General features: G+C 44.6%; 1 protein-coding gene across 2 annotated transcripts; it reads left to right on the forward strand.

Annotated features, from left to right (window-relative positions):
• The first annotated feature begins 11,845 nt into the window (after positions 1-11,845).
• On the forward strand, positions 11,846-58,950 carry slc33a1 (solute carrier family 33 member 1). 2 transcript variants are annotated; one of them, XM_038815755.1, is made up of 8 exons: positions 11,846-11,956; positions 12,171-12,393; positions 19,935-20,739; positions 36,788-36,978; positions 46,411-46,595; positions 52,339-52,456; positions 55,839-56,054; positions 56,203-58,950. In XM_038815755.1, exons 3-8 carry the CDS (start codon positions 19,989-19,991, stop codon positions 56,368-56,370), a joined length of 1,629 nt encoding a protein of 542 aa, XP_038671683.1. In that variant the 5' UTR covers positions 11,846-11,956; positions 12,171-12,393; positions 19,935-19,988; the 3' UTR covers positions 56,371-58,950. The 2 variants fall into 2 exon arrangements, with proteins under 2 accessions (XP_038671683.1, XP_038671684.1); XM_038815756.1 differs by lacking the exons at positions 11,846-11,956; positions 12,171-12,393 and adding an exon at positions 12,501-12,636.
• Positions 58,951-60,948: the final 1,998 nt, after the last annotated feature.

The following is a 60,948-nucleotide window of genomic DNA, read 5'->3' on the forward strand; positions in this document are numbered from 1 at the left end:
GAAGAAATCATTGTATTCAGGAAGTGATCCATTTTTAGCCCTACTCAGATACAGAGCTATAGGTTTGTCACCAGCTCAACTGCTGATGAATCGACAGCTACGTGCAATGTTCCCCACAACCAGCCACCACCTACCGATGGGACAGCAGGGGCCCACCCAAAGGCATCGCCCACAGTAGCCCTACCGGAGGGCAGCGGGCGGGGGGGGGGGGGGGGGGGCTCACAGAGCATATCGCTGGCATGGGTAGCGCCAGCCAACGGTACCCCTGGCAGCGTGGATGGGTGCCAAGGTCAGAGGCCCCCACGGTGCTCTAATCGCTTCCAGGTTCACTGTCCTGACCAGTGGCATGGACATCCCATCCCAACCCCGAACCCCCTCCGGCCGACCACCCCGTCCTTGCAACCCCCTCCATGGTTCCTACCTGCCTCACGACGAGGTGCAGGGCCCTGGGTTGGCGGTAACAGTGAGTCTGGTCCATGGGATGGAGGATGATGACAACCCAAGGCCCCTAGCGCACACTCTGCTCAGCCCAGCCCAGGACATCCCCACAACCTTCTGATAGAGCATTGAGGCAGGTTAAAAGGTTGTGAAAAGTGTTTATTGTGAAACAGTGGCCTGTGCTGTAGCCCCTATCGCTATACTGCACACATGTCAAATTATCAACCTTTCTGGCCTTATGGGCCCTAATGTTAAGATCGAGGTGCACCCCAAGTGGTACATCAGGAGTGGAGGTGGCTTGTGCAGTTCCCACCCTGTTATCTGGGTCGGGAGTTCCTACCTCCACCTACCACAGCATGTGTGTGATACGCACCAGATAGTGCCCCGAGAGCCTCTTCGCTAAAGTGGCCAACTGAGGCCAGTGTCTCTGGGATGGTGGAGGGTGTTGGTGACAGTTGTAATAGGAATTCAGTGTCGTTATGGACTGGTGCTCGGGGGTGGCTCGGGCTGTGGTTCGAGGGCTCTCATCACTGTCCGTTTCCAGGGCACCACGGTGGCGCAGTGGTAGCACTGCAGTCTCATGGCGCCAAGGTCCCAGGTTTGATCCCACTCTGGGTCACTGTCCGTGTGAAGTTTGCACATTCTCACCATGTTTGCGTGGGTTTCGCCCCCACAACTCAAAGATGTGTAAGGTAGGTGGATTGAACATGCTAAAATTGCCCCTTAATTGGAAAAAATGAATTGGGTACTCTAAATTTATATTTTAAAAAAAACACTGTCCATTTCCTCTTTCTCACTGCTATCTGCTTGGGTCGGAGGCAGGGGACACCAGAAGGGCTTGTCTCATTGACAGGTGATCCTGAAAGACACAAAACACGATGCGTGATTGGATCGCGGGTTGGGGTCATGGGTGGTTGTGTATGACAGGGGGTGGTGTGGGATGTGGAAGGGAGGTGTGGGAGGGGCTGTGGGGAGGGTTTGGGGGGGTGGTGACACACGTGCCATTGGCAACTGAAATTTAGCGGGGTCTCACTTGCTCACCCGATGCCGACCTCCGCCTAACCGACTGCCCTTTCTCCAGGCCTACGAACTAGGTCCAGGAATGACTGCCCCCCTCTACCCTCCAGTCTTTTCCCTCTCCTGGCGGTTGTAGATCGCCTTATCCTGGGAGGAGGAGACAGAAAGTGCACAGTGTTAGGCAGTCGGGTGCATGCAGCACAGGGGGTGGGTAGCTGGTGGCTTCCGTCGCCAGGCCACCCCTCCATGGCGAGCGGTATGGTGCGGTATCCTGCATGTGGTGCAGGATGGGGGTGCATGCACTACCGGCGGGTGGGGTGGCGGGGTTGTGGTGTGTGGGATGGGGTTTGGTGCCATGGGCACTGTGCTGGCTACCCATCCTGGCCACCCTGAGGCAGTTGTGCAGTTTTTTTGCGGCACTGCTGTCCGGTCCTGGAAGTGGGGCCCACGGCGCTCACGGCATCTGCACCCAGGCCCGGTGAACGGCAGCGGGTGGGAACCTCCTTCCCACCCTGGGGTACAGAGTGGCCTTCCTCCCCTCCACGGCATCCAGCATGGTCTCCAGCTCCGCATCCGCCAGCCTGGGTGCCGCTCTCTGTGTTGCCATGGTGTGTGTGGGGAGCGGAGTGCTAATATGCGACTGCACCTTGTCAGCCCCTCCAATGTCAATCCTGGCCCTGACGAATCTGACACTGTTTTTCATTGGAATCGGTTGTGTTCCCAGTGCGAGCCCATTAACAGTTGATGAATTGCTCCGGGAGCAGTGCCAATCTTGCTGTCGTAGAAGTTCAGTTCTGGCATCAACACTTTGTTTCAGAAATGGAGAATCATGCCCTTAGGTACACCTTAACCTAAGTTACTTTAATAACATTACTGCAACAGACTTAATATATAAAAAAAAATACATCACATTAGCAAGGGGACCTGAAATCAATTTACACATCGGCCTAGATTTATCAGCCAATTGAAGTTTTAAAAGTACATTGCATGTTGGTAAGCATACCTTTTTCCATTTAGAAACAATTTTCTTTGAAAATTTACTGCCAATCTCTGCTCTTGGCTTGATTGGTTAAAAGCTCTTTGCAACCAAAGTGAATATAAGTTACACAGGATAAAGCCAGAGAGCTTTATAAATCAGTTGCAAAAGTTTTCACCTGTACCAGCAGGCTGTGGGTGGAGTCCCCCTGCCTCCAGAAGAATGTCAGTGAGGGCCCAAGTCCTAGGAGTGAGGTCCCCCTGTCTTCAGCAGGTTGCTAGAGAGGTGAGATGCCGCTGGCTTTAGCAGGTTTGGAGTGAGGTGAGATGCCCGTCAGAACCATAGAATTCCTATAGTGCAGAAGGAGGAATTTCAGCTCATCGGGTCCGCACCGACCCTCTGAAAGAGCACCCCACCTTGGCCCACTCCCCTGCCCTATCCCCATTACCCCAACTAACCTGCATATCTTGGGACTTCTTCAGCAAATTGGGTGGGGAGGTGCAGAAGGTTTTGAGTGGGGCAGGGTGCCCCTGCCTCCAGCATAGTCATAACATCATAAAGTTTTTACAGCATGGAGAGAGGCCTTTAGTTCCATTGTGTCTGTGCCAGACATCAAGCACCTATCTACTCTAATCCCATTTTCTAGCACTTGGTCTGTAGCCTTGTATATACTATGGCATTTCAAAAGTTCATCTAAATCTTAAATGTTGTGAGGGTTCCTGCATCTACCACCCTTTCAGGTAGTGAGTTCCAGATTCCAACCACCCTAAACGTCCTGCATCTTAACTTAAATCTATGCCCCTGGTTATTGACCCCTCTGCTAAGGGGAAATGTTCCTTCCTCTCCACTCTATCCATACCCCTCATAATCTTATACATCTCAATCAGATCTCCATCAGCCTTCCCTGCTCCAAGGAAAACAACCCAGTCTATCCAGTCTCTCTTGATAGCTGAAACGCTCCAGTCCAGGCAACATCCCGGTGAACCCCCTCTGCACCCTTTCGAGTGCAATCTATTCTTTCTTATAGCGTAGCACCTAGAACTGCACACAGTACTCCAGCTGTGGCCTAAGCAGCATTTCTCCATCATAATCTCTCTGTTCTTATATTCTATGCCTTAACTGATAAAGGCAAGTATACCATAGGCTATATTAACCACTTTATCTGCTTGCCCTGCTGTCTTCAGGTCTCTCTGATCCTCTGGTTCTTATTGGGGTCCTACCGTTCTTTTTATATTCCCTTGCCTTATTAGTCCTCCCAAAGTGAATTATCTGACACTTTCAAGGTTAAATTCTATTTGCCACTGTTTTGCCCATCTTACCAGCCTGTTTATTTTGTCCTGGCTTTCCTTCTCACCATTTACCACACCATCAATTTTTGTGTCATCTGTGGACTTACTTATCATACCTCCTACATTCACATCCCGATCATCACTACAAACAGCAAGGGACCTCACTCCGATCACGACGGAACAACACTGGACATAGGGTGCCAGTGTCAGACTTGGAGCGGGAGGGTTGAGTTGCCCCTGTCCGCAGAAGGTTTGGAGTGGGAGGGGTGAGGTTCCCCTGCTTCCAGCAGGTTTGGAGTGGAGAGGTAAGGATATTAGGAGTTGCTGCCTCCAGCAGGTTTGGAGTGGTGAGGAGATTGACGTGCTGCTGCCTCCAGCAGGTTTGGAGTGGAGAGGTGAGGATATTGAGGTGCTACTGCCTCCAGCAGGTTGATGCGACCATCAATTCACTCAGAGACACGAGCTGGAGTAAACTGTGGCTTTAATCGGCGTACAACTGAGCCTGCCTGCGACTGTGCTGAACTGAGGGGGACTCACAGGACCGCAGCACTTTTACTTCCTGACGGGGCGGAGCCAAGGGCGGAGCCCTGTACATGCTCCTCATCTCCCCCTGTGGGCAGAGCCGTGCAACGGCTCACAGATGGAGCCCACAGAGACACAGTAATGTACAGTGTGAATTATAATGGTTACACATTCACCCCCTGTTAAAAATCAAGTTCAGTTGGTCCGGCGCCCGAATCGTGCGTTGCGACCGATGAAGCACTGGTGTTGCAGCCATTTCGGATGGCTGTGGAAGGATGTTCAGTGAGGGTCCAAGGGTGGACTCCGGGGGTGGTTCTTCCTGAGCTTCGTTCCTCCGGACCGGTGTGTCGTGTGGAAGGGAGCGCGGGAAGCAAATAGGTGCAGGGGCGCAGGGCATGGGAAGTCGGGTGGGGTGTAGTGTGGGAGGTACAGCGGAGGTAGTGGTAGTAGAGCCTGCAGGTGCCAGGTCCCGGAGGGAAACGGTGTCCTGTCGGCCATCGGGGTGTTCGACAACCGCATAGTGGGGGTTTGAGTGCACGAGCTGGACCCTCTCTACCAGGGGGTCTGTCTTATGTGTCCGGACGTGCTTCCGAAGGAGGACAGGGCCCGGTGTCCTCAACCAGGATGGAAGCGAGGCCCCTGTGGTAGTGCCCCTAGGGAAGACAAATAAGCGATCATGAGTAGTCTGGCTTGTGGCCATACAAATGAGGGACCTACTAGCATGGAGCGCCTCGGGGAGGACCTCCTGCCAGTGGGAGGTCGGGAGATTCCTGGACCGTAGGGTCAGTAGGACGGTCTTCCAGACCGTCGCGTTCTCCCTCTCCACCTGCCCGTTCGCCCTTGGGTTATAACTGGTAGTCCTGCTCGAGGCGATGCCCTTGTCGAGCAGGTACTGATGCAGTTCGTCGCTCATGAAGGACGAACCCCTGTCACTGTGGACATAGCTGGGGAAACCGAACAGGGTGAAGACGCTGTGCAGGGCTCTGATAACCGTGGGGGTGGTCATATCGGAGCATGGGATGGCAAAAGGGAAACGGGAGAACTCGTCTATAATATTGAGAAGGTAGATGTTACAGTTTTTCGAAGGGAGGGGCCCTTTGAAATCAATACTCAGGCTTTCAAAGGGCCGGGATGCCTTTACCACGTGGGCCTTGTCTGGTCTATAGAAGTGCGATTTACACTCCGCGCAGATCGGGCAATTCCTAGTGACGGCTTTAACCTCCTCGGTGGAGAAGGGGAAGTTGCGGGCCTTGATGTAATGGGCGAGCCAGGTGACCCCCAGATGGCAGAAGTCATTGTGGATAGCCTGTAGTCGGTCGTCTTGCGCGCTGGCGCATGTGCTTCGGGACAGGGCATCTGGGGGCTCATTGAGCTTCCCAGGACGATATACTATATCGTAATTATAGGTGGAGAGTTCAATCCTCCACCGCAAGATTTTGTCATTCTTGATTTTGCCCCGCTGCGAGTTGTCAAACATAAAGGCAACCGATCTTTGGTTGGTGATGAGGGTAAACCTCCTACCAGCGAGGTAGTGCCTCCAGTGCCGTACGGCTTCCACAATGGCTTGGGCTTCCTTTTCGACTGAGGAGTGTCGAAGTTCCGAAGCGGAGAGGGTTCGGGAAAAGAACGCTACCAGCCGGCCTGCTTGGTTAAGGGTGGCAGCGAGAGCGGCCTCTGATGCGTCGCTCTCCACCTGGAATGGGACGGACTCATCTACCGCACGCATGGCGGCTTTGGCGATGTCCACCGTAATGCAGTTGGAGGCCTGGCGAGCCTCGGCTGACAGTGGGAAGAGTGTGGCCTTAAATAGTGGGCGGACTTTGTCTGCATACAGGGGGACTCACTGGGCGTAGTATGAAAAAAATCCAAGGCACCTCTTGAGGGTCTAGGGACAGTGAGGGAGAGGGAGTTGTAAGAGAGCGCATACGGTCAGGGTCGGGTCCTACCCCGTTTTCCACGACATAGCCGAGGATGGCTAGCCTGGTAGTGCGGAAAATGCATTTCTCCTTATTATAGGTGAGATTGAGTTTTTGGGCAGTTTGGAGAAATCGGTGGAGGTTGGCATTGTGGTCCTGCTGGTCATGGCCGCAGATGGTGACGTTATCCAAGTACGGAAACGTGGCCCGCAGCCTGTACTGGTCCACCATTTGGTCCATTGTTCGTTGGAACACCGAAACCCCGTTCGTGACGCCAAAAGGAACCCAGAGGAAATGGAAAAGGTGGCCGTCTGCCTCGAACGCCGTGTAGTGGTGGTTCACCTGGCGGATTGGGAGCTGGTGGTATGCAGACTTCAGATCCACCGTGGACAATATGCGGTACTGGGCGATCTGATTTACCATATCTGCAATTCTGGGGAGGAGGTACGCATCAAGGTGCATGAACCGGTTAATGGTTTGGCTGTAGTCAACCACCATCCGGAGCTTTACCCCGGTTTTGACGATCACCACCTGAGCTCTCCAGGGGCTATTACTGGCCTCTATGACTTCTTCACGCAAAAGACGCCGGATTTTGGATCTGTTAAACACCCTGTCCTGCAGACTATACCTCCTGCTGCGAGTAGCCACTGGTTTGCAGTTGGCGGTGAGATTAGCAAAGAGTGGAGGGGGGTCCATTTTCAGAATTGCTAGACTACATATGGTGAGTGGGGGAACGGATCCGCCAAAACTGAGTGTTAGGTTCCTGAGGTTGCACTGGAAATCCAGTCCGAGGAGGAGGGGGGCGCAGAGGTCTGGGAGCACATACAATTAGAACTTGGTGTAGTCGGCACCCTGTATTGTCAGCGTGTCGCGTCTTTTCGTCCGACGTCACTTCGTCCAACGACACTTCGTCCACGTCTTTTGGTCCAACGTCATTTTGTCCGCACGTCTTTTGGTCCTACGTCTTTTTGTCCGATGATTTTTTTTGTCAAAGACTTTTTGTAACTTGTCCAATTGTAACAATTGTCCAATTGTTGTCCAATTGCAAATAGAAATCAAGGTATAATATCTTCACTAATGCACAAAGCAAGGTATAATATGTAATAAAGGATTTTTATTACCGGTCTCTTTCCTTTAACGAGCCTCGTTAAAGGATAGTTATTATCGTTCTCTTTCTTAATTCGCCCATCCCGAAATGGCAAAGTTCATTGTGTCGACGAAGAACAAAAGAAAAGTAGCTGATGAAAGTAATTACATCTACGATTTTCATTCAAGCAGTACAAACCTAGGAAAAGAATACTGGAGATGTGAGAAAAGAAGGCTGTGTTCAGTGCGGATTCACACGGTAACGGAAAACAATGAGCCGAAAATTATTTATTTTTCTAATGAGCACCTTCATCCAGCTGATGTTGATTCGTTAAATGCTAGAAAAGCAGTTGCAGAAATAAAGCATGAAGCAGTGGAAAACATAGCAGCAAGTTCGCGTAGCATACTAGCGGCCAAGTTTACGCAACTATCAGAAAATACCTGTTCTCAACTTCCTAGGTTGCCCGTCGTCTCAAGGACTATTCAAAGGTGCCGACAAAAAAATTGCGGCTAGACATGGTTTTGAAATACCTACGAATATTGTAAACTTGACAATGGCGAACAGTTTCTGAGATACGATTCGGGCGCCGAGGATCAACAGCGCTTACTAGTATTCGCATCAGAAAGTGCTCTTCAGGATTTAGCATCATATCGTCATTGGGCATGTGATGGAACAGTCAAGATTGTGCCACAATAGTGGTTTCAACTGTTCTGCATTCCTGTACAAGTTAAAGGTAGCAGTTTTCCACGGGTCTTTGCATTACTGCCGAATAAAAGAAAGCAGACATACAAATTATTTTTTGACCAATTGAAAATTATGCAACCTAATGCAGATCCGCTTGATATCATGGCAGATTTCGAAGTTGCAGTTCACAAGGCAATTAATTCATCATTCCTTAATTCATCTGTCGTGGCATGTTTGTTTCATTTGAGCCAATCAGTATTTCGAAAAATTACAGATTTAGGCCTCAAAGAAAAATACAATACAGACTCTGAATTCTGTCTTAAAATTCGATGTTTTTCAGCATTAGCTTTCCTCCCCGTTGAAGATGTCGAAGAGGCTTATGAAGATTTAATAGATGATGAAGAAATACCTGCTGAATTCATCGTTTACTTCGACTTGACTTACATAGGCATTGTGAGAGGACGTGGTGCTAGACGAAGGAGAGAACCACCTACATTCCCGACAGCTGTATGGAATGTTAATCAGCGTGTTCTTCAAGATCTATCGAGAACAAATCATGCTGCTGAGGGGTTTCATTCTGCGATAAAGCGTTCGGCGGGTGGAGCTCATTTGAATATTTGGAGGTTAATCAAAACTCTGAAGGAAGAGGAAGGGTTCATAATAGGCAAAAAGACTCAAATTCTTCGGGGAGATCAGTCGAATTCATGTACGCAATATAAAAAAATAACTGAACGCCTCAAAAGATTGGTCACTGAATATGATTCAACACCAAAAATTGATTTTTTGAGGAATGTTGCATATAATTTGCATCAATTTTAAGTGATATCTTATCACTTTCGGGAATTTTAAGTAATTAGTAAACTTTTAGATTTTTTTTTTTTTTAAATAATTTTTATTGAAAGAGTTTTTCCATACAGACATTTACCCCTACTAATTTTTAAATTATTTACAACACAATCCCTCTAGGCAAATGTCCATCCCTCGCCCGCCCTCTCGCGCGCACCAGTCCTCTCTCCCCCCCCCCCCCCCCCCCCCCAGGCAACCTTAACAAACAAGGCAGCCTACAGTTTCAGACATGAGCAGCGAGCAGACTTGCCCGCGTTACAGTCGTGCATGTCCCCCCACGATCCTTGCTGCCCCCCCTCCCCTCCCCCCCCTCCCCCCCCCTCCCTCCCTCCCCCCCCCCCCTCCCCCCCCCCCCCCCTCCCTCCCTCCCTCCCCCCCCCTCCCCCCCCCCCTCCCCCCGGGTTGCTGCTGCCACGACCCCGAACGTCTATCTCTGATCTAAAAAGTCAAGGAAAGGTTGCCACCGCCTGGTGAATCCCTGTACCGACCCTCTCAGGGCAAATTTGATCCTTTCTAGCTGAATATAGCTAGCCATATCGTTAATCCAAGTTTCAACGCTTGGATGCCTCGCGTCCTTCCATTGAATTAATATCCTTCGTCGCGCCACTAGGGACGCAAAGGCCAGTATTCCGGCCTCCCTAGCCTCCTGTACCCCCGGTTCTATCCCGACCCCAAAGATCGCAAGCCCCCATCCTGGTTTGACCCTGGACCCCACCACCTTCGACACCGTCCTTGCCACCCCCTTCCAGAACCCTTCCAGCACCGGACATGCCCAGAACATATGCACATGGTTCGCTGGGCTTCCCAGACATCTGACACACCTGTCCTCACCCCCAAAGAACCGGCTCATCCTTGTCCCCGTCATGTGAGCTCTATGCAGCACCTTAAATTGAATGAGGCTCAGTCTCGCACACGAGGAGGAAGAGTTGACCTTCTCCAGTGCATCCGCCCACGTCCCGTCTTCTATCTGCTCTCCCAGCTCCCCTTCCCACTTGGCTTTCAGCTCCTCCCCTGATGCTGCTTCCGCCTCCTGCATTATCTTGTAGATGTCTGATATCTTCCCCCCTCCGACCCAGACCCCCGAGAGCACCCTATCACTCGCCCCCTTACTGGGGAGCAGGGGAAACCCCTCCACCTGCCGCCTAGCAAATGCCTTCACTTGTAAATATCTGAACATGTTTCCCGGGGGGAGCTCAAACTTCTCCTCCAGCCCTCCCAGGCTCGCAAACCTCCCCTCTATAAACAGGTCCTTCAGCTGCCGTATGCCCACCCTGTACCAGCTCTGAAATCCCCCGTCGATGTTCCCCGGGATGAATCTATGGTTCCCTCTTATTGGCGCCGCCAACAGACCTCCCATTTCCCCCCTATGTCGCCTCCACTGCCCCCATATCTTGAGGGTGGCCGCCACCACCGGGCTCGTGGTGTACCTCGTGGGGGGGAGCGGCCATGGTGCCGTTACTAGGGCCCCCAGGCTTGTGTTGCCACAGGACGCCCTCTCCATTCGTTTCCAAGCTGCCCCCTCCCCTTCCATCATCCACTTGCGCACCATTGACACATTTGCCGCCCAGTAGTACCCCGAGAGATTGGGCAGTGCCAGCCCTCCACTGTCCCTACTCCGCTCCAAAAAGACTCTCCTCACCCTTGGGGTGCCATGCGCCCACACGTAGCTCATGATGCTACTCGTCACCTTTTTGAAGAAGGCCCTAGGGAGGAAGATGGGCAAGCACTGAAATAAAAACAAGAACCTTGGGAGGACCGTCATTTTGATTGACTGCACCCTCCCCGCCAGCGAAAACTTTTAGATTTTTAAAAATACATTTTTCAACTGTATTTTACTTGCATTTTATCAATAAAATTCTCATAATAAATTATTAGTTCTGTGAATCTATCATTGAAGATATTGTACCTGGTTTTCTACGGAGTTTATTTGTAATTGGACAAAAAGACGTTGGACAAAAAGACGTACGGACAAAAAGACGTGGACGAAGTGACGTTGGACGAAGTGACGTCGGACGAAAAGACATAGCACCATTGTCAGAGTCGCAGTAATGCGCCCCTGTACTTGGACTGAGTGCGACTCCGAGGCGAGGGAGATTGTTTGCTGTGTCAGGAATATTGGGAGCGAGCAGCGCCTTACCAGATCTGGGTGAAAAAGCTCTCAGTGCTCCCGGAATCGAACAGGCACGGTGTCTCGTATCCGTTGATCCGGATGGACATCATGGAGCTCTTGAGGTGCTTTTGCCGCGACTGGTCCAAGGTGACTGCACTGAGCTGCGGGTAGTCGGTGGCGTGGTCGGCGGTGCTGGAGCGGCCCCTGCGCGCGGCGCAGGCCTGGGGCAGCCTTTGGTCGGGGGTCCACGATGAGGTTGCGTGATCGACCGGGAATGCAGTTAGGCTTTGGAACCGTGTCCTTCGGGTCCTGGGCCCCTTTCTCAAGAAGACGCTGCCGCACATAATTTGATCGAATCCCTGCAACATACACGTCTCGGACGGCTGTGCTGGGAGGCTGTCATGGCCTGGACATTACAGTCGTGTGCTAGGGCTTTAAGGTCACGCAGATAGTCTTCTAGCGACTCCCCAGAGCTCTGGCGGCGAGTTGTGAAGATGTGTCATGCGTAGGCTTCATTCACGGGCTGCACGTACAGGTCCCAGTATAAGAGTCAGTTTCATCAAGTTGAGTAGAGATACGATGGCTCACCCATGCGTGGAGAAGACTTAGTTTCTGTTCATCTGTAACAAGGAGGTCGTCGACGCAGCCAGGTAGGCCTTGAAGCACCGAAGCCAATGCAAAATAATTTCCTTTGCCTCTGCGGGCCAGTGGATCGAGTTCCAGTCGGTCAGGTTTGAGGGCTGATTCCATAATAGTTCTTTAAGTCGATTAATTTGATGCGACCATCAGTTCACTCAACGACACGAGTTGGAGTAAACTGTGGCTTTAATCGGCTTACAACTGAGCCTGCCTGCGACTGTGCTAAATTGAGGGTGGACTCGCAGGATTGCAGCACTTATACTTCCTGACCCTGTACATGCTCCTCATCTCCCCCTGTGGGCAGAGCCGCGCAACGGCTCACAGATGGAGCCCACAGGGGCACAGTAATGTACAGTGTGAATTATAGTGGTTACACATTCACCACACAGGTTAGATGAGGAGAGGAGATTGAGGTGTTGCTGCCTCCAGCAGGTTAGTAAGAAGTCTTACAACACCAGGTTAAAGTCCAACAGGTTTGTTTCAAACACGAGCTTTCGGAGCACGGCTCCTTCTTCAGGTGAAGAAGGAGCCGTGCTCCGAAAGCTCGTGTTTGAAACAAACCTGTTGGACTTTAACCTGGTGTTGTAAGACTTCTTACTGTGCTCACCCCAGTCCAACGCCGGCATCTCCACATCATGTCCAGCAGGTTAGACGAGGAGAGGAGATTGAGGTGCTGCTGCCTCCAGCAGGTTAGACGAGGAGAGGAGATTGAGGTGCTGCTGCCTCCAGCAGGTTAGACGAGGAGAGGAGATTCCGGTTCTGGGACTGTAAACCCATCCGAAGCGAACACGTCACCAGTCGGCCAAGGGAGGGAGGAGCCAGCAGCTGCGATCAGAAAACCGGCGTCAGGGACCGAGCAGCGGTGGAAGGTGAGTGTGTTTGGAGATGCCGGTTAACCGGGGCCTTGGAGTGATTGATGGTCGAGTGCTCAGCCTAGTCTGGCGGGGTGGAGATGGTGGGCCGCGGCCGACTGAGGAACATTCTTTGGTGATCAGGCCTGGCTTTGGCTTCACACGGGCGGGGGGGCGGCTTTGTCCGCTACTTGTATGAAACGGGAGGATGTTAACGGCAGTTAAACCGCCGCCGGAAGCAGGCTCTTCCTCGGGAGGCAGGTCAGGCTGCGCTGCTTTATTCCACCAATAAGTGAAACCTGGGCATTAAATCAGAGTATCTATCGCCAGGAAGGATAATATTAGACTTAATTGCGGTTGCACAAGAAGAAATTGTTTAACCTTGCATCAGGAAAGGGTTACATACACGGTCCGGGAGTGGCCTGTTGTATGGTATTTCCCTTAGTCACTGCACTTCTGTAACTCACTGTTAAAAACCGCTTGCTGCAAAGTGTAATGTTTAATATTTTCCTGGTGGCCATGAATAACAGCTCTAACTTAATCCTTGATTTTAGACCTTTAAATGTTCGAATCACATGGGTTAGAGGGTCTGACCCTTGAGATTAAATTGCAGTTGCATTGAGTTTGTCTCTGTTGTTAACGACCATGAGAGGAGGAGTGGGAAGGGCTGCCTCACCAAACAGGTTTTGTAGGGATTACGTTTGTCAATTCAACCTGTATTTAACGGTTTTATGTGCTGTGATCAGTAGGACAGATTTTCTAGAGTTGAATAAAGTAAGGGGCTAATTTTATTCTAAAATCATCCAGGTAAAAATATTGAAAGGTACATCCTGACTTCCTCAAACACGCACATGTTTACACATGCAAACACACTGGATTGGTTTACTGTCACGTGTCCAACAGATCATTCCGTACATGAAAAGAAAATACACAATCAGGCAAACACACAATACACAATATTACAGAGTGGAAGAGGAAACGTTTGACAAATTAGTTTTTTAAAAAAGATAAACCAAGTTTCAGGTTTGTAGTTTACTGGCTAGTTTGGCTACAGAAACCAAGGGTCTTGCTTTCAGCACTGAAGCAGTTTAAAGTTGTAGCTGGTGGCTGGAGGGCTCCCGCTCGGGAATAGAAATTTTAGGGTTTTAATGCCCGGTCCCAAGGGCAACGGAGGCTGAAAAAGCTGTAAGAAGGCACCGGGAGGAGAAATGTCCAAGCTTGGGGGAAAAAAACGGCTGTGAAAATGGGGATTAATGAAAGTCCGCCGGTGAGTGGAAAAGTCATCGCAGGCACTGCAAGGAAAGCGGAGGCTGGAGCACCAGGGGAGGCCGCATCGTTCACAGCAGAAGAAATGACCAAAGTGATGGTTGTGAAACTTGAAAAACAGTTCACAAAGCACATGGAAGCGATGAAGAAGGAGATGGGGGTGGTATTGAAAGTGCTGGTGGAGGAGGCGATTGCCCCAGTGAGGGTGGCGGTATCAAGCGCAGCAGCGGAGGTGCGGGAGCAAGGTGACGGAAGTGGAAGAGGTATTATCGCAGCACAGTGATCAACTCCCCTTGATGGGGAAGGAGTTGCGGAAGGTGACAGAGACCAACAAGGATCTGCGAACCAAATTGGAAGACCTGGAAAACAGATCCAGGCGGCTGAATCTGAGGATCGTGGGTCTGCCCGAAGGGGTGGAAAGCCCGAGGCCGACGGAGTATTTTGCCACGATTGGCAGAGCTATTGGGGGAGGGGGACGATCCCTCTCGAATCAAACTAGATCTGGCTCATTGGTCGTGGAGGCTTGTACCAAAGGCGAGTGAGCCGCCAAGAGTAGTAACTGTGTGTTTCCGTAGGTATAGCGTGAAGGATAAAGTGCTGGGCAAAGCAGAAGCGGGTGGCGCAGTGGGCTGGAGCTGGCGATGAGGCGGGCTGTCTTCAGCCGGGTGAAGAAGGCACTGTACATCAGCAAGGTGAAGTGTGGCATAGTATATCCAGCTAAGTTGAGGGTGACCTACAAATCCAAGGACTTTTATTTTGGGACGGGTGGAAGCGGCAGAGGAGTTTGCGAAGGCAAAAGGACTGTGGCAGAATTGAGAAATGGGACTGAGAGTGGATCGTGTACCGATGTAGCCTCGTGTAAATTTATTTTTTTACTGTGTTGTTGTATGTACCAAATGAGTCAACGCTGTATATTTGGACAAGGGAAGAGTTGGGATTTTCATTTGCAATGATGGATCTTTGGGGCTCGGGTGTGTATGCTGGGGTTGTGTGCTAAAGGGGATTTTTTGGTTTTCCTGGGACCGGGCAAGGGGGAAGGAGACCCGGGCGGGAGCCTCCACCACTGGCCGGTTTAAGCTGGCCAGTGAATGGGAGTAAGGTGGGGGGAGGGGCTGTGGCCATCGGAGCCTGGCAGAACAAGTTCTGGTGAGTCTAGCCGGGGTGAAAAGTTGGGAAAGGAACCGAGGTTGTCGGGAGGAGTTTACAAGAGGAAGTGGAGAGGAGGAGTCTGGGAGGGGGTGGGGGGCGTGTCTACAATTCATGGGTGCCATTCACGATACTCTTTGTGGGATTGGATGGCATTGAATATTGGGAGGGGGTGGTTATGGGGGTGGACTATGTATCAACGGTGGCCAGGGGCGATTCTTGATACCTTTTTCTTTTTTCCTCGGGAGGTTTAGTTTTTATTTGATGCTTATATTGTCAGTTGGGCCGTTATATAGGGGGTGGTTGGAGGATGGGATTGTTGTTGTTGTTGACATTGTATTCGTTACCGTGTACTGTTTGTTGGTGGGGAGTAAATTCTGAAGAAAATGTGAAAATGGAGAATAAAAATATTTTTCAAAAAAAAAGTTATAGCTGGTGTTTTCTTCTCTGGTGATACTGCAGTTTGCTAGCTGGGACTCAACTGGTAAACAATGGGCATAACTTTCCTGGTTTTGCACTCTATAGCCAAGAAGCTATTTTAACAACCGTTACAACTTCCACTTTCAAAAACCTGCGTATATAACCCACACCCTTCTCCCGTCTCTCTGCTTCTGTGCATCTTTTAAAATTTTTATTCCGAACAAAATACTTCACACTTCTCTGCATTAACGTTTGTCTACCATGCATCTGCTGTTTCACTAGTCTGTCCATGGTCTCCTGAAATCTGTTACTATTTTCTTCATATTTGTTAAGTTTGAGTTAGTGTCCTCTGCAAACCTTGGAATTATACTCTGTGTATCTAAATTTGAATCGTTCACACATCAAAAAGGGCCGTGTCCCTGAGGACATGATCACACACTTCCTTACAATCTGAAAAAGAATTCACTGGACTTCCGGTGGCATTATGTCGGGGCAAGACATGCACAAGGGGGCTCCCGCTTGGGTACCGTTCTTTTAGCCCTTCTGCCCAGAAAGGTATTTTTGTTTAAAAACCCACATTTTTAATGGATGTGCCTACATAGGGGAAATACCCAGGAAGACCGGGGGAAAGCCTGAAAGCAGAAGTCCATCTACTGAATTGGAGGCTTCTCTGGGTTCACCAGTGGAGAAAATGGCGGAGGTGGCTTCTGTGACTCCGGCCGCTCTATTAACGGCCAAGATACTTAATGGCACCTTGGCAGCGGAATTTGAGAAGCAATGACAGGTAGAGTCGGGGGGGGGGGGGGGGGGGGGGGGGGGTGTAGGCTATGGAAGATGCACTGGTTCCCATTCGGTTAACGTTGGAGAAGGCCAACAAAATGGTAAAAGCACTTGGCGCAGCGATATAAGGCATGGCAGTGTCTTTTTCGAGGCAGAGCAGCCAGATTGCCGCTCTGGAGGCGGGGATGGCTCGGATGGCTGATGCGAATAAATGCAGAAGGCCAAAGTGAAAGATTTAGTGAATTATTCAAGGAGGAAAAATGTTGTTCAAGGAGGCAAAATGTCATATTGTGTATGTGCCATATGGGATGGAAAGCCCAATTCCCACAGAGTATTTTGTGAAGATGGTGGGGGGGGGGGGGTGATCTCTCATCCCTTCTTGAGCTAGAGTGAGCCCGCCTGACAGCACCCCCATCCCAATAAACCACCAAGAACAATAATTGCAACGTTTTTCAGCTTCCAAGAAAAAGAGCGGGTCCTGAGATAGGCATTGCAACTACAAATGGAAATGGGAAGGCCACACCAGGCTGTTTCGGGATGTGGGACCGCAGCTGGCAAAGAAGCGGGTGTTGAAGGCCAAAGCTGCCTTGTATAAAAGTGGAGTCTGATTTGGGGTGGTGAACCTGCACCAGTAAGAGTGACCTTTTGAGAGGAAAGACTTTTTTGATGTGTCAGAGGAGGTGGTTTCTTTTGTAAAATGCTTGGGCTGAGTGAAGTTTATGGATGACTTTGAGGCTTTTTTGAGAGTGGGCATGTGGATTTGGGGAGTTGTTGGTGTTCCTTGTTCATGTTTGGGAGGGGGAATGGGGGTGGGAGGCCCCCAATCCATTTGGTACCTGGAATGTCAGGGGTTGAATGGACCAGTCAAAAGGTTAAGTTTGAATGCTGATTGTCCCAGTTTGGAGTGTAGACATTAACCAGGACCACCGAAGTGGCCGCCAAAGACCCACAAACAATAGCATGTCTACCACTAGGGTCAGCCAAGATCTTAGCATCAGAAAATGTACCATTTTGTTGATTAGAATTGACGCGTCATAGGGGCTGGTTTAGCACACTGGACTAAATCGCTGGCTTTTAAAGCAGACCGAGGCAGGCCAACAGCACGGTTCAATTCCCGTACCAGCCTCCCCGGACAGGCGCCGGAATGTGGCGACTAGGGGCTTTTCACAGTAACTTCATTGAAGCCTACTCGTGGCAATAAGCGATTTTCATTTCTTTTTCATGTTTGTATTTCTTTGTTCTTGTTTGAGTTGAATATTTCGCAAGTTGGACTTGAATGAGGGATTTATTATTTGCTCTAGTTGTTATAACTGTTGTGAAAATATATAGCTGTCTGTTGGAGTATTATATTTTAAGGGTTTTTTATAATGTGTCCTTTTTCTGTTAGCATTTTTCTACACTCTGCGGGAGCCGCCCTGCTAGCTGAATAGTTAGCTAACTGGGGTGGGGGAGGAAGGACTGCAGCTGTTTATATTTGTTTTGTTTTGATTAATGTTCTGTTTGGGGTTAGGTTTATTAGTAGGTTTTAGTGGTTTTTGTTTGCCTTACTGTTTCTCGTGTGTGTGTGATATTTGAGAAGGGTGGTTGGGGGGGAGGGGCAGGGGTAGCTTGCTGATTGCGGCTGCAGCTTTTTCTTTATTTAGTCTTGCTAGTAGGCTTGGTGGGCGTCTTGGGTGGGCCTAGTTGTTGTACTTTCGATGTAGCTGTTAGATAATCCCTCTTGGTGGAAATGGGTGACCCTGGATCAGGGAGGGGAATGGGGGTGGGAGGCCCCCAATCCATTTGGCACCTGGAATGTCAGGGGTTGAATGGACCACTCAAAAGGTTAAGTTTTAATGCTGATTTGTGTTTCTGCATGAGACTCCTTTGCGGGCCAGAGACCAGACAAGGTTGCGGAAGGGCTGATGAGACAGGTTTCTCATTTGGGCTTTGATGGTAGGGCCTATGACGCGTCAATTCTAATCAACAAAATGGTACATTTTCTGATGCTAAGATCTTGGCTGACCCTAGTGGTAGACATGTTATTGTTTATGGGTCTTTGGCGGCCACTTCGGTGGTCCTGGTTAATGTCTACGCTCCAAACTGGGACAATATGGGATTTATTAACAAGCTGCTAGCCTCCATCCCTGATTTCAACTCGCAGCAACTAATCTTAGAGGGTGCCTTAAACTGTTTTTTGCATCCCAGAATGGGTCCATCCATACCCAAATCCCTAACTCTATCAGGGGTGAGTATGGCATTTTTTTTGTTTTGATGGAGCAGGTGGAATGGGACAGATCCGTGGCATTTTTACACCCGGGTGATAAATATTTTTCTTTTTTCTCCGATGTCTACCAGGTATACTCGTGTATTGATTTTTTTGTGGTAGATGGGTGTGTCCTCCCTTTGGTGGAGAGGGCGGGTTACTTGGCATAATTTCAGACCATGCCCCACATTTAAAAAAAAAAATATTCATGGATTGTAGGCCTCGTTGACTGGGTCAGCATTTATTGCCCATCCCTGAGGACATTTCAGAGTCAACCACAGTGCTGTGGGTCGATCTTGAGTCGTATGTAGGCCAGACCAGGTAAGGACAACAACAGATTGTGCAGATAAGGGACTCTAGTGGCAGTCTGGTTTCCGTCCCACTCAAGGTCAAGGTGGTTTTTGAAACATTTTACCAGGCTGTCCATAGCTCGGAGCCCCTGCCTGAGTTTTTTTGAAGGGGTAACCAAGAAGGTAGACGAGGGCAGTGCGGTCGATGTTGTGTACATGGACTGTTGCAAGGCCTTTGACAAGGTACTGCATGGTAGGTTGTTGTAAAAGCTTAAATCTCACGGAGTCCAGGGCAAGGTAGCCAATTGGATACAAAACTGTCTTGGTGACCAAAATCAAAGGGTGACTGTTGAGGGTTGTTTTTCAAACTGAAGGCCTGTGACCAGTGGTGTGCCTCAGGTATCGGTGCTGGGTCCATTTGGTTAGTAAGTTTGCAGATAACACCGAGATTGGTGGCATAATGGATAGTGAAGAAATTATATAAGATTGCAATAGGATCTTGACCAATTGGGTCATTGGGCCGATGGAGTTTGATTTGGATAAATGTGAGATGATGCATTTTGGTAGATCAAATCAGGGCAGGACCTATTCAGTTAATGGTAGGGAGTTGGGGAGAGTTGCAGAACAAAGAGATCTAGGAATACAGATTCGTAGCTCCTTGAAGGTGGAGTCACGGGTGGTCAGGGTGGTGAAGAAGGCATTCAGCATGCTAGGTTTTATTGGTCAGAATACTTAGTATAGGAGTTGGGACATGTTGAAATTGTACAAGTAAATAACAGCAATGGCTTACATTTTATACAATTTATTTTAACCATCAACAAAGAAATCATGATCACATACTACTGTCCACACTTGTCTATCTGAGCAAGTCCTGATAGACCAACAATATGTGTGAATGAATTTAAATAAGTACCAATGTTCTATAACTTTGTTCTCTTTTCTCTTCTTGAAACATGGGTTCAAAAGCAGTTCCAATGGAAATGGGTTCAATATTGTTGATAGTTGATCCCTCCTGGTTATTGAGAATTCTAAGTAAAATAAGTTCTGATAATTAGTGGTTTCCTGTGCATTTCAATTTCAAACAAATGGCATGAAATTCAGCAAATACAGTTTCTGGAATAGAGCTTTCATTCGGATAACATGGTAATAAAAATGCTACACAGATGCAGCTAAAGTGCTTTCCTATGGTTAGAGGCCTGTTCAAAGTCCTATCGAGAAAAACAGCAATTGCGCGGTGTATCCTGTACATCATTTCGCAGATTGTTAACTAAAATGGAAATTGCTATTTAACATGTATAATTATTTTTGATCAATATAAAAGTGTTTCTAGAAGCACCTGCCTGCTCGTTACAGTCAAGTTTTTGTCTGAAAATGTTTAAAATGTAATTTTGTTTCACTATTTTTGGTTTTAGGTTCCCAATGTGACGTGTTGATTGAAGAACTGAGCCCTGGTATTCAGATCTGACATGCCGTCATCAGACATACCCAAAGAACGTAGCAGACAACGTATTCAAAATCCCATTGAAGTTTGGCGCATGCAAAATGATGTATGGAACCATGAGACCAATTTGGAAATAGATGAAAGCAAAAACCTATTAGAAGACTATAACAGTGGATTATCAGAATCTGAACATAAAATAGTCCTTAAAAATGATTTTAATAACAGTTTATTGCTGTTATTCCTCTACATATTGCAGGGAATTCCACTTGGTTTGGCTGGGAGTATCCCACTTATTCTGCAAAGCAAAAATGTTAGTTATTCCGACCAAGCTATTTATAGCTTTGTGTTTTGGCCTTTCAGTTTAAAACTGCTGTGGGCACCCTTAGTGGATGCTGCTTATTTTCCCAACTTTGGGCGGAGAAAATCTTGGTTGGTGCCAACTCAGTATTTTTTGGGGATTTTTATGCTTTGTCTATCATTTGAAGTGGATGCACTACTGAAAAGCGATGAACACACTAGCCCCAATATTGTTAAACTCACAGTTGTGTTTTTCATATTTGGGTTTCTGGCTGCTACCCAGGATATAGCCGTGGATGGCTGGGCATTAACTATGTTATCCAAAGAAAATGTAGGACTTGCTTCTACTTGTAATTCAGTTGGACAGACAGCAGGGTATTTTCTTGGTAATGTACTCTTCTTGGCATTGGAATCAGCAGAGTTCTGCAACACTTATCTACGTTCTCAATCTCAACCAACTGGAATCATCACTCTATCAGGTAAAGTACAGAAGATGTTATTTTAAAACTGTTCAGCTTTCATTCTTGAATTTCTTTGCAACACACTTGAGCAAAAGGCAAAGAATGTTGCAATATTTCAGTTTAAAATGCATTGAAAACTATGTCAGGTTTTATTTTTAACAAGATCCATTTTACAAAAAACATATTTACCTGCAGTGCCAGTTTTGGTTTTAGGGGGCACTGTTAGTGGCCTTTACAGTTTTAAAATTCCTGTCCAATTAATCTGTATGGGGTTTCAATGTAAAAACTTAGGTTGGCAGCAGTTATTAAAGGATCACAATATGAGGACTAAAGGTTTGTTAGTGTTTTACTGATATGTATTTTGGAAGAGAAAAAGTAGGGTGTAACTCTGCCTTGTTAAAGTTAGTATTCCTTTTGGCTGTACGCATCTAAAGTCAGCTTTACAAAATTTCTGTCTGTGCTTCTGTAATGGTCCACATTTAAAATTCTGCTACTAAACAAGTTTCAGTCCATTTCCAATCCCACAGCCTATTTGAATGAATAGCCATCAAATCCATCACCCTTCTACTTATTGAGTATTACATCCCCAGTTTGTTTTAAAATTTTCATCTGCTTCAGCTCTTAACCCATGAACGCCAGCTTCTCTATCAATTTTTGTATACTTTCTCTGTATTTCTAATCTGACATGTCACATCTTCAGAGAGTGTCGCTACTGGTCTGCTGACATTGACCAGGGATGAGAAAGAAATACCAGCTGTCATTCAGCGATAGCAGGAACTGATTGCAGAATTGTGATTGGAGGAGGAACAAGGAGAGACAGAGCTGGTCCTTCAATCATAGATTCTGTCTCTCCCATGCTTGCTGTTCCAGATCATCCAATCATGGATTCTCCCTGTCTCACTTTTGCTGTTCCTCCAATTACATAAGCTTTGATTTGAGGAGCAACCATGGGTGGTAGAAAGGGAATCTTGCACTAGCTGCTCCTCCAATCGCAACTCCAGCTGCTCCTAGGAGTCTTTCAACTTGTCTTAACCAGTGATCGTGGTTACTGAAGTGGGAACTTTGATGTCCAGTTCTCTGCCCCCCAGCTCCTTGGGCACCTTGCCCCTGTTATGCAGCACCTGGTATCAGCTCTCCAGTTCGATCTCGCAGTTAGTAACCATGGTGAAGTTCTTGTCTCAGATGTAGATGGCCAGCAGGTACTTGTTCTTGGAGTGGGCTCTCTGGTTAATATTGAAGCAAATTTCCAGGTGGACTAAGTGCTTGAGTGCCCTCTTTGTGCCACCATTTCTTCTTCTTCTTCTTCTTCTTCTTGTAATATTCTAGCTGGTCCAGTCCTAGTTTGCTATCAGTTATTGAATAAGGTATCTATAACTTCAGTCATTATTCTCATTTAATGTTCCCATAATTAGATTTCAGCTTCCTCTCTGCAAATACTGTATTGGGAGGAAACTTGTTTTATGAGGGATACTAAGGTATTATTCACACAAGGTAAACTGTTTTTACGTCTGATAATGTTGGGAGTTGGCAGCACCAGCATGATATAGAAGTGGCTTCAGAATCTGAATCCAGAAAAACATACTTCACTTTGTTTCAAGTGAATTTTCAAAGCTTCTTTTATCAACGTTCTCCTGTGTCCTGTCTATTGCATTGCTGCTCAGCGATTCCCTTGAATGTGTGGATTTGCTTCACATAATAATTCTGGAGGAAATTGTAGTCCTTCATTGCAAATACAGCATGTTCTTTTTGTTATTCAAAAAATCTCTTCTGTGTTTGTGCATTTGTTTGTTCAAGCAAGGTTGCTATGACCTCTCTAGTCAATTTTTCATTAATGGAGGACTAGGATATAATTTTGCTTGGTTAACAATTTTTATTTAATGCATAATTCCTAAAATTATCTGAATTCGTGGAGAATATGACTTTATTCAAAACCCTCTTTCAATTTGACTGGATACTGCATGTAACAGGAGTCAATTGCATTGTATCTACACAGTAGCTGTCTTTTTCTCTTTGCCCCTCCCACTTTCACAGTTTTTATATGTGCATTAAACTGTTGTAAATGAGATTCTGCTTGAATGTAATTTAGTTGCTGAAATCTCAGTGCAAGAGTAAAAGTTCAATTGCCAATGATCTTGAGCCACTTGAATCAAAGAATATTGGTTTTATTGTGAGCTGTAACTGGCACTTTACAATTCCAACCATTTGAAGTGGCGCAGAGGTATTGCATTTCACCACAGATGATTTAAAAAGTGCTACACTTTTCCAACCCCTTGCACTGCAGTGACTTGAAGCTTTGCATCATAACTTGTACATGATTTCTTGTCATGAATTTCACACCATTTTGTCGTCGGCCACTGTCATTGCAGCATGGACAGTGATTGCCTCCTATTCTGGACAGTCTCTCTCCTTGGGTGTTGTGCGGTATGTCAGTATATTGCTCCTTCCTGCTCCAACCCCACTGAGAACGTTCCAGTGATTAATATGTGCTTGACTATTTCCCTCACACCGAGCATTTTCCTGCATCCCTTTCCCGTCTGCTTATGCTCCAATCTGTATTATCTGCTTATGTCTGTATTTGAATATTGAACTAGAATTGCCCTGCTAGATATCAGCTCTAACAATTTTGGAACCAGTTATTAATGTGTTAGTATTTTATGTTGCTTTCACTTTTTCTTTCAAATTTAGAGCACCCAATTTTATTTTTTTATTTTTCCCAATTAAGGGGCAATTTAACTCGGCCAGTCCACCTAACCTGCACATCTTTGGGTTGTGGGGGTGAAACCCACGCAGACATGGGGAGAATGTGCAAACTCCACAAGGATAGTGACCCAGGGCCGGGATTCGAACCTGGGTTCTCAGCGCCGCAGTCCCAGAGCTAACCACTGCGCCTCATGCCGCCCATTTATGTTGCTTTCACAAAGGATCTCCAGCCACTTTTGTCTAAGTGAGCAGATTGTAACTTCAACTAAATGTATGATTATTTTTTAAAAAAACATTTTAAAACAGAACTGACAACATTTTGTTTTTGTTACAATAAACATCTCTCACATTTGTACTTCCATCCTGGAACCTGGGATTTGAATCATAGAAGCAAAGGAGTTTAAAATTCAGAATAAGACATTTGTCCATTTTACTGCTAGCATAATCTAAAACCAATCCCACTGCTCTGTGGTTTTGCTGTTGTCCAATATCTTCCACTGCTTCAAATCTTGTTCCAATTTACCCTTAAAATATGTGTAGTGGTCTCAGACTCTACCACTAAAACATTCCTTGATCCAACAACTGTGAAGAAATATCTCAATGTGTTCATTGTTGATTTTAAATTAATGATCCCATCACTGACTAAAATTGTATTAAATTTGTCCGATACAACTTTCAATGACCATATGTTAGGGCAATCTGCACAATTGTTCAATGTCATCTTTTAATACACCTATATTCTCATTTCCACAATCCGTTTGTAAAAACTGATGCAAAATAATTAATGTATTTCCTGTAATATCTTCACATTCCACAATGAGACTCGCTTCTTCATTTCCAAACAGCTCAACTGTTAATTTTCAATACTTCTGTATGCTCTATTTGCTTTCATGCCATCTGCTAGCTATATTTCGTATTTCCCTTTATGTACTGTTGCTTCACAGCCCCAGGTTCCCAGGTTTCATTCCCGCTTGGGTTACTGTCTGTGAAAAGTCTGTACTTTCTTCCTGTGTCTGCATGGCTTTCCTCCGGGTGCTCTGGTTTCCTCCCACAAGTCCGTAAAGACGCGCTTGTTGCGTGAATTGGACATTCTGAATTCTCCCTTGTCGTATTCAATATTTTCCCCTCTTCTTGACTGTGATAGAGAAATTCAAACCGCATTCATTAGGTAAGCAAAACGGAACTTTATTTACGAATTAGAACTGACTGCTAGCAGTAATGGCTGAGAATTGAAGTCTGAAAGCAGTCAAGTACAAACTACTGAGTCCGTCCCAAGTCTGCGATAGTACAGAAGAATAAGGGAAAGGCCATCATAAGGAATTGTTCCATTTTAGAAATTGTTCTTTTTGCTCGCGAGGGGAGTGCTTAAGGGTGGGTCAGTGATGCATTTGGGGTATGACATATCCCAAAAAGCAGGATCCTGTCCAATCAATGGGGAGCCATGGATATGCTTTAGTGCCGCATATGAAATAGGTTCCATTGTAGGCTGTAAAATCATCAGCTGATGTCATCCAGGGGATTGTATTGGTACGTTGCATCTACTTTGCCCCATTAACTTTCCTTTCCCTGATTTATTAAAACATATGGAACCTTGAACATTATACGAGTGGACAGAGAGGGAGGGTGGAGTTAAGGCATGATTATAGGTAGGTTGATACGAAGCTGAAAATTTAGTCATGTCATAGCCAGCAGATCTCCATATTTTCATATCCCCCCCCTATCTCCCCTGATGCCTGTTTGATTTTGTCGTAAAATCCATTCAACTGTTTCTGCGGTATGAAAGGGGAGGGATTGGAGAGGTATTTCTTCCCTTGAATGGATGGGGATATGGGTACAAACCCAACACTTGCTAATATTCAATTTTTCGGCGTAAAGATATGACATATGTAAATAGGTATTGGAAAGCAGGTCTCGTTTAGTTCATTTTTTTACTACCGAGTGGCCATTAAGGCTAAGTAGTCCAGAAAGTCCAAAAATTATACTTAAGATCTTCATCCTGTGTTCTCGTCTGGGTTGGAGACTATCTTCTTGCAATCGGATAGATGTATCCAACTTGAACGTCCTTCAAGTTTGACCGAAGTTGGCGTCGTCAGTAGTACGAGGAATGGTCCGGTCCAGCGTTGTCCTAGTTTCTTTCTGTCCCAGTTTTTTACCAACACGTGGTCTCCGGGTTTGACCACTGGATATCGAGGGACGGCTGTCCCTGTCGTTACTGGGAGATGTGCCTGTTTTACCTGTGAGTGAAGAAACTTCAAAGAAAGTGTTAATTGATTCAAATAGTTCTGCATTTGTTCCCCCATCAAATGGAGGTCTACTCCCTCTAGGGGTTTTTCATGGGCATCCCAGGGAGTCCTCATTGGCCGACCATAGACTATCTCTGCAGCTGACAGTCCGGTCCGCGAATGGGGAGTCACTCGCATGTGAAACAGTGCCAAGGGTTATACTTTTAGCCAATTTAACCCAGTTTCTTCAGTTAATTTAGATAATTTTTCTTTTAAAGTCCCGTTGGCTCTTTCCAGAATTCCTGCTGCCTGCGGGTGATACGCGCAGTGCAGTTGCTGTTTAATTACAAGGGCTTTGCACAATTCAGTATTGATCCGAGCTACAAAATGTGGTCCATTGTCTGAGCTCACCATTTTGGGTACCCCAAAACGAGGAATGACTTCCGTTAACAACAACTTCACTACTGTATGTGCCGTACAATTAGTGGTGGGGAAGGCTTCAATCCATTTACTAAACACATCGATTATTACTAAACAATATTTATAACACTGTGCTTTTGGCAATTCAATAAAATCAAGCTGTATACAAGCAAAAGGATCATCTGGCAAGGGGGTGGTTCCCGGAAGACCTTTACTCTTATTATGTTTCATGCAAATGACGCATCGATCCAGCCTCGTTTGCGCTGCTGTATTCAAATCTGGGTGCCACCAAGTTTTTAGGAGTAGCTGTACCACTCCCTCCTTGCCAAGATGGGTACAAGAAATCAAATAATTAACAAGTAACGGCAATAAAGAATTCGGAATACAAACTTGACCAACTGGAGTCAGCCAGAGGTCTCGTGTCAAGGAGTGCGAACACCTCATTGACTTCCATAGTGTTCGCTCAGAATCAGAGGCGTCCCTCTGTAAATTTTGAACTTCAGCTATCTCTGGCATGCCCGTCGTCCGTAATGCAGGTACCTGGTTTAAAGCCTGATTAGCCCCACTGGGAACAATTAAAGAGGTTGATGAAGCTGCAGTTTTAGCAGCACGGGCATTTCCTAATTGAACAGGAGTGCCACCCTTCGTGTGCGCAACGCATTTAATAACTGCCAATTGACGGGGTAGCTGAATAGCATCGAGGAGATTTTTAACCCAAAGAGCATTTTGAATCGAAAACTTTGCTGTTGCCAGAGGCGGCCAAAATCATGGGTCACGCCAAAGGCATACCTAGAGTCAGTGTAAACATTAGTACTTTTGTCTGTGGCCAAAATACATGCTTGAGTAAGGGCGAATAGTTCGGCTTTTTGTGCAGAGACGGGGGTCTGGAAGGCTGCTGCTTCCTGCACGTCAGTGTCGGTTACCACGGCATATCCCGACTGTGGGACGCCAAATGGGGAAATGGAAGAACTGCCATCAACATAAAAAATTAGATCTGGATTATCAATAGGCCTGTCTGTTAAATCCGGGCGAGGTGCGGTAAGGAAGTGATTCCGAAGCAAACAATCGTGTGGTGGGTCTTCAAGGTTATCGGGGGGCTGTTCGAGGAACACAGCAGGATTTAAGGTTGAACAATAATGAAAAGAGAGGTAAGGGTTTTGCAATAGTGAAACCTCATAGCGTTCAATCGCGCTTGAGTCAGATGCTGGGTTTGCTGAGACGTTAGGAGAGCCACGATAGAGTGTGAAATATACACTTGTACTGGTTGGTGAAGGGTTAGATTGGAGGCTGGTTAGACAGGATCTAATTTCGTAGAATAGTAGGCGACCGGGCGACGCCGGTCACCGTGTTCTTGTGTAAGAACACCAGTGGCGCATTTATCAAGAACATTATCAAGAACAGGGGCCTCACGGTAGCATGGTGGTTAGCATCAATGCTTCACAGCTCCAGGGTCCCAGTTTCGATTCCCGGCTGGGTCACTGTCTGTGCGGAGTCTGCACGTCCTCCCGTGTGTGCGTGAGTTTCCTCCGGGTGCTCCGGTTTCCTCCCACAGTCCAAAGATGTGCGGGTTAGGTGGATTGGCCATGCTAAATTGCCCGTAGTGTAAGGTTAATGGGGGGATTGTTGGGTTACGGGTATATGGGTTACGTGGGTTTAAGTAGGGTGATCATTGCTCGGCACAATATCGAGGGCCGAAGGGCCTGTTCTGTGCTGTACTGTTCTATTAACGTACAGCTGAAAGGTCCGTCATACATAGGTCGTCCTAGCGCTGGGGCGGTAGCCATGGCGTTTTTCAGAGTAATAAAAGATTACTTTGCTGAATCAGGTAGTTCAAACTTAAGAGGAGCATTTTGAGAGGAGTACGGAGTTAATTCTTTAGTATGCACAGTAACTCGGAATCCATTGTCTGCAAAAGTTCACTAATCCTAAAAAGGCTCGCACCTGCTTGGGCGATGTAGGAAATGGGGTCTGCAGTATAGGAATAATGCGTTCCTGAGTAAGGGAGCGATCAGTAGCACTTATTAGGACATCCAAAAATTTGACTTGTCGTTGACCTTTATGAACTTTAGCGGGCGGGATCACATATCCCCATGAATGGAGACGGATGAGCAGGTAAAAGGTGTCACGCTGGTTAGCGATGAAATCAGGGCTGGCAAGGAGTAAGTCATCAACATATTGAATGATGGTGGAGCCACCAGGAGGTGCTAATGTCGCTAACTGGGAGTGACCAAACGCCATTCGGATGGTCTACCTATCTTAGGAACTGGAAGAATCGGGGTGTTACAGGGCGATTGGCATGGTATCAAAATTCCCTGTTGAAGGAATGATTGAATCATGACCGAGACTCCTTTTTCAGCCTCGGGCCGCAAAGGATACTGTGAAATTGAGGGCAAGGGCATATCAGGTTTGATTCTAATAACAACGGGAGGGACATTAGTGAGACCAACTTCGTGTTTGGAGGCTGCCCATAAATCTGCAGGTAGTTCAGAAGTCGTAGATTGGGTTGAATGATGATGGTGCAGTGTGCCAATGAGGACAAATGGGCGTTTAAAATATTCTAACGTGCCTGCGGGTAGGGTTTGACTATCATTAAGGAAAGGATCAGCTTGTCCTCTTAGTGCCGCTGCCAGAAATCCCAAGGACTTGGCACTGTAACCTTCGTTGATAGAAAGGGTCACGTGGGGTGACATAAGTCTCGACTGATGCCATAGGCTGTGGGGTAAATCGACAAGAAAGGCAGACCCTTTTTTTGTCTTGGTAAATGCTCTCCAAATCGGGCGAGCATACTGTATGATCGTAGCAAAGAGTGACATGTGGATTGGGAATATCTAAGGGAGGTGAAAAGTGTGAGGGATCAAAATCAATCGACCACCACTGTGGAGTAGTGAATAGGGGAAAGTTTCGAAGCTGGGCCTGCGGGATAGGTGATATGGTAATGCCGTTATCAAGGCTTGGGTCACTATACTCTCTCAGTTGGACTCTATCGGGTGTTTTAATAGCTGTGCCCAAGTGTCAATAATCTTTTGTAAGACCTCCTGCAGTTTTTAGATTTTTACTTTTTTTAAACAGTGGTACTCAGGGTTAACGTTAGCTGCCAGCATAGAACACAGAGCAATCAGACGCAGGCTCAGAAGTTATTAAATCTTGCAGCTGGTGACCTCGTATTTGAGACAGTTCTATAAACATTCCATTATCAATGCGATGTATTACCGCTCCGAATTTACAGTGTCTGTCTGCCTAATAAGGTCAGGTGTCGTTAGTTGTTGTACATCTTTACTGCGAGAAGGCTATGAGTGGGACATATTTCAGTCAATTTTCAATATTTGCTATTTAACCAGTTTTTTGGAAAGAGACATTACTGGATGTTTATTATTTCTTTTTATTTCAAATGAACTGAACCACCGCTGAGTCTATCTGGACAGCCTGAAACGATCTGAAATTATTTTAGACAAGAATCCATTGTTAAGTTCCTAACCGTAATCTTGTAATGACTTCGCTCCCCTTTTTTTCATTTTGGGAGATTTGTTATCCTCAGATATTCCTGAACAAAAACTAATGGAGTGTTTTGGTTCTTTTCCATATGAAAAATGAAATGAAAAATGCGCATTCCGTTTTCAAGATCTGTCAATTCTATACCCAATTTTAATTCTTTATCCTGCCAGCTGGCTAACAAGGAGGCATCCTTCAATTTTGGACAGTATTCCCTCCATAGAGCAATTAACTTTATAGCAGTTGACGCCCTATTATTTTCCCAAATCACTTGTTGAGCTTCTATTACTGTTGATAGGTCTTTAGTTGTTCACACAGCGTTTGCAGTACGCTGCCATTTAAAAAAGTTGTATCTAAAGTTTTACCCATTGCACCCTTTGTCTGATGCCAGATGGTCCTTCCGATTACAATTTTAACAATTGATTAAGGAAATTACGTGTGTGATGTTTTATGTCAGGGTCCGCACGCTTTTTGCCCTGTTTATGTGTTATTAAGCAGAGTTATCCGCATCTGCAGGAGATTATAATTTAAATCACGGAGTAATCGCGCTCCATGCAAACCAATTAACAGCTCGAAGGTGACACTGCAAAGATTCTGTGTCACCCGCCTTCCAAAGTTAATGGGAACCTTTTATCGCGAAGGTTTCAAGTAATAACAAAGACCATGTTGGCATCGATATCTCTTTACCTCTTTCAAATCATCACAGCTTGAAACATAATTTTTAAAGTCAAAGTCTGAAAAATGAAATATGAATTCTTTCCCTCTCTCTTATCTATCTCTCTCCCTCTCTACATAACTCTGTCTGTCTTTGGAACTCTTGTTGCTCTTTCTCTTTATCTGCCTACCTCTCCATCTCTGCCTCCCCCTGACTCGCTCTCTTTCGCTCTCTCTAACAGTTCCTGTCTCTGTCGCTGGCTCTCTCTCTCTCTCTCCTTCAATCTCTTCCTCTGTCTCTCTTTCTCTCTCTTGGATTCAGCCCTTGTCCTTGGGGACAAATTTTGAACAAACATTTTTCATTCTCCTTCGAAAACTTTATCTGTGTTATTCCATTTAAGTCAATTTGCACTGATTAATCTTAGAGGCATTAGCTGTTCTCTGAGATGTATTTCTTCGTTTGTCAATTCAGAAAAGACCAACTGTCTGTTGAAATGGTTAATGTTTCCTGCAGAATCTGTTTTCCCATCATGCCATTATTTGCTTCACACAATACCGCACCCTCTGTGTACCCAAACAGTTGCCTGAATGTGGCGACTAGGGGATTTTCACAGTAACTTCATTGCAGTGTTAACATCAGCCTACTTGTGACAATAATAAAGATTATTATTACTAATTTAAGTTGTGCCCAGAGCTAATGCAGAAACTCCTTTGCTGCATCGGAGGGAAGTCTTGATTTGATGCTTTAGAACATAGAATAGTACACCACAGAACAGCCCCCCCCCCCCCCCCCCCCAACCTTACTTTTTAGGACACTACGGGCAATTTAGCATGGCCAATCCACCTAACCCACACATCTTTGGACTGTGGGAGGAAACCAGAGCACCCGGAGGAAACCCACACACTGGGAGGACGTGCAGACTCCGCACAGACAGTGACCCAGCCGGGAATCGAACCTGGGACCCTGGAGCTGTGAAGCATTTATGCTAACCACCATGCTACCGTGCTGCCTTTAGTAACAAAGGAATCAGCTAATAGGTTGGCAAACTGGAGTGGAGACCCTGAATTTGGCATTATTGAAATGAAGTTTATCCATTAAACTCTATACATTGAATCCCCTTTCACTTTTTATCTGTCTCCAATTAGCAGATACCCCACTGTGACCTGTTAAATAATTTTGTTGCTTAGTTTGTTTTTATTCATTCATGGGTGTGGGCGGGCTGGCTAGGCCAGCATTTATTACACATTGCGAAGGTGGTGGTGAACTGCTTTCTTGAACCGCTGCAGTCTATGTGGTGTAGGTATACCCACAGTGCCTTTGGGAAGGAGTTCCAGGATTTTGACCCAGCAACAGTGAAGGAACTGCGATACATTTCCAAGTCAGATGTGAGTAGCTGGGAGGAGAACCTCCAGGTGATGGGTGTTCCCATATGTCTGTTTCCTTGTTCTTTGAGATGGTAGTGGTCGTGGGTTTGGAAGGTGCTGTCAAAGGAACCTTGGTGAATTCCTGAAGTGTGCCTTGTAGATGGTACACACTGCTGCAACTGTGCATTGGTGGTGGAGGGAGTGAATGTGGATGGTGTCAAGCATCTCCAGTGTTGTTGAAGCTGCACTCATCCAGCCAAGTGGAGAATACAGTATTCCATCGCACTCCTGACATGTGCCTTGTGGGTGAGGCTTTGGGGAGTCAGGAGGTGAGTTACTCACAGGATTCCTAGCCTTTGACCTACTCCTGTAGCCACAATGTATGGCTCACCCATTCAGTTTTTGGTCACCGTTAACCCCTAGGATGTGAACCGTGAACTGAAGAATTCCAAAGGGGAGTCGTATTGGACTCAAAATGTTAACTGTTTCGCCACAGATGCTGCCAGACTTGCTGTGTTTTTCCAGCACGTTCTGTTTTTATTTCAGGTCTGCAGTATTTAACTTTTATACTCCACTAAGTTTTGCATTGATCAATTCAATATAGTAATAGAAAAGGACAATGTTGTGATCACTTTTTCATTGTTAACCTATTTTCACATCAGTCTGGAATGTATTGCTAAAGTATTCTGCACATGTAAAACTTTTTCTCCATTTTTCAAATGCCTCTAGTTCACACTGAAAATTGTGCCATTTCCATTTATATTTCTGAACTGCATCTGTATGGATTTTTGTTGCAACACCTAACAGCATCCGCACTCCAGTGCGCTGAGATTCCTTCAGTAACTGCCACACCACCCCCTCCTCTCTCCAACTATCATCTGAAAATGTTCAAACCTACATGTTTAAGTGCTTAGTCCTATCCCAATCTAAACTGTCTCCATTTGCAGCTCCTCTGTCACATCCCACTTGTTTACTTTTGTTGCTGCACTTTCTTCCTGTTTCTTATTTTCATTTTTTCTATCCCTTGTCTTTTCTGCAGCAGTGTTGTTATCTTTCACTATCTCATGTCCTCTTTCTTCTTTGATAAATGACTCACTGTTTACGCTTGGATTTGAAGCAGATGGCTTAGTTGAAATAGAGGAAATTTTATTCAAGGACAGTTAAGGATCCTAAGTAACAAAAAGGTGGGAAATCTCCATTCACTTTGTGCTGAGTCCACAGTATAAACTGCCTAAAATTGTAGTCTTGCATTTCTGAGTGTATAAGAATGATGAGTAGAAATGTTCAGCTGCCATAATGTGAGTGTGTCTCTTAAGACAAAGTAGGACGTTTGAACAGCAGCTCTCTGTGCTAGATCTACAGAGGATGTTTATTGTTCAAAAAAGAGAATGTCCTTGAGAGATCAAAGAATCTCTTTTTGGAGTTAAAAAAAACAATAAATAAACTATTAGATTAGTTGGTGCATTCTATAAGTCATCAGATAGTGAGGAGAAAATAGATAAGCAGATTTAAAAATAAATTAGTATGGTGCAAGAACTATACAGTGATAATGGGGAATTGTAACTGTTCCAGTATTCAGGTGAAGGAGGCTCCTTGGGGTGAAGTTGTTTCAATGGAGAATGTGATAATTGGGAAGCATCTTGGGAAGGTTTAGATCAGTTATTGAGAAGGACAAGGAACAATCTAGAATTTAAAAAAATTAACTGGAAGTGGACTAATTTTAGAAAGCAGTATTAGGGGTCCGCTCTGGAGTCAGACTGGCCGGTAACAAGGGAGAAATGGGTAGCCTTTAAACAGCAGCTGATTCGGGTACAGTCTGGGTACGTTCCAATAATGGGAAAAGAAAGGACAACCAGAACCAGAGCTCTCTGGATGACAAAGTTGAAGAACGAAAGGTTCAGAAAAGAGGAGTGTATGAAAAATGTCAGCTTGATATCCCAAGGGAGAATTAGGCTGAATTTGTGTACAGAGGAGATAACTAAATTAACATGTGGAACAAGACAGTCCAAGAATAGATTGACAGCTAACTCGAAAAAGAATCCGAAGATCATCTAGAGGCATATTAACATTTAAAAGACTGATCAAGGTCCTTGATCTAAGCAGGGATCAAAATGAAGATCGATTGGAGGCAACAGCAAGCATGTCAGTGGAACTAAAGGAGAACTTTGCATCATTGTGGAACGAAAGGAGTACTTTGCATCATTGGTAATGGAGAAATTCAGTTTCCCTGAGAAATTCATCAAAATAGTTAAACAGATTCCTGATTGCATGCTCATGGGTGCCCTGGATTATGGTGAGTCGTCTGACCCATTTCCAGTCCCTAATAGAGGGCGGGTATGCCAGTACCAACCCTCTTCAGCATGTCTTTCTCCACCATGTTCTCCGATGCCATCCATGATGGTGGTCCTGGCATTGATATTGAATATCGCATGGACAGGAAGCTGCACAATCTGAGACTCCAGGCAAAGATCTTCGCGATTCCTGTTTACCAGTACCGTGCACGAGCTGTTGGTTCCAACATGTGGGACGAGACATGGGTTGGAGAACAAGCCTGTACTAAATTATATGCAATAACTCACCGTACATATGCAATAACTCACCGTACAATCAGAAGGAAGAAAATTGATGTACCTGAGGAAGTGAGCAAACGAATATGAGGGACAGTAGGACCTTGAGGGTAATATGTTCACAGACAGAGAACAAACAGGAGAGCAAAGCATGGCTCGGGGGATGGTAGCCTCGTGGAGAATAGTGAAAAGGATGCTGGGCTAAAAATGTGCCCAGGATAAAGAGAGCCAATTAGGATAATTGACCAGGTCAGGAGGTGTGTAAAATGACCAATGGGAAGTTTGTATGCGAATCTTGATGTAATTTGACGTATATCTCCAGAGTTCTTTTGTTTGAGAGTCTCTTTATCCTGTGAGCTGCAGAAGACAGTATGTGTGTCCTGTGGCTCTATGGATTGAGTCAACCTTGCAAGTTAGTTATTATTAAATGATATGATACCTGCAAATCCATCTCAGATTTTATTGAATCTAGACTGACAGCAAATTAACCAGGAATTAACATACCAACCTACTCGAGGAAAGACCTATCTCAAGCCAAAGGTTTCAATCCATGACCAGAAACTGCCAGCATTAGATAAGTTCACTCATCTCTGCAGCGACACTTTTGAACTGTTTCTGTTGATGACGAGATAAGTGTAAGAATTGTCAAACCAAGTTGACATTTGGCAGACTTTGATCATCAGTCAGGGGACAAAGAGGAGCAAATCTGCCTGCCAAACTAAAAGGCTATAGAGCGTTCACAGTGCCAGGGTCCCACTTTCGATTCCCAGCTTGGGTCACTGTCTGTGCGGAGGCCTCGCGTTCTCCCTGTGTCTGCGTGGGTTTCCTCCGGTTGCTCCAGTTTCCTCCCACAAGTCCCGAAAGAGGTGCTGTTGGGTAATTTGGAAATTCTGAATTCTCCCTCCATATATCTGAACAGTTACTGGAATTTGGGACTGGGCTTTTCACAGTAACTTCATTGCAGCGTTAATGTAAGCCTACGTGTGACAATAAAGATTATTATTATTGTCCCGCCCACCCTGCTATACGCATATGGAACTTGGGACTGTGAACAAGCATCACTTCCAAGAAACTCAACCATGTTTACTGGAGCTGCATTTGGAAGCCTTTGAAGATCAGATAGTGAGACAAAATACCAGGCACCAAGGTGTGCAACTGAATTGGGATGGTCATGTAACCAGAATGCATGACACTGCTTCATCATAGAATCCGTCATAGAATTCCTACAGAGGCCATTTGGCCCATTGAGTCTACATAGACCTTCCAAAAATATCATGCTACCTAGGCCCAATTCCCCCACCCTATCCCTCTAACCCCATAACCTCACCTAACATTTGGACAGGAAGAAGCAATTTTAGCATGGCACATCCACCTAACCTGCCATGTTTGGACTGTGGGAGGAAACTGGGGCACCCAGACAAACCCCATGCCTGGAGGAACCCCCACGCAGACTTTGGGCGAAGTGCAAACTCCACATAGTCACTCAATGTTGAAATTGACCCTAGGTCTCTGACGCTCTTGAGGCAGCAGTGCTAACCAAGCAAATGTTCTATAGAGAGCTGAGTCTAGGGCGCAGACTCATGGTGGTCAAAGGAAGTATTACAAGGGCACTTTGAAAGCTTCACTTAGTTTTGATATCAAGTCCTGGGAGTAGTTCTCCCAGAGTCATTGCACCTGGCACAAACAAAAAAGATGGTCCGACCTCCTTCAATAGCAAATGCAAAATAGAGACAGAGAGAAAACACAAGGAAAGGAAATCCCAAGCAAGCAACTCGCTCCGAACTCAATTATCTGCAATATCCTGTTCTATTTGCAGCAGAGCCTTCTAGGCCCAGATCAGCCTTGGTAATCATCTACATATGCACAGGAACCCTACCAAACAACCCAGATGATGAAAATGATCACATTTGCCTTGAAGGATGAACAATAAGATGAACTGGTTAAGCTGTGTTGTTCTCATTAAAGCAAAGGTTAAGAGAAGATTTATTATACTTTGGGTTTGGATAGAAGAGTAAGTAAAGAAAAACAATTTCCAGTGGATGGTGGGTCGAGGGCACAGATTTAAGCTGATTGGCAAAAGTACTGGAGACATGATGGAAAACTTTGTTCTGCAATTTACTCGTATTTGGATTGCACTGTCTGACCAGATGGTGGATACAGATTCAATAGTGACCTTCAAAAGAAACTGGATAAATACTTGGAGAAAAATTGCAGGGATATTGGGAAATAGTAATTGTGTGGGACTAACTGGATTGCTCTTGCCAGTGGCCTCCTTCTGAGCTGCTCAATTCTGATTCAAGACATTGCGTACAAGAATGAATATCAATTCTTATTCAGCAATATCACCCCCATCAAATAGCCAGTTTTAAGTACAGGGGCTTCTTTGCCACAGGACATGAATTGGTATTGAGCTCTTCCAAAAGCTTTTGAGTTTTCTGTGGCACCTTTTGCAGCAGTAGGATAGTTTTCCCTTAACTAGGGCATGCAAGTAATTGGGAAGGTTTTCTTGTGCACCTTGGGCATGACACAGGAGAAAAATAGGACCTGATTTATCAGTTTATACTTGTTCAGTTTTCTATGTCATTTCATTAGCCTTTTGTGCAGAGAAATTCTAGCTTTTTCATGCACCTTTTTAATCTTCCCTTTTAGGTTTTCTCGTTTTCTGGGGAATAGTTTTCATGGTGTCAACAACCTTGGTTATGATATTTAAAAAGGAGAACTTGGGACAAACATCGCTACATGTTTCTCAGCAAGGAATCAAGGAAACCTACAAGTCGCTCATCTGTATAGTAAAGTTACCTGCTGTCTTAAGTTTTTGCATCATGTTGCTGACAGCAAAAGTAAGCTGATTTAACTTAAATGGTTTAGAAAAATCTTAAATCTTACTGCAAATATTTTGTGATATATTTGAGTTTGAGTGGTAACTTGCAGTTTGATAAATTAATTTTCAGCTTGTTAATCACAAAGCATTTTTAAGCATTTTTAATCAGTGACTAGTCCATTTGTGAATGAACTGATTTGAAATAACTGAATATAACTAACATTACACTGAATCATTTACTATATTGGTATGCCATTGTCAATTAACATTTTATGGAATCTTTTCCTGTTTTGTCTATGGATTAGCTTTGCTTTTAGCTTGTTTTAAAAAAAAAAAAACAATTTTGCATACTCAATTAATTTTTTCCAATTAAGAGGCAATTTAACATGGTCAATCCACCTACCCTGCACATCTTTGGGTTGTGGGTGCGAAACCAATGCAAACAGTCGGAATCGAACCTGGGACCTTGGCGCCGTGAGGCATCAGGGCTAACCCACTGCGCCAACGTGCTGCCCTCGCTTTTAGCTTGTTAATGCTAAAAAATAAATTTAAATTGCAATGTTCAAAAGTGTTTGAGCGAGGGGGCAGCACGGTGGTGCAGTGGTTAGCATTGCTGCCTCATGGCACCGAGGTCCCAGGTTCGATCCCGGCTCTGGGTCACTGTCCATGTGGAGTTTGTACATTTTCCCCGTGTTTGCGTGGGTTTCGCCCCCTCAACCCAAAGAAGTGCAGGCTAGGTGGATTGGCGACGCTAAATTGCCCCTTAATTGGAAAAAAATTAATTGGGTGCTCTAAATTTATAAAAAGAAAAAGAAAGTGAGTTGGATTAGTTTTTGCTTTCATTGGCCAAGTTAAAAAAATGTTAGGGTAGAATATCTGTGAGGCACAATTGGTGATCTGGATGTGAAGTACATCAAATTGCACTAATTTTGAGAAGTGATCTCCTGGAGGCTACAGCTGTAAATGCAAATTTACAGTTTTAACACGTCTGTTTATAATATTAACTTTTTTTTAAATATACAGAATAACCATTTAGTTATGTTAATAAACAGCAGTTAACCTTTTAATAAATAAAATATTTGAAAGCCTTTAAAACATGCCATTAGTTCCTTCGCTATCAAATGAACCATCTTAATATAAAATGTCCATGAAGCCTGCAAATGGATGCAATTATCAGAAACTTGTAAAATCAATTAATTCAATTTGGGGGGGTGGCCAGTTTTCTAGGCAGGCCAGCTTCTAGCTGATGTATTTTAAACTAGTGCAAACAATGTAGAAACCCAAATTCAGCTGAATGTAATTTTCATTTAATATTCTACCGAGTTTTGCTGATTGAATTGCACCACAAAAAAAAGTGCAACTGAGCAGAAACTCCCTGCCAATGTTTATTTTTTAAATTAATTTATGGGATGTGAGCATCACTGGCTGGACTTGCATGTATTGAGAGTCAACCACATTTCTGTGGACCTGGAGTCACATATAGGCCAGACCAGGTAAAGACAGCAGATTTCCTTCCTTAAAAGACATTAGTGAACCGGCAGGGTTTTTATGACACTGTGAGTAACGGTTTTATACCATGTCAGTATTTCTTGTTTTGAATGGTCTTTTCTTTGGTAAATGAGTGTGCACTTCTAAAACACACTATAAACATTTTTGTGTATCTGCATATAAAACAAGATCTTTCATGGCGAGAGTAATTTCAAGTATTACTGCAGGGAATTTAAGAGGGTTCGCCTGGTCGTCCTTTGTAACTTCAGCAGACATACAGTTTACATGATATATCTGGTGTAAAACTACGATGCTCGATCATGAAAGCCCTCTGGATGAAATTCCTGGAGTACTATTTTAGTGGTGCTACAAATGGCCACAGATATTAAGAGGAATATGAAATTCAGCAGTAAATTTCTTAGTTGCTTCTGACCAGCACCAAAATCTAACAATTGTGCAAGTTCCTTTTATTTTTGGATACTATATTGCTCACATTTAGTCCACCTGGGTCCATCTTGATTTTCAAGTAAATATCCCAGCTGATGAGTCAATTATAACCCAATTATCTCGTTTTCATAAAAGTTGTCATAATGGTTAGCTTGGAGGGGTGTCTTCGTCGGTTGTTAACTTAGAAACAAAAGTATATGTTAGATTTGTATAATTTATAACATTTTCATATGTAATTAGAGTTGATTGTTGATGACTTTCATACAATCCAAAAAATAATTATGCAAGTGTTGAAGCTGTTTATTTTATGTTGCACATTGCCCCAAGACAGTCAAGTACATATTTCAGGCTGTACAGTAAAAGAGCAATCAACTGAACATGCAGGGCGCAATTCTCCGCACTCACGACGGTGCAGAGAATAGCGTGGCTCGTATAATTTTACGGCCACGCTCGTCCGACGCCCTCCCGCTATTCTCCCCCCCCCCCCCCCCCCCCACGCCCGACTCCCGATACGAATCGCTGCCGCCGTTTTTTTACGGCCAGCAGCGATTCTCAGCTGTCCGATGGGCCGAGTTCCGAGCCCTTTACAGCTGTTTTTACGAACGGCAAACACACCTGGTCTGGCCGTTCGTAAAAACGGCCGTAAAGTGCCGATTTTTAAAACCATGGCACCGATTGGCATGGCAGTACCACAGCCGTGCCAAGGGTGCCATGGGCCCGCGATCGGTGGGCACCGATCGCGGGCAGCGGGTCCGATGCCCGCGCACTCTTTGTCCCTCCGCCGCCCCCCTGTATCACTTCGCGGGGCGGCTGAGGGGCATCCCGGCCCGCGCATGCGCGGGTTTTGCGCAAATGCACGATGACGTCATCCACGCATGCGCGGGTTGGAGTCTTCCAATCCGCGCATGCGCGGCTGACGTCATATGACGCGTCAGCCGGCGCAAACTCTGGCAAGCGGGCTTAACGAAATTCGTTAAGCCCGCGATGCCGGAGTTTACGGCGGTGGCATGCTAGCCCCGACCGGGGACCAGAATCGGTTCCCGGTCGGGGAGGGGGGGCTGGCGTCAAACCCGCCCGGATTTGACGCCGGCCTTACGATTTCTCCCCCTCTGGGAGAATCGCGCCCGCAGTGTCAACAAAACTGACTTGAGCTTTAAGTAAATATGTTTTAATTTCTGAGACACGAAAATTAGTACTTTAAAACTGAATGTTTCAGAACTCTGAACTTCATTTTTTTCCTGATTGCTATTGACTAATTTTTAATACCATCTATTTATGTGGCTGGCCCAGTTAAACTTGTGATCACTGGTGACCCAAGGAAGTTAATGATGCTGGGACTAGTGTATAAGTAGGGTGGACTTTAAACTAAATATTGGGGGAAAGGGATAATTTGAGAGGAGGTGTGATAAATCAAAGGGAAACAATGAGGTATTAGAGTAGGGGAGCAATTTCTTTTATTTCACAGGATGTAGGCATTGCTGGCTGGGCCAACATTTATTGCCCATCCCTAATTGAGCAGGTAGTGGTGAGCCTCTTTTGTTTTTTGAACCTGCATTCCATGTTAGCACAAATAGAAATAACAGCATGACCTGATGGGCATTACAGACACATGGTTAAAAGGTGACCAAGGCTGGGAGCTGAATACGGAAAGGTATTTGACATTTTGAAAAGACCAAGCTCGGAACAGGTGCTGGAGTAGCTCTATTGGGTAAGGATGTCATGAGTACAGTAGTGAGAGCTTAGCTTGAAAGAGCAAGATGTAAAATCAGTTTGGGTTAAGAAATGGGAAAGGCAAGAGGTCACTCGTGGAATGGGTTTTTCGATCCCCGAACAGCAGTTACACTAAGATGGAGTCTACAGGAAGAAATAAATGGGGCACATAAGAAATGTACCACAATAATCATGGATGACTTTATGGGTGAATTAAATAAGTAAAGGACCTTGGAAAATGAGTTTGAGTGTATTCAAGACAATTTCTTAGAGCAGTATGTTCTAGAGCCAACCCAGGTGGCAGGCTACTCTAGACCTGGTAATGTGCAACGAGACAAGATTAATCAATAACCTCATGGTAAAAGTGTCTGTTGTTGATCATAGCATGAACCTCGTTAATTTTGAAGGAAAATGTGGATCTAAGATTAGCATTTAAACCAAAGTAAAGGTAACTGTAAGGATGCGAGGATAGAGTTAACTGATGCAGTAGAGTTATAGTGGCAGAATTTTAAGGAGATATTTAATGGCCTCAGCAAAGACTTATCCCAGTGAGAAAGAAAGATTCTTTGAAAAAGATACATAATCCATGGTTAAAAATAGGAGGTTAAGGATTGTTATCAAGTTGAAAAAATACTGCACAAATCTGCAAAGATTAGGTAGGTCAGAAGATTGGTCAGATTTTAAGAACCAGCAAAGAATGACTTTTTTTTAAAATGGAGGGAGAAAGTAAACTATAGCTAGCTTGTAATATAGAAACGGATAGCAAGAGTTTCTACCCATATTTAAATAGCCATATTTAAATAGGAATAGAGGAACTAACTCAGTATAAATGCAAAATACTGGAGATTTGCAACAAAAACAAAGTGCTGGAAAACCGCAGCAGTTCATCTTCTAAAGAATAGCTATATTGGACTTGCAGCATAACTGTTTTTTCTTTCCACCACTGTTGTCTGATCTGCTGAATTTTTCCAGCACTTTCTCTTTTTCATACTAAAGCTTGTATTGGTCCTCTAGAAGGTGAGTCTGGGTATTTGATAATGAAAAACAAGAAAATGATGGAGTTGTTGAACAGGTATATTGTTTTCACTGGAGAAAACTTTGAAAACTTCCCAAAAATATTTGAAACGGAGGGAGGAATTTAAACCAATCCCCATTTCTAGTGAGAAGGTGTTGGGGAAAACAATTTGACCTAAAATTTGACAGGTCCCCAGGACAGGATAGGGTGTTAAAAGAAGTGGCTGCAGAGATAGTTGATGCATTGGTTATTATCTTTCAAAATTCCTTAGATTCTGGAAATGTACCAGCGGATCTGAAAATAGAAAATGTAACACCTTTATTCAAAAGAGTTGGGAGACAGTCAGGCCAGTTAGCCTAACATCTGTAATTGGGAAATTACCAGAATCTAATATTAAGGTGCTTATAGCAGAATACTTAGAAAATCATAATACAATCAAACAGGTTTTATAAGTAGGAAGCATGGTGGATAAAGGGGAACCTGCACATGTGGTATACTTTGATTTCCAAAAGGCATCTGATCAGGTGCCACCATCAAATGTTAATACACATGATGCAAGGTGTCACATATTAGCATGGATAAGGGATTGGCTAGCTAACAGCGGTAAAGAGTAAGGATAAAATAAGTCATTTTCAGGTTGGCAAGCTGTAACTAGCAGAGTGCCACAGGATCAGTTTGAAGGCTATTTACAATCTTTATCAATGACCTGGATAGAGGGACTGTATGTATGCTAGCTAAATTTGCCGATGACATCAAGATAGGTCGGAAAATAAGGTGTCACTAGAAGGCAGGGAGTCTGCAAAGGGACTTGGATGGGTTAAACGAGTAAACAGAAATTTGGCAATTGGGAGTATCAAGTGGGAAACTGGACTTGTCCACTTTGGCAGGAAGAATAGAAAAGCAGTACAACTATTTAAATGGAGAGAGATTGCAGAACTCAGCGGTCCAGAGATATCTGGATGTCTTGGTACATGAATCACAAAACATTAGTATGCAGATACAGCAAGTAATTGGGAAGGCAAATGGTGTTTATAGCACTGAAAGGGCATTTAACAGTGACTTGTTTCTGTGCTGTAATTCTATTTGTTACTATTCATAGTGCAACTTTCTAAAATTCTGAAATTAACTGTAAGGAACCATTTTCCATATTCTTGATATCCGAGGCTTAATTGTTATCTCAGCGGCAAATAGAAACGGCAAAGTTTTGAAATCAAGTTTGTTATCCACCTGTGCACTTTCATGTCGGTACTGCATTCTGGATCAGCTTTGCTGCAGACTCTGGGTCCACAATTTCAAAATGGTCTAAAGTTGTTCCAGAGCAACCTGACTCATGGGCTCATGTATCACATCACCAGAAGTTTACAAGTAGCAGGGACATTTTTTGATGATGGCAATACTTGAATACTTATTTTCTGAACCTGTTCATAACATTTTAATGATCAATGTAGCTGAACCCGAGTCCCTTTAATCGCTGCTGTTTCCAGAAGGATAGAAGGGGTTCCAAGTGAATGACCTCTTATTTGCCTACATTGAAAACCATTTTCCACAGTTTTGCCTTCTCACTTAATCTATCAATATCTCTTCCATTTACACTATTACAATGCTGCCTATTTTTGTGTCTTCTGCAAATATGATCATGTGCCTTTCTATATTCCACCATCTAAGTTGTGAATAAATACAGTGATTAGTTGATGCCCCAACACATCCTTGCAGGATGGTTGAAGGACCTCCTTCTGTGCTGTAAAATTCTGACTCTATGACTGCTAATCAGTCTTCCAATTCAAATACACGCCCAACATCCCTACTTCCAGTCTCCTTCCACTCATCCAATTTCCTAACGAGGTCTATAATTTTCCCCCCATTCCAATTCAATTTTAGTTAATTCTCTCTTACGAGGGAATTTTATCAAATGTCTTCTGAAGTCAATATAAAATTCTTAAGCATTCCCATGTCCATTCCTTTATTCACCTCACAAATTCAATCCGGTTTACCAGGCATACTTTGCCAGAAAGGAGATGCAGAGCTTCCCAGCAGAGCCACCTTCCACATTGCTGGAGGATAGGCTAACGACAGGGGGACTGGAGATGGGGGTAGTGCCAGCAGTTTACGGGGCTATTTTGGAAGAGAAGAAGGCAGCACTGGAAGGGATCAAGACAAAGTGGAAGAGTTGGGAGAGGGTATGGAGGAGGGGTTCCTCTGGTGTAAGGTGCTCCAGAGGGTGAACGCCTCCACCTCGTGCGCTAGGTTGGGACTGATACAGCTGAGGGTGGTATATAGAGCACACCTCACAAGGACGAGGATGAGCCAGCTCTTGGGGGGGGGGGGGGGGGGGGGGGGGGGGGGGGGAGCGCAAATCATGTTCATATGCTTTGGTCCTGTCCAAAGCTGGAGAATTACTGGATGTTGTAGCCTTCGCCTTATTGATCGCCCAAAGGCGGATCCTGATGGGGTGAAGAGCAACCTCTCCACCCTGTGCCCTGGCGTGGCGGGGGGACCTGCTAGAATTCTTGACTCTTGAGAAGGTCAAATTTGAACTGAGGGGAAGGATGGAAGTGTTCTACAATTCATGAGCGTTATTCATTATGCACTTTTGAGAATTGGATTACATCGAACATTAGGGGGTGGGGGGGTTGGGAGAGTTGGGGGGAGGGTGACTGTGTTGATGGGGATTATGGGTGATTCCTGATTCCTTTTTGTTATTTGTTTATGTTGACATGCCGGCTAATGTTTGGGGGTTTGGTGGGAGGATGGGATCAGTGTTATTGATATGGGCATTGACATTGCATTCGTTACTGATTATTGTTAATTGTTGGGTGTAAATTTGGGAGAAAATGTGAAAAAAGAAGAATAACAATATTTATAAAAAAGTTTTACCAGGCATAACCTACCCACAAATCTATGCCGATTCTCTATTCAACTGAGAATTTTCAAGGTGATTGAATGCCCTCTCCTTAATTATAGACTCTCTAACAATTCCCCAACACAGCTGTTATGCCAACTGGTCTCTAATTCCCCAGTTTCCCTCTGTCACCTTTCTTAAATAGAGTGCTATGAGCAACTTGCCAATCAAAGGAACGATTCCTGAATTGAGTACTTTGGGAGTTTGTATTTGGGGAATTAACAATGTTCTGAACTACTTCCTTTAAAACCCTGAGATGGAAACCAGATGATCCTGGGGATTTGCTGATCTTTAGTCGCATTGTTTTATTCTTGATTCTTTTTCACTTTAATTCTGGTGAGTCACCATCCCTAAAGCATTTTTCATTTCCTTGGGATGTTAAGTAATCATTCAACATGATCACTGTTTCCTCATTTTAAGACCATAAGCCATTCGGCCCATCACGTCTGCTCCACAATTCAAAAAAATCATGATTGATCTGATATGACCATCCTCAACTCCACTTTACCACCTTATCCCCATAGCCCTTGATTCCCTAACTAATTAAAAATCTGTCTATCTCAGCCTTGAACACATTTAACCACCCAGCCTCTATAGCTCTCTGGGAAAAATTTCCACAGGTTCGCTACTCTGACAAAAGAAATTCTTCCTCATCTCTATCTTAAATGGGATTATGCCCTCTGGTCCTAGATTCCTCCACAGGGGAAACAACCTCTCAGCATCTACCCTGTCAAGCACGCCTGAGAATCTACCCTGTCAAGCACGCCTGAGAATCCTATATGTCTCAATAATGTCATACCTCATTCTTCTAAACTCCAATGAGTACAGGCTCAACCTACTTAACCTCTCCTCATAAGAAAGTCCCTCCATACCCAGGATCAACATACCAAACCATATCTGGACTGCCTCCCAATGCCAGCAAATCTTTCCTTGGAGAAGCGGACCAAAACTATTCACAGTATTCCAGCTGTAGTTTAACCAGTGCCTCGTGTTTTAGCAAGACTTCCCTATTGTTATACTCCATTTCTGTTGAAATAACTGTAATGTTCAGAGTGAAAATTTATCAGTTTTCAAGTGGTCCAGGATGCCCCTGACCATCCTCTTCTAATATAATTTTTAAATTATGTTGATATTGATATCCCCTCCAGATTTATTTTCATACTCCAACTTTGTAGCTCTTGCAATCTGATTCATCACGTTTTTCTGTTCTTTGCAGCCTCCCCAGTTTCCAGGATCCATGCAACATTTTGCATTTCCTATTGAAAAGAAGTTTCATAGTCGATACTCTTGTTTGAGCATTTTCTTCCAAAAAGAGTAGTGAGAAAAATCAACTTAAAAAACACCTTTGCTAGACTTTTATTCACCTCTTTCCTTTGAGTGCTGAAACTACAAATATTTTTGTAATGTATATACAAAAATTATATCAATATCAGGGATGGGCAATAAAAATGCTGGCTTCCCCAATGGTGCCACAACTCATGAAATAAAAAAAAAAAACTATGTTGTTGTGACAAATAACATTTCATGCAATTTATGTGTAATCAATGATCTGTTGACAGTTGAAAATCATTTTACTATTGGTCACCCAAATTCCACTCTAACTAGTGATCTCCCATTGGGAATTTACTCAAATATGACGAGACAACCATCAAAATTGAAATGAAAAGCTAGACAGAACATGAGGACAATGTTGAAATAAATGCTTGCAGTTGCATAATGACTGTGATCTGTGTGTTTAGAGTCACAGAAATTTGAACCAAATATTTACTGCTTCATTCAGGAAAGTTCGTTTTTTGTTAGAATGTAATGCAAGATAAGATATGTTTTTAAATCTGAAGAAATATTTTTATAGAGTATGTAAGTTGTTAAGTTTTCAATGACCACATTTACAGATTGGATTCTCAGCTGCTGATGAAGTAACTGGACTGAAGTTGGTTGAATTTGGTGTGCCTAAAGAGCAGTTGGCTATCCTTGCAGTGCCTATGGTTCCTCTGCAAATATTATTACCATTTGTGATAAGCAAATACACAGCAGGTCGAAAACCTCTGGATGTCTTTTACTGGGCAATGCCATTTAGGTAATGTATCCTTCTCTTTGATTTGAAAGGCGGTGGGCACAAAAAGTGAGGATTCGGATATACATTTTAATTTTATTGTCAACTGCATACACTAATCTCAGTCTTCAGTACAACTGACAGAATATTGTCAAGTCCCATAGCCTTCGCAGTACTCACATGGAGTGAATCGAATTGGCTGGAGACTGGCATCTGTGATACTGGGGACCTCTGGAGGATGCAGAGACTGATCAAGCGTGTGACACTTCTGGCTGAAGATTGCAGCAAATGACTCAGCCTTATCTGAAGCACTGATGTGCTGGGCTCCCTCATTATTTTCGTTAAAATATTTTTATTAAGGCATTTTGCAGGTACATTAAATACAACCAAGACCAGAATAAGAACAAACAGGAAACCTCATAAATAAATAACACCCAACACGCCCAGGACATCTTAACTGTCATCGAAGAAGTCATTAAACGGCTTCCACCTCTGGGGAAACCCATCCACTGATCCTCATGGCAAACTTAATTTTTTACAGCCTAAGGAACTCAGCAAGTTCGCTCACCGTAAACCCCAGCTTTGGCGTCCCCCGAGTCCCTCCACTCCGGGCTACCTAGGAGGCACGGCCAAGACGTCAGCCTCCCTTGCCTTCTGGACTCCTGGGTCTGCGACACTCCGAATATCACCACTTCTGGACTCTGGGCCACCTTCACCTTCAGCACCTTGGGCATAACCTCGGCGAACCCCTGCCAGAACCTCTTCAGCTTCAGACATGCCCAAAACATGTGAGCATGGTTCGCAAGCCGCCCCGCGCACCATCCACAGCTATTGTTCTTTCCGTGTCTGTGTGGGTTTCCTCCGGATGCTCTGGTTTCCTCCCACAGTGCAAAGATGTGTAGGTTAGGTGGATTGGCCATTCTAAATTGCCCTTCGTGTCCAAAAAGGTTAGGTGGGGTTACTGGCTTATGGGGATAGGGTGGAGGTATGGGCTTAAATAAGGTGCTCTTTCCAATAGCTGGTGCAGACTCAATGGGCCTGCTCATCCTGGTCCTATGCGCCCTATGCACTACCTTGAATTGAATAAGACTAAGCGTAGCACACAAGGAAGATGCATTCACCCTCCTCAAGGCCTCCTCCCACAACCCAGTCTCCATTTCCACTCCCAACGCATCCTCCCACATCCGTTTAACTTCTCCTATTGGGGCTCCCTCCCAGTCCATTAACTCCTTGTAAATCTCATATACCTTACCCTCACCCACTCCTGCTTTCATTGCCACCTTGCCCTGTAGCCCTGGGGGCGGGAAGTCGGGAAAGGACGGCACAAGCTTCCTCACATAATCACGTACCTGTAAGTACCGGAACCCATTCCCACTGGGCAGCTACTCTTCCAATTCCTCTAAAATTGAAAAGCTTCCCCCCCCCCCCCCCCCCCCCCCCCCAAAACAAAAAGGTCCCCAAACCACTTGATCCCTGCCCACCACCACCCTCTAAAACCCCTGTCCAAGCCCGCCGGTGCAAATCCATGATTCCCGCAGATCAGTGCCAACACCAAGGCACCCTCCAACCTCTGATGCTGCCGCCACTGTCCCCACATCCTCAGGGTTGCCACTGCCACAGGGCTCGTGGAGTACTTGGCCTGTGAGAATGGCAGAGGCGCTGTCAACAATGCCCCATAGCTTGTGCCCTTACAAGAGGCTGCCTCCATCGTCTGCACCCGCCCCGACAGCAACAACGGGAGCACGTCACACCTCTTTAAAATCTCCCTCCAACTGCAGCAAATTCAATTTATGTAGTTGTTCCCATCCACGTGCCACCTGGATGCCCAGGTACCTAAAGCTCAATCCCATCACTTTAAATCGCAGCTCGCTCAGCCTCCTCTCCTGCCCCCTTGCCTGGATTGGGAAGACCTTGCTCTACCCCACGTTTAACTTGCATCCGGAAAAACAGCCGAATTCCTCGAAAATGGTCATAATTCTCCCAATACCTCCCAGTGGATCCAATATGTAAAGCAGCAGATTGTTCACGTATAGCGAGGCCTTATGCTCCACCCCGCAATATTCCCCCTCCAGCTTCTTGACACTCCTAAGCGCCATTGCCGGTGGCAGCAAAATCGCCAAGGCAAAAAGCAATGGGGAGAGTGGCCCTGCCCCCTCGTCCCAAATGCCCCGTATTCACCTGATTCGTCCTTACATTCTCTACCAACGCCCTATAGAGCAACCGGACCCAGTCTACAAACCTCTGCCCGAACCGTCTGAGTACTTCCCACTGACACTCCCATTCCACCCAATCAAATGCCTTCTCCGCCTCCATAGCGACTGCCACCTCCACATCCTGTCCCTACAGGGGCATCTTTATTACGTTTAATAACTGCCTAATATTAGCCGACAGATACCTTCCCTTTTCAAACCCCGTCTGGTCCTCCCCTATCACTTCGGCACACAGTCCTCAATTTGCAAGGCCAAGACCTTTACCAGCAGTTTGACAGCCGTGATATTCTCCTGTACCTTGGAGAACTCCAAACCTATGTAGTATTTGCCACGCCTCCATGGGTCTAGCCCCCACAATGCGCTCCATAAGCCCCTTCAGCTCCTTCGACACCCTTCCCCGACCGCGTCTCGACCTGTCCAACCCTGGCTCATTGATCGTTTTAAAGTGTCCCCCCCCCCCCCCCCCCCCCCCCCCCCCCCCAAAATAATCATCCAGTGTGAGTCCAGGTCCGGGATCTTCCCCAACACCCGACTCATGAATTCAACATCGTCGCAATTTGGGGCATAAACGTTCACCAAGACCACAGGCATCCCCTCCAATTTCCTGCTCACCATCACAAACCCCCCCCCCCCCCCCCCCCCCCCCCCGCATCTGCCACTATATTCCCCACCTCAAATGCTACCCGTTTATTTATCAGCACCACCACCCTCCGCGTCTTCATATCTAATCCTGATTATAAGACTTGCCATACCCCACCCTTTCTTTAGTTGAAACTGGTCCGCCTTCAAACTCCTCCCGATGCGTGACTGTTTGACTGGACCATTCAGCCCTCTCACATTACATGTGACCAGCCTGACCTAGGGCACTCAATCCCCGCCTCCGCTGCAAGTCGGCCATATCCCTTCTTGGGCCAGACTGCCCTCGGGTGTCCACCATCACCATTCCCTTCTCCACTACACCACAACAGCCTCACCTTTGTCAGCAGCCCACCCCCTCCCCTAAACAAAACAGCAATTCCATCCCCCTCAAACACTCTAACCAACTCCTCACCCCCACTGCGCTCCCATTAACTAACCTGCCCATCTAGCCTGGCAGTCCCCGCCCATGGTGCCAAACATCCCCCCTCTCCCCCGCAACCACCGCTCGTACACTTTCATAGTGCAAACAACAATAACGTAAGAAAAAGGTCCCAATAACGTAAGAAAAAGGTTCATGTTCCTCCAGCACCCCACCACAGAACCCCACAAAAAACACCTCTAGAAGAGAGGGTCTCCCCAAACCATCTCCTCAAAAACAAAAGAACAAAGAGACAGAACCAACAACTCGCATTTCCTCCAGAGTTCAATGTCTCGAAAACTCCGTTGCCTCCTCTGGTGTCCCAAAATAATGCTCATGGCCGTAGTAAGCCACCCAAAGGTGGGCCAGACACAGCATCCCGAACTTCACCCCCTTCATCAAGAGGGCAGCCTTGACTCGGTTGAACTCAGCTCTCCTCTTGGCCAGTTCCGCACCCAGGCCTTGATATATTCTGAGCTTATTACCTTCCCAGGTACACCACCTCGTCTGCCTGGTCACCGCAAGACCTTCTCTTTATCTAGGAATGGACAGAGCCTCACCACCATCTCCTTGGCGGCTCGTTCATCTGCAGCTTCCTCATCAGCTCCCTATGCGCCCGGTCAACCTCCAAGGGCTGATCGACGGCCTCGTTCCCATCAACTGCTCCAGCATTTTGGCTACATATGAGCCAGTGTCCACTACCTCGATGCCCTCTGGCATCCCAACAATCCTTAAATTTTGTCTCCGGGAGAGGTTCTCCTATTCCTCCACCGTCTCCTTTGGCCGCTTCTGGATCTCCCTCATCATCCTGATCTAGGCCACCAATGAGGTAAGCCGCTCCTCATGCTTCCTCACCACTGCCTCCATTTTCTGGATCGCCTGGCTCCAGGTCTCCAGCCTCTGCTCCACCCGATCGGTCCCTGCTTTTAACAGGTCCACCACCTTCGCGAGGTCCTCCTGAGCCTCCCTTCTCTGCTGGCTAAACGTCTCATTGTCTCATTCAGGAAGTCCACCAGCTGCTCCATCTTTCACTGTGTCGCACAAAGAGTTTCTTGCTCTAGCAGCTCCTTTCTTCACCCACTTCTGGTCCACGAATCTATCCATTGACTCCACCAATGGAGTATAACTTTCCTCCACCACCTCTACACCTTTTTCCACATAAACATCTACCTAGCACATGGGGAAAAGGACCGGAAAACAAAAACACCTCGAGTGGGAGCTGCCAAATATGCAACCACTCACTCCACGGCCGCCACCGGCAGTCGGCTCCTCCATTATTGAGGATGGGAATGTTTGTCGAGCTGTAGCCTCCAATGAATTGTGTAATTGTCCAACCACCAATCACAGCTGGATGTGGCAGGACTCCTAGTAAAAACAAACACTTTTATTCCAATTGAAGGGTGTGCCATTTCCTGCGAAGAAAATTAATATATTTCTTCTCCCTGTGTCACCCCCACAACCCAAGATGTGCAGGTTAGGTGGATTGGCCACACTAAATTGCCCCTTAATTGAAAATAAATTGGGTATTCTAAATGTATTTTTAAAAAATTAATATATTTCACACACTTTGGGTGAACTGAGGTTTTCTTCACCAGATAGTTATCGGAGCAATTGTATTGTTGCCCAACAATAACAGCTCTTAACATAAAATGAATAAAACAAGCCAGTAAACAGATCTTGGAACATTATCTTGTGCATTTGTGTGGATATGTGTTTCAACACTTATAATGGGCGTATTTATCTGGAATTTCCTGTAGGGATTTCCCTGATTTCCTTCAATAGTATCAGCAGTAATGGTACAAATGGATGTTCGTGCCATATTGCTAGGGTATCTAACTTTGTTCCATGAAACTTACGGTAGGAAATAGGGTGAATCCCCTTGGAAATTGTACCCCATAGTCCATTTTAGTTCTGCATGCCGGGTTGCAGAATCAGGTAAACGGGCCATTATGTATTTTAGTAAATAAATGAATGCATCACTGTATAAAAATGAATATCTTATGTTTGCATGAATAGAAGCTTATGTCATAGGGCAGCACAGTGGTTAGCACTCTGGCTTCACAGCACCAGGTTCCCAGGTTCGATTCCTGGCTGGGTCACTATCTGTGCGGAGTCTGCACGTTCTCCCTGTGCCTGCTCCGGTTTCTTCCCACTCGTCCCAAAAGATGTGCTGTTAGGTAATTTGGACATTCTGAATTCTCCCTCTGTGTACCCGAACAGGCACCGGAATGTGGCGACTCGGGGCTTTTCACAGTAACTTCATTGCAATGTCAGCCTACTTGTGATGATAAAGATTATGATTAATTTCAGCTCAGAATATTCACTTTGACTGTAATTCTATTTTGCATTTTGAAATGGAATGTAAAGTGAATGTTAACTGTTGACTAATTTGTGAACTGATTACAGTATTAATTTTGTTAATGGTTTTGTATTCGCTGCAGACTGCACTGATATTTTATGATCTTAAGTAAAATGGTATTTAATTGCATCTCTCCTACAGGTTATTTATGGGCATTATATTTGCTTTGGTGGTTTTTTGGACACCGATGGTGAAACAGGGCACAGAGTTTCCTGTTTATTATTATGGAGTACTGCTGTTCAGTTATGCCTTACATCAGGTGAGTAAGTGTATTCATTATGACTACAGGTATCTGAACCTAGGAGCAGTCCCTGGTGTTCATATTCAAAAGGAGTTGCTAACATCTTGTTAACATAAAAAAATAGACCTGGGTTGGAATAGAAAATAAGAACTGGAGATTATTGCTCCAGTATGGTCTTGTTGCTCAACATTTAAGATTTAAAAAAATAAAGAGTACCCAAATCTTTTTTTCCAATTAAAGGCCATTTAGCGCGACCAATTCACCTACCCGACACATCTTTGGGTTGTGGGGGTGAGACCCATGCAGATACTGGGCGAATGTGCAAACCCCACACGAACAATGACCCAGAGCTGGGATCAAACCCGGGTCCAAGGTGCCGTGAGGCAGCAGTGCTAACCACTGCACCACCTTGCTGCCCTAACATTTAAGATCTGTTTTCCTTTTTTTACGGTGTGTTTTCTTCTGCCACCAACTGATACTGACAGCATAATGTAGCTGTGGGTCTGATCTGTTCTTCTATAATTCTTGCTTAATGGGCTATTTGATGATGCCTGGTTCAAAGTATGTCCAAGTTTACAATTCTCCCTCTGTGTACCCGAACAGGCGCCGGAATGTGGCGACTCGGGGCTTTTCAGAGTAACTTCATTGCAATGTCAGCCTACTTGTGATGATAAAGATTATGATTAATTTCAGCTCAAAATATTCACTTTGACTGTAATTCTATTTTGCATTTTGAAATGGAATGTAAAGTGAATGTTAACTGTTGACTAATTTGTGAACCGATTACAGTATTTTGTTAATGGTTTTGTATTCGCTGCAGATTGATTTTATGATCATTTGATCAAGCTCACATTTCAATTCTGGTAAAGGTGCCTCGCAACTAGACATAGATTAATGCTCACTGATTGGGCAGCACGGTAGCATGGTGGTTAGCATAAATGCTTCACAGCTCCAGGGTCCCAGGTTCGATTCCCGGCTGGGTCACTGTCTGTGCGGAGTCTGCACGTCCTCCCCGTGTGTGCGTGGGTTTCCTCTGGGTGCTCCGGTTTCCTCCCACAGTCCAAAGATGTGCAGGTTAGGTGGATTGGCCATGCTAAATTGCCCATAGTGTCCTAAAAAGTAAGGTTAAGGGGGGGGGGGGGGGGGGGGTTGTTGGGTTACGGGTATAGGGTGGATACGTGGGTTTGAGTATGGTGATCATGGCTCGGCACAACATTGAGGGCCGAAGGGCCTGTTCTGTGCTGCACTGTTCTATGTTCTATGATTAAACAATCAAAATCAATATAGGTCTGGTGAATGTTGATAGAATCATAGAATTTACAGTGCAGAAGAAGGCCATATGGTCCATCGAGTCTGCACCGGCTCTTGGAAAGAGCACCCTACTTAAGCCCACACATCCACCCTATCCTGTAACCCTATCCCGTAACCCAGCAACCCCACCTAACCTAAGGGCAATTTATCATGGCCAATCTACCTAACCTGCACATCTTTGGACTGGAGGAAACCGGAGCACCCGGAAGAAACCCACGCACACACTGCAAGAGTGTGCAGACCCCGCACAGACAGTCACCCAAGCTGGGAATCGACCTGGGACCCTGGAGCTGTGAAACAACTGTGCTAACCACTGTGCTGCCCTGCTAACCACTGTGCTACCGTGCCACCATGTTATGACTTAATCTGTTCTGAATCGGACTGGAGAAATGTATGGGAAGGTAAATCTGTAAATCATCTTGACCTTCGAAGGAAGGGGAAATCATTGTCCTACTTGTGCATCTCACGTCATCCAGTTAAGAGTTGTGTTAAACTTGAAGTTAGTTACTGCATGCTTACCTTGAGATGCAGAGAAATTAGTTCAGTTAGGAAGAATTTCAAAATGATTTTTTTTTTTAAATAGCTGGAGAGCAAAGTAACATCAGTAGAATTGTTTCAGGCCTATCTTAATCATTTTTACATAGATTGTACATGTTTCAAACTTATATTCTGCACTGTTGAAGAGAGAGATACTTGAGGCACCCATACCTGAACTGAAGGACGAGAGGGATTAGACTCAACAGCATGATCAATTGTTAAGAAATTATGATCTGGTGTATCTTATTCACTGAATATAACCTTGCATTTCCCCTTTTTCTGTATCTAATTTTAATTAAATGATTCCAAGATTTTTCCCCTCCACCATTCTCCGTGGAAATCCATTCCAAGTGTTAGTCACTCGACCCCTGACTTCCTTTTACTATTGTGGACCTCTGTCTGCTTCTCCCACTTACATTTTGAAGAGTAATCTGGATTATTTTTTTCCATGATGTTCATTATCCTTTATACCTTTAGTGTCATACATAGATATTCCACTTTTTCTTCCTATGTGCAATACTTTCCACTTTCCACTGTATCTGCCATTATTAGGCCTACTCAATTTATTCACGTTATTCTGTAATTTCCAGCCTATTTTCGTTATTCTGTCCCCTCAAGGTTTACATATGTATGAGTTTGTGAATCTACGGCATTCTTGAAAATAAGAAACAGTTTTGATTCCAATATATATGTCCAAATAAAGCTGTGGAAAGAAATATAGTTAAAGCTTTTTACAAGGATCCAGTTAAAATTAAAATTAAAACCTAGCTTTTTGCTGATCATTATGAGCATGAGGCAGCACGGTGGTTAGCACTGCTGCCTCACAGCGCCAGGGTCCCGAGTTCAATTCCAGCCTTGGGTCACGAGTTCAATTCCAGCCTTGGGTCACTGTGCGGAGTCTGCATGTTCTCCCCGTGTCTGCGGATTTTTTTCCGGGTACTCTGTTTTCTTCCCACAGTCCAATGATGTGCAGGTTAGATGGATTGGCCATGCTAAATTGCCCTTAGTGTCCAACGGTTAGGTGCGGTTACTGGATTACGGGGGGTGGGGGCGAGGCCTAGGTAGGATGCTCTTTCAGAGGGTCGGTGCAGACCTAATAGGTCGAATAGCCTCCTTCTGCAATGTAGTGTTTATATAATTCTGCTAATTTTAGGGCAGCACGGTAGCACAAGTGGATGGCATTGTGGCTTCACAGCGCCAGGATCCCAGGTTCAATTTCCTGCTGGGTCACTGTCTGTGCGGAGTCTGCACGTTCTCCCCATGTGTCTGTGGGATTCCTCCCATAGTCAAAGACATGCAGGTTAGGTGGATTGACCATGATAAATTGCCCTTAGTGACCAAAAAGGTTAGGAGGGGTTATTGGGTTATGGGGATGGAGTGGAAGTGAGGGTTTAAGTGGGTCGGTGCAGACTCGATGGGCTGAATGGCTCCTTCTACACACCATGTTCTATTATGTGAAGTTCATTATAGATTTTTAAAAGGCAATTTATTTGGAATTACATTACACTATTTGTCTAATATGTTACTGAGATTTTTTAATCCCTTCCTTTAGGTGACTGTCTATAGCATATATGTTGCAATCATGGCATTTAATGCTAAAATTAGTGATCCTTCGATTGGAGGAACATACATGACTTTATTGAATACTATTTCTAATCTTGCTGGAAACTGGCCAGCTACATTAGCTCTTTGGATGGTGGACCCACTTACAATCAAGAAGTGCATAGGTGCACCTGAACAAAGTTGTCGATCTGCAATTGATTCTGAAGTGAGTTTGCATTTTCTAAAACTAAAAATGGTTGATCTATAGTATGGTTTGTGTGGTGTTCTTTCCGATGCAACCAAATTTACAACAAATCAGTTTTCTGATAGTAAACTTGAAACATTCATTCTCCAACTTCTTTTGCCCCTAACAGCTTTGTGCAAAATCAGGTGGTTCTTGTTCAGTCACAACTGATGGCTACTATGTGGAATCTGCATTATGCATTTGTATTGGACTCGCATGGTGGCTCCACTATGGAAACAAATTCAGAAATCTGCAAGATGAGCACCCATCCACGTGGCAGTGCAAGAGGAATAATTGAGGTCCCCATGAATGAACTTCTGGTGTTTAATTAAATTTGAGATCTCTTGACCAGTTTTGAAGGAATAATATACAATAAGAGATTTTATTCAGTTTTATACATGCCATTTTGACTATGGTTATTACAAGTGATGATTGTATGTATCGTACTGATTTTGATCAGGCTTTTGTTTGCTTTGGTTAAAGTAAAAACTGCCTATGCAATAGCACCCACTACATAGGTAGAGATAGGCAAATCAATTTGCATTGTTTCAGGTGCCAAATAAAACAAATCACAATATATTTTCTTACTTTTCTGTGAGACTCAGAAAGCTCATACCTATTTTTCATTTGGTTTATGTAACCAACAGATCATTTGTAACAGCTATAAGTTATATAGTAACTCTTTAACAACACTTTGTACTGAAGAATTTAATCTACAATTTTACATTGTATTTTAAATGGCCTTTGCTTTCTGCATAGTAGAGCTATAGATTCTTGTTTGCAGTGCTTTGATATTCTGTATGCAAAACATTTGACCCATTTTAAAAAAAAATGGTGTCATCAGATTTCTGTCTTGGAAGTTACACAACAGGATTAGGCCATGTCAAAACATAACTGAAGTGATGTTGTGCAGTGTTTTTGAGTACCAGTAGATGGTATTTTATCATACCTAGCTAAAAGATTTCAACCATTGGTTTACTGAATATCAGTGTTTCACAAGTGTCTCACTTAATCCATTGCGTACTTCAAAGGGCGACATTCCTTATTAATGCAATACATCCTTAAAGCCGAAATGAGAATAGGCTGGGCCAAAAAGCAATTGTGCATTCTGATATATTTTACTGTACACTTGATTATGTTTGTATGTGAGTAAGCTTCATTGATAGGTACTGTTATATTTGACAATTAATGGCTCCTCCAGGCACATCAGGGGAAATGACCATGGAGCTTTAAATAATTTTCAAAGCAGAAACATTGCCGGTAATTTTCAATTTCATTGCTTGGGTGAATAATGGCAGATTGCTGGCCTGCTATAGAAATTGGATGTGCTCTGCCAGTTTACACGTTAAATGGTGAAGGTGAAAATTATGCCCAGTGTTTTGTTTCCGTAATACCTGAGCCAATTGTTTAATAGTACAATCAACTGCAGTTAATAATTATATACTTCTCTTGTCTCAAAGGTTAAACTTTGATACCCTGCTTGTAGCATTCATGCATTCTTGAATTCTCTCTCTTCCTATTTGGAAAAAGTCAATTCAATGAGTTAAGGTAATTCTACAAATATTTCAATGAACATATTTTCCAAAATCAATTTACTTCTATTACTTTTTGTTTTCAATTTTATTTTATTTAGATGACCTAATTAATTTTTTTCCAATTAGGGGCAATTTAGTGTGGCCAATTCACTTACCTTACACATCTTTTGGGTTGTGGGGGTGAGACCCACGCAGACACTGGGAGAATGTGCAAATTCCGCATGGATCGAACCCTGGTCCTCGGCGCTGTGAGGCAGCAGTGCTCACCATGCACCACCATGTCACCCTATTTGAATTCTATTATGTACAATATAGTGGGGAAAGTTGCATCAAATGAGACTTGCATAAAATCAGAAGAGCTGCACTTGATTAAGTAGCCGAACTAAAGTTTGCAATCTGCACAACAAGGGTTCCATTTAAAATAATCCGATCTGTCTGTAATCCTTATTGTAAATCAAATTCTTTTAATACTGTTACATGTTAAAGAATTAAAATGAAGGCTATGTTGCAACCGGGAGATGTCAGTATTGATTCAATTATATCAGAGGGACATCATTCAGTTTTAATAGATTGAAGTCAAAATGTGGTGGGTTCAAGCCCTTGGGAGTACATAACCCTAGCCTAAAATTATGGGGCAGCAATGGAGATGCCATCTTTTGAATAAAATGCTGAACAGAGACACTGTTCCGGTGGCTGTGGTAAATACTATAGCATGAGCATGATCTGAAGAAGAGTGGGGAGTATTGCAGTGTTCCAACCAAATTCCTCCATCACCCAAAACTACCAAGAATAGCTGAACTGGTTATTCAGCTTATTAGCCATTTGTTGGATATTGCTGTGTGCAAATTAGCTGCTACATTTGGCTCCATAAGAATGGAAAAGTAATTTATTGACTGAGCTTCTTTGTGGGATTCTGATGTAAGAATTCTTACAACACCAGGTTAAATCCAACATGTTTGTTTCAAACACTAGCTTTCGGAGCACTGCTCCTTCCTCATTCACCTGAGGAAGGAGCAGTGCTCCGAAAGCTAGTGTTTGAAACAAACATGTTGGACTTTAACCTGGTGTTGCAAGACTTCTTACTGTGCTCATCCCAGTCCAATGCCGGCATCTCCACATCATGATATTCTGATGTGATGGGCATTATTTTTGGAAACTTTGCAAGCATAAAGCCACAGATATTTTGATCATCAAAGTTGCTTGTGAACTTTTTATTTAATATTGACATTCCTACCTGTACTTAATGATCTTGCTTACACAATTTATGTTGCTTTTTATATTTTGATATTTCAGTTTATTTAGATTTGTTTGTTCTAAATCATAAAGACAAAACTTTAAAATTGCTTGATTGAATTATTCTATTTATTTTTCCAATTTAACTGCAGTATCCTAATTAATGGCAATGCACATTTTGTTCATATTTCTCCATTCTTGTATAATTTGATTGATTTGATCATCTTTAGTGTCGCAAGTAGACTTACATTAACACTACAATTAAGTCTCTGTGAAAAGCACCACATTCCAGCCCCTGTTCGGGTACACGGGGAGAATTCAGAATGTCCAACATACCCAACAGCACGTCTTTCAGGACTTGTGGGAGGAAACCAGCCTACCCAGAGGAAACCCACGCAGACACAGGCAGAATGTGCAGACTCCACAAAGAGAGCCAAGCTGGAATCGAACCTGGGACCCCAGTGTGCTAACCACTGCGCTACCGTGCCACCGTACATACTCCCATTTAAACTCAGATAACATTTCCTATTGGATTTCTGAAATTGAAGGATCATCATTTACCTGTAACATTTTCCTGTAGCAATATCCGGCACTCTAATGGGAATTTGTGTTTAATCACATGAATGTGTGACTGTTAGCTATGTGGTGTACCTTCCTTTTTAAGTCACTTAAACTGATGATGAAAAATACTCTGTGCTGAAGTTGCTAAAATTTCTAATATTTAAAATTAGATTTTAAATACTTTTTAAATGTAGTTCACAATGATTGCATTGTCTTTGTGTCTTTTAATGCCATCCCTAAAGTTACTCCACGAAGGCCGTAGCCTTTCCCAGAGTTCTTTGTTTGGACAATTATTAGTCCAGAGCTAATTGTACATTGAGTTATGAACCAATTCAATATACCTAATTGCTGCTGAAGTATCGTGATACTATTTGGTCTTCTGAATTGCTGAAATATTTTTCTTCAATTTTTGTTATAACTTTTTTAAATTAGTTGAAGAAAAACTGAGGATGAATTTTAAAAGCATTTTCAGGTTAAGTTTATTTACATTTTAACTAGAAAGGCTCTTTGTGTTAGAATTTGTTGGTGTGGACAGAATTTAGTATGTTTTGAATTAATGTGTGACACAAATTAACAATGAGGAAGTAATCAGAAAAACAAAATTCAATGTTCAGAGATCTCTTGGAAAGCACAAACCAATTGTAGCAGACATGGGATTTGCCCAAAACACTCTCTTCAGGCCTATACTCTTCCCCCTCTCCCCTTCATTGCTGATAGATTGCAGGAAAACACTAAGGAGGCAAATCCCACACATCTTGTGCCAACTGCTAGGTTCAGGCTTCCACAATGATGTCAGATGAAAAGAGTCCCCCACCCCCTCCCAACCTTGCTGTCAAATCTCCACAACTCCATTGCAGTAATGACAAATTCAGGATCCCTACTCTAGTTTGCCAAACTCTTAGCTGATTCCTTTGCCAGTAAGGCATCGAATCAAGACTCCCAATGCAGCAAAGGGTTTTCTGCATTGGCTCGAAGCACAACTTAGGTTAATAATTGCGACAACGAATAAACGGGCATCGTGCGACTATCAACAGGCAGGACTGTTCCCTTCCAGTTGGGGAACACTTCAGCAGTCAAGGACATTCAGCCTCTGATCTCCGGGTCAGCATTCTACAAGGAGGCCTTCAGGAGACGCGACAACGCAAAATTGCTGAGCAAAAACTTATAGCTAAGTTCCGCACGCATGAATGCGAACTCAACCGGGATCTGGGATTCATGTCGCATTACATTCGGCCCCCACCAACAAGCCTGGACTTGCAGAGGCCTACCGACTGAACTGGCTTGGGACAATTCACACCTCTTTAACCTGGAGTTACCTCTCTCTCTGCATCTTTGATGATTTGATTGCCTGCAGGTGCTCGCATTCCGGGGCATCTCTGACTGTGTCTATATAAACATTTCTGGAACAAGCCTTTCCATTCACCTGAAGAAGGAGCCGTGCTCCGAAAGCTCGTGTTTGAAACAAACCTGTTGGACTTTAACCTGGTGTTGTAAGACTTCTTACTGTGCTCACCCCAGTCCAACGCCGGCATCTCCACATCTAGGTT

The sequence above is a fragment of the Scyliorhinus canicula genome, chromosome 13 (genome assembly GCF_902713615.1).
Source record: "Scyliorhinus canicula chromosome 13, sScyCan1.1, whole genome shotgun sequence".
Lineage (NCBI taxonomy): Eukaryota > Metazoa > Chordata > Chondrichthyes > Carcharhiniformes > Scyliorhinidae > Scyliorhinus > Scyliorhinus canicula.

What these genes read in the sequence shown, in the direction of transcription:
- slc33a1 (XM_038815755.1), top strand. Translation starts at nt 19,989, where the DNA reads ATGCCGTCATCAGACATACCCAAAGAACGTAGCAGACAACGTATTCAA. An exon ending in TACTGGGCAATGCCATTTAG is followed by an intron (nt 46,596 to 52,338) that starts GTAATGTATCCT and finishes TCTCTCCTACAG; the next exon opens with GTTATTTATGGGCATTATAT. An exon ending in TCAGTTATGCCTTACATCAG is followed by an intron (nt 52,457 to 55,838) that starts GTGAGTAAGTGT and finishes CCCTTCCTTTAG; the next exon opens with GTGACTGTCTATAGCATATA.